This window comes from Mustela putorius, unplaced genomic scaffold, assembly GCF_011764305.1.
Source record: "Mustela putorius furo isolate JIRA1106 unplaced genomic scaffold, ASM1176430v1.1 tig00000224_pilon_pilon_pilon, whole genome shotgun sequence".
NCBI classification, from domain to species: domain Eukaryota; kingdom Metazoa; phylum Chordata; class Mammalia; order Carnivora; family Mustelidae; genus Mustela; species Mustela putorius.
Genome location: NW_025421321.1, coordinates 36,311,278 through 36,383,366, shown reverse-complemented (window position 1 = coordinate 36,383,366; position 72,089 = coordinate 36,311,278). Strand labels below are relative to the sequence as shown.

The following is a 72,089-nucleotide window of genomic DNA, read 5'->3' as shown; positions in this document are numbered from 1 at the left end:
CAGGAGTCCCTATAAGCCAGGAGGCACTGAGCCCGTGCTGTTCTCAGACCTGACGGAAGTCCTGTCCCTCATCCAGACAGCTGAGGACTCAGGACTGCTAGGACACTGCCCTATACCTCACTCCACCCACACCCCTGAATGCTGCCTGGACGGGTGAGAAGTAGTTTGGCTCCTGTAGGGCTAGGGCAGGCAAGTCGCTGCATGAAAACTGTTTTATCCAGATCCTGTGAATCTGTATCATTGTGTCAGGATCTAGAGGGAAACAGACATGCCTGTGCTCAACTTCGAACCACAGAAGTGGGTGCTTCTTAGTTAGAATGACACAGAGAGAGAGGATGCAAATCGGCCTCACAGTGCCATGACCATTAATGTCCACAGGTTTTGCATATTTTGCACCAAACATCAAGTTTGAATGCAGAAACAGATTCTCGCTGTGTTTAAGTCATAAGGGAGATTCGGGATAAACACAACCTCTGCTGCCAGGGAAAACACAGATGTCAGAAAAAGCTATGGCTGTGACCAAATACAGCTGCCTTTATTTATGTAGTAGCACTGAAGCAATTTCCATGAAGGACTTTTTAACAACTGAACTTTGTTTATGGTGGTCCTGATCTCTGTCCTTAAGCCAACTTAAAACCAGATCATCCAGCAGTGCCCTTCATATAATGTTCAATATATGTTGATTGGTGGTAAAAATTATGAAATCATGGCAAAACAAATAATTAGAAAAAAAAGTCCATCTTCTGACCTGTTTTCTCAACATATGTCTGTTGATGAGAAAAACCCAAAACATTTTTATTTCTCTCTCTTCCAAAAATCTAGATAGGCAGTCTAGGCTATTATGATGGCTTCATAAGAAGAAACCTGATTCTATCTTGTTTTTCTACCATCTTTATTATATATCTTTTACCTCATCATTATTGGGGCTGCTCCAGCTCCAACCATCACATCTACATTCCAGCCAGCAAGAAATAAAAGTAGGAAAGTAAGAGAAAGGATACCCTGCCATTTTAAGGAATACAACTTCTGCTTTCATTTCATTGGCCACGGTTTGGTCATGTGGTCACACCTACCATATAGTAAGCTGAGAAACAGATCTATTCCCTGCAGTGATATATTCAACTCACATCCAGAAGTTCTGAGGAAGGAAGGCTATTAGGAGAAATAATGGATTTAACCACAGTATCACAGAATAGTCCAGCATAAAATCTCCTTGGCTAAGGTTTCCCATGAGGTGAAAACCAGGGAGTGATCAATTCATATCTCCTCAGGCTGGAACTGGATCTTGGCAACCAAAATACACTTTTGGCAACTGAACCTTCTCCATCAGCTAGTATAGACAGGACATGGTGGAATCACTTGTTTTCCTGACCCATTGAATTTCTTTTACTATTCTTTACATACATGTAGTGGAAGCCTGGCCCTGTATAAAATTATGAAAGGGACGCTCTCCCTAAAACTCAAACTGATCTTCTATCCTAAATTTCTTTCCTTAAAAATTTGTGTTTACTTAATAACAAATTGTTTCAAATCCTAAGCCCTGCTTCTGTCTACTGGGCAGTGGAGTAGAACATGAATGCAACACTTGACCTCATGGATTTCCATAAACTCACCAAAGAAACTTGAAGGGAAACAATATATTTATGATTCAATGTATCTTTGCCCAAAATTACTTTTGTTGGTGACATAGGTGGATAAATTTTGTATTGATATAGAAAAAATAATTTCTGCTAATATCGAAGGATTATCCATCACCAAATGATTTCATCCTTTTTCTCCAAAAGAACAGCCAAAAAGTTTCTGGCACATATTTAGAGCTTTCAATTATGCCGAGACACTATCAGATCTGCCTTTTAACAGCTTTTAGTGAATTGTCTTCCACCTGGGAATGAGCTTCTCTCTCCTAGGGCAGGCCGTGCTTTCTGAATCCCAAGCCCGTATTGTACCAAAGGGCCCTGTGGTGTGCCGCCCCCTTGTGGGAAAGCGCGGGCATTGCAGATCATTTATCACCAAAGAAAAGGGATTTTGCCCTTCAGCTGCAATTGGAAAAATCTTCATTGTTTACAGTAAACGCATAAATCAAACTGGACCGCAAAAAAGGCATTATCTTTAGAAATGTTTTCCAAAGATGGGAGCGTATTTATGAAAAGAATGTGATAACGCTGTACAGGATGGCCAAGCTTGTACACAATGGGTTCATTTGCCAAAAGTTGTGTAATCAGCTTTATTATAGATTCAACCATATTTTTAGTGCACCGTGAGGGCTAATTTCCTAAAGGAAACATTTGGCTTCTTCTAAAGTGGGAAACTATCTTGTAAAGTAAATAATCTATGCCCCTACCTCCCACCACCCATTCATTCTGTAAGTTCTGATTGTAATATGAAATATTTCTCAAAGTAAGGACCTCCTTATACCATTGGTTATCTTCCAGCAAGGATTCTAGAATTCTCCCCCAACCTCTCTTGTTCATATTTGCATGGAGTATAGTCACTGTTTTTACAAGCTATTTCTGCACAAACAAGTCAATGAGCAGGAGCCCTCCTGCTCACTTTTGGTGCTGTGACCACACAGCTAAGTCAAGCAACACAAAATAATGTGGTCAAAAGAGACTCACAATTCTCCCTGACACAGAAGGCTGAAGACATGCTTCCTGCTCCTCATTTTAAGTCTTCAACTTTTCTTCTTTATCCCTAAGAACGCTCACGCTGGGATTTTCATAGCAAAACAGAATGTCAGCTCTGGAAGAGGGCTTCAAGTCTACTGAGCCCAATCCTTCCATTTGGAGATGGATTCAGGGGCTATGTCTCTTGACCCCCTAGTCCAATGCTCCCTGCCCTGTACCACCTACAAGCTGCTCCATGTTCTATTCCCTCGAGAAGCAGGATACCTTTCTGGGCATCCATGCCAGAACCTGAGATCAGGTATGCAAATAACACCAGGGTCAGAGGCAACAAGGGTAAGCAAATAAACACCAGCGAGGAACAGAAGCAGAGGTTTGGCTCTCAGCACTCTGAAGATAAACCAGTGTTTGATCTGGACTGAGCACATGCCTTATCTGGTGAGAAACAACATTCACACTCAGAGCTAGTCTGTGTTTGCAGCAAGCACACTGGGAACCCTATGAGTGCTGGCCTGGTCCTCACACTAGATGATCAACGGATTAGGGGAAACTGTTACCACCTACCGAGGGGTCCCTGAACTCCAGGGAAATCACAGGCTAAGATTCCAAAGAAGACAGAGCCAAAAGTCTCAGCAGGGGAGTCTTTGTGGTCTCAATCTCTATTCATCCATGAAGGGCCACTGGGGCATGCCATGGATTTTCCGAATCTGTCCAGTAAAGCTTCTTAGACAGGAGAAATGTCAGAAGCCTCATTCTCTCACTCACTGTTCAGGTTCCTAAAGCATAAGAAAGCAGTGAAGAATGAACCCAGAGAGAAAACCGTTAGTGTGTCTACAGAGAGTCTTGACTAAGATAATGTATATAAAGATAATGATAATGATAACAGTAACAGTTAATATTTACTGAGCACTTACTATATGTCTGGCAGTACTAAGTATTTCTCCTGCACCATATTATTCATTGCTCACCACAAAAACTTGGAGGTCAATACTGTTGTTGAAATTTGCAATTAAAAAATATACTTCAGGGATGCCTGGGTGGCTTAGTCGATTACATGTCTGACTCTTGATTTCAGCTCAGCTCTGTGGTCTCAGAGTCATGAGAGGGAGCTCCACATCTGGCTCTGCACTGGGTGTGGAGCCTGCTGAAGATCCTCTCTCTCTCTGTCCCTCCCTCTCCTTTAAGAAAAAGATCTCAGGAGATTAAGAGACTTGCTCAAAATTCGACAGCCAAGCAGCAGAAGATCCAATAGTAGAAATGTAGTTTATCTAACTCTAGAACCCAGACTTTTAACCTCTCCTTTTTCATATAATCGGCATAAGATATTTAATGCATTTTCCCCCATTTATTTCACACTTTAAGGATACAAGTCCTGCTAGAAAGTTTTATCATAGTGAATGGAGCCTATAGCAGGGATTCTCATCAGAGCAAGAGGCACTGAGGGCCCACTGATGGGCTTGGGGGCAGGGTAGGCGGGAAACAGGAGACGAGTAGGGGAGGAAAATGGACACTTGCTGGGTTCTGCCATGGATGGGCTCTGGCTTCCTTCCCACCCTGGGCACAGCCCTGTTGTCTCCCACTGTGCAGCAGCAGTTGCTTTCCCTGCCTGCTCTTTCCCCCTTCCTCCATGACAGGAACCTGTTTTTATTGCCCCACATAATAAAGATTGCATTTGCCAGCCTCCCTTTTAGCTAGGTGCGGCCACCACCGACCCTGAGCATGGGTTTGCCCTCCAGGGACAGCGGAACACAGGGTGTGAGGAGCCTGGGGGCCTGATGATGGAGAACCCAAGTCTGTTTACCTCTACTGCTTCCACATGACCGACAAATGCACGTATGTGTCAAAATGCGACAAATGTGTCGCATTTAAGTTCATAACTCTGGATTTTCTCTTTGTATGCATGGATATCTGGCGCTGACTACTAACACTGTTTTTTCTTCTTTTTACAAAGGGGGAATCAGGGTCAGAAAGAGTAAAGAGTAAATAACTCTATCCAAAGTCATACAAGTATTACTTGGCCAAATTCAGACTTAAATCTCTCTGACCCCAGAGTCTGCCTTTCCAGCACAGTCTAGACTAGGAAGAGTAGTAGGAATATGTGCGTATTAAGTGCTCTTTCATTTGAAAACTTTTTCTTAAGCATTATGCAATGTATATAGTTTGGGATTTGGGGCTGCAAGCAGCAGCAATAGATTCTGGATAACTTCCACTGAAGTGGACTCTACAAGGAGGATTTGGGGAGGTGTGTCAGTTAGCGTTCACTCAGAGAAGCACAACCACTAGAGAAGCAAAATTGCTAGGGATATATCTATCTCTATCTACCGATAGACAGAGATAGATATATGATATATATAGATATAGATATAGATCTATATGATCTATATGATATATATGACATATATATCTAGATATCTATATCGATATATATATCATATATATATATCGATATAGATCTATATCTATATCGATATCGATATCTATGATATCTATAAATATATGTATCATATATATAGATATCTATAGATCTATAGATATCATAGATATCTATCTCTATCTATATCGATATAGATATCATAGATATATATCGATATATATCTATAATAGATCTATAGATCTATATATCTATAAATATCATATATATCATATATATGATATATAGATATATATCATATATTTCATATATATCTAATATATAGATATATCATATATCTATCTCTATCTACCGATATCAGATATTTCTCTATCGGTAGATAGAGATAGATATATCTATATAGATAGATATAGATATTCTTTAACAGAGATTTGACTTCATACAGTTGTGAGGGCTGGGAAGCAGTAAGGCCACCGTGTTCAGGTCTGAAGCTGGGGCTCACGGTCCAGGGGGCAGACAGCTGGAAGGGCAGCTGGATGTAAAGTAGAGGAGAGTGAGAACAGCTGGAGCCCACACACGCCAACTGGGGACCACAAGGATGGACTGCAACCCGTGCCTCTGACCTTGGAGGCACAGATATCCTGCAGAGGTCGGGACCCTTCATGACGTTCTTGAAACACACACGCACACACACCTGGCCCAGAAGTTGGAAAAGCTGAAGGAAGGTCCTGGGAAAGGCCACTGCCTCTTGCTAATGAGCAGATGAATGACAACACTGTGGGTCCCAGGAGCGGATGCTTCTCTTCCACCTTCCAAGTCTCACCCCAGAATCTCTCTCCTGGCTCGTCCTACATGAAAACATATAGGTAAGGGATTTCTGGGAAGTAGTCCAGCTTAGCCAGGTTGGCAGATTATAAAGCCACCTCAGGTAGCTTATGGAACTGAAGGAAAAATTGCAGAGTCAGACCAAGGACAGGAAAGAAAGCAAGGCAGCTCCGGGGAACCTGAAAATGACACTCAGATTTTCTCCAAGCCCCAGAGTCCCCTCCAGCTGCATTCCCTCTTTGGACTGCTCAAATTCCCAGGACACAGTCTGGTCGGCTGCTGGGGTCCTGTACTCATAACTTGGCCAGAGGAGAGTAGACTCCTTGGTCGACTGTCCAAATAACAGAGCATGAAAAGGGAGTGGTGGCCTCCCAAAGGGAAATCAAAATGCTATTACAAGAAATAAGGGCATGCATGCTGGAAAGGCAGACACAGTGGCTGCCCCCTGCACCTGTTGAATGCCGGGGAACAGGAGGCAGGAGGCACCGAAAACCAATGGCTCTCCTGTCAGGTCAGCCTCTAGTTGTACTTATGCTTTGAATGAGTTTTTGGACAGCAGAGACACCTTCCTCTTCCTCTGTGGTGTCTCTTGCAAACACCCAGCCATAACAAAGGACTGAGGGATAGAATGAAGATGCCAAAATGACCCCAGAATCAGGACTCAGGGTTGCACCTTTTTTTCAGGTGTGGTGTGCATGTGTGTGTGTACATGCACATGTGTATGTGAGAGATGTGTATATTTTCTAGAAGGGTACAAAACTTTCAGATTATCAGAGAAGTAAGGTGACTCCGAAAAATATAATAACTACTACTTCATGCTTGGTAAAATTCCACAATTCCCTATGTTCCAGCAACTGATAATTTTCACAGTGGCAGAAACTGGTTCACAAAATGACATGTAGTGTAGTAATCAAACCAGGGGACCCTGGAGCCCAAAATGCTTTGGAGAAAATCCTAATTCTACCACTTCCTGGCCTTAACTTTTTGTGCCTTGCTTTCTTCCTCTGTAGAATAGGGACAGTAATGAGAGTTACAGGTTTGTCTCGAGGGTTTTAATGAGTTTGTACACGTAAAGGGCTTAGACTTATGTCTGGCACACAGCATGTGCTCACACAAATTTTTAGTCGTTATTTTTTCCCAACACTGATTCAATATTTGTGGAAGTGGAGGTGCATCATCTCTGAACTTGGACAACTTAAAATTGAAGAGATAAGGTCATCCTATGGAAAAAAGAGCCAATGACCTGGACATTGCTAAGTTGTGTGGTGCCCCCTTGGGCAGGAATTGAGAAGAAGGGCAGAGTGGTGAAGGGTGCTGAGGTTAAGAAGGGCTTGGCAGGAAAAAAAAAAAAAAAAAGGCTTGGCAGAAGAGATGGAAGTCTTGACCTGAACTTGATGGCTGGTGGCACAGGCCAGGCAAAGTGGTTTGGAGTGGAGATGCTGATGAAGGGCACATGTGTGGCACACTGGGGAGAAAGATGTGACACGGTAGAACAGAAAGAACACTGATCACAGAATCAGAAAGCTGCAGGGTAAGTCATGCCTTTTTGGGTTCAAGACACAGGAACTCAGGTCACACTGGGCTAATAAAAATGGGGAAGTGTGAAACTATGAAGTCCAGGGTAAATTACGTCTGGCATGGCTAAACCAAGATGCTAAGTTCATGCAGTGCTGCTAGGGCAGAGTCCTGGAGTCATGGGTTGACTGCATTCTCGGGCAGGCTCTCCCAACATGGTAGATGAAGAGACCGAGTCTATGTCTGCTCAGCTGGGCAGCCCTTGCCGGCAGAAGGCATGTTCCCACATCAGATCCAGTGGAGGTACTGGGCTCAAGGCTTACTGGCTGAGCTGGTCCCAGGCCCTCCCTGAGCTAACTTGTGTTAGTCAAGGAGAATGAGTGCTCTCATTATTCAGGCCCAGTCCTGTGCCCACAAAAGTCCACACGATGTGGAAAAGACTGGACGGTTTCCTCCAGCAGTATGAGGCTACCATCACTACAAGATGCAGAGGAACGGCAGTTGCACAAGCCAAAACAGCATGCTGTGGGGAGGCACAGCCATAGTCCTGCTCTTCAGGTGCTCCAGGTCTAGCTTGAGGTGGCCATCTGCAAAACCAGCAAGTGCGAGAAGGTATGCGCGAGCCCTCTGGAAACTGACACAACCTTCCACAGATCTAAAAGTTAAGAGGAGACCAACATGGTCAGACAAGAGGGAAGACATCTAGAGCACAAATAAGGGAAACAGAGTCACCAGGATGGGTGCGGGCAGAACCCTGAGGAGGGTATAGAAAGAAAGACGGTAAAGTCCCTGAGGAAGGGGAACAAGCATGGGTGCTGAGTAACTGTGTGATTTTTGATACGGAAGCATACATCCCTAAAGAGAAATAACTTGCAGAAGAGTCAACACAGTGCTAGCTGCAGGCCTCAGCCCACAGGCATTCTCATTACTAACCAGTGGGGAAGACCTGGCTACGGCTTTGCGCCCCCAGGGCTTCCTGCCCTCAGGACTCTCTCAGGAGCAGCCTGGGAAAAGGAGAAACATGGGATCTGCTAATTAGTGTAGCGCTCCTGTGCCTGCCTGCCATGGAGGAAAGGACACCCATGAGGGCCTGGTCCCTCAGGCCAGGCTGTTATTTGCCTGGCCCAGTGAGGCCCAAGGCAGGAGCAGCACTCTGGTGACCAGGTGCTTGTCCCCAAGGAGGAGCAGTCTCTGAAGCTCTGAAGCAAGATGCAAGGCAGTGAAAACCCAGTGAGTCAAGCACCCAGAGGTGGCCATGGGACCTGCTCTGCATTTAACAGGTGAAGGCCTCTAAGAGAAGCTATTCCAATCCACATGCTGGGGCTGTTCCCCTCTGAGGGTGACCACCAGTGCTGGGATATTGCTGGGCTTTCAGGGAAAAAAAACAGAAAAGTCCCACATAGACCAGGATGAGTTAGTCATCCTACCCCCCTTCAAGGACTGAATTGTGCTCTGACTTCTGAGGAGCTGACCAGGAGGGGCATGAACATTATGTGAGGTAATGTGAGAGCCAACAGGGTTAATTTGGACTTTGCTTGCCCATGCTTTAGGGGCATCAAAACAAGGATAGGAGCAAGATTATCTGCCTGGCTTGCCATTCCCTTCAAGGCAGGTGACACCATCTTTGCCATCAAATATGGAACAGTTGTAAGCCAAGAGTTTCCTACAGCAAATTCAGAGGGGAAGCAACAAATACTGCTCACAGATCATTAATGGGCCAAAAAGCATGTACTTCCAATCAGATAAAGAGGAAAAGCAATAATAAAACATTGTCATGGAAGGAAAAGTGGAAGTTCCTGACCCTTCGTTGAGGCATAGGGGCTGTCCTGTCAATAAACTGAACAGATTCAGAGTCAATCAGCCTTTTTTGAATATCTGCTCTGTGCTAGAGGAAGTAAACTCTTTTATTATGTAATTATTCCCACTCTAGAAAGTAGAGGTAATTATCCCCAATCTACCCGTGAGGAAGCCAAGGCTTAGAACAGTTGAGAGAATTGCTTAAGGTGACTGTTAGAGTATGGTAGAGCCAGCATTCCCCTGTTCTGCTCTGTATCTGGTGTCCCTTCTCCTGACAGCAGGCAAAATAACTCAGGCATTAATCATACATTACTCATAAAAGAGACTCTCTGGATTTGATTGCATTGACTGTGAACCTTTGCCACACTTGATTCTCATTTGACAAGTTCTTCTAGAGCTTTAATACACATGAAGATGTAAATTAAAAGGAATTTTATTTGCTGTCTTTACCAGGCAATGTAGGACTTGGTTTGGGACTCAGATACTTGTCAGCACTGTCTGTGACACCTGCCACTGGCAGGGTGTGTGTTCCTTTTGTGGGGAGGGAAGTGAGCCATTACAATGGTCAGGAAGGATCCTTTGGGGATACACGAGTAAATTCACTCCTGCCTGATCCTTACCAGGGACAGGAGCAGGCTCAGTTCCCAATAAGGGTCTGTTAATCTTTGAAAAGCTACAGCCATCACACTTACTCAGTAGCAAATATGGATTGCGAGGCTAACCCGGCCATAACTTAGAACAGGTCTCTCTAAATTGTGCCATTGGTATTCATCACTGTAATAAAATTGTCTAATTGAAAAAGTCCACATTGACAAACCAACATGAAGTACACTGATTTAATAGTAGCTTTGAATTATTAATTCTGCAATTCTTTAATCCATAGAACTATTACATTTTTCATCAGACAGGCCTTCTCTTAAAGAGGGCCAAAGGGTTATTGTAAAATTCCTGAGACTGAAGTAAGGAAGTTTTATGGGTGCTGTGAAAAGTTATTTGGCTTTTTTTATGCATGGTTGTGTGTGTGTGTGTGTGTGTGTGTGTGTGTGTGAGTGCGTGCGCGTGCGTGTTTCTGACTGATTTCCTTAGGTGATCTGAGCCAAAGACAAGAATTTAAAGTTTGCTCTATTCTGTGGACTGAGAATACCATTTGGGGAAGAAGAGATGGGCATCAATGTAAAATGTCACATACATGGTCACACCAACCCCTCCAAGGACAGCCCACTTTTGGGTACAGGTAAGTACACTGTGGTGGTAATCCATAGCACAGGACCGGGCTCATAGCAAAGACTAGCTTATTGGTTAAATGGTTGAAAGGAACACTGTGTCATTTAGGAATTCAGCTGCATGTTACAAAGACTCAGGATATAGGGGTTTATTCTCTCTTATAATGGGAGTCAAGATGTAGTGAGTCTAAGGTTGTATGGTAGCTCTCCAAGATTCAGCCCCCTTTCTTTCTTCTCTACAATCCCTAATGGCTAGTTTCTATCCTCAAAATCCACTTCTAATGATCTTGGATACTGGAATGTTAGCCATTAAACCCCTGCATATGTTGGAAGAAGGCATAAAGGCAGAAGGGCAGAAAGTGGCATAAGTTTCAGGGAGCAATACTGTACCATGTTCCAAACAAGATGGCCACTCAAGCTCAGGGGCCAGAGATAGTCATGCGGTCACACTTCACTGAAAGTGAGGCTGTGAAGTGTAGTCTCTAGGTAGGCATACCACTACTCTGAAATAAAACAGAGACTCCCCACTCAGGAATTAGGGAAAATGGACATTGATTTCACATTAGTAGTTTGTCACAAAACACCATTACATTAACATGAGGGAGACAAATTGGGAACATCTGTCAAAATGTTAAATATTCATAGTCTTTGAACTAAAACACTAATTTTTAGAAATCCTTTCTATGTATTTACTCTCACATATGTGATCACACAAATAGGTGTATAAGTGCTTACTATAGCATAGCATTGTTAATAATATCACAAAATTGGAAACGTACTAACTGTCCATCAACAATCAAATTGTCCAAGAAGCTATTACATTTACCTTGGGATACCATGCAGCTATGGAAGAAGAATGAGGTGACTAGAAGTACTGAGATGGATAGGAGGCATTACTAAATTAAAAAGCAAGCTTCAGAATATTACACATATTATAATAGCTCATTAGTAGAGTTTTATTATATGTTTTCCTGGAAGTGTATCAAAATCTCTGTGGACAGATGAAGGAGACTGTGTAATTTGAAAGAGCTGCCGGAAACTCTAAAAGAGAGAATCATAGTTACTAACTGCGATGAACCCCTGAGAACAAGTAAATGAATGGATTCCATGGTCAGAGAAAGTGCTACCAATCTGGTTTCCAGAAGAGTTCTGTTTGTACCAAATTTACACCAAAATATTGGGTGGGCCAATCAGATGTAAGGCCTTTGTGGCTCATCTTAATCATGAAACTGGGGTGGTTCCTGGCAGGAAGATGAACAAGAGACCCTGAGGTAATAGTCTACTACAATGGCATAGTATCCAGGCGATGACATGATTTTTAATACATTGAGCTCTCACGAGACGCAGAACTGTCCAATGATAATAAAACAAAAGAACAACATATAAACATGCAAAAATAAGCAAGACCAGGATTGATAGAGGAAAGAAAACTGCAAATTTGGAAGATAAAGAAATGACAATGCCAGCCAAAAATGCAGGGACTGGAAGCTAACCTCAGCCTGCTGCTGGAGACTATTCCCTCATTAAGAAGGTTAAAGCCATCTCCTGTTGGTGGAATATACGACTCCAGGAATAAGTCAATGCAAACCCATTTGGGGGGGAGGTGACATTAATTCAGGTTTTTAGGATTCCCACAGATTGTGTAAAACCAAATAAAGGATCAGAATAAAAGTACCAAACACACGAGGAAACATGACATAATGATTAAATCACTTAGGACTAAATCCAACCTCATGTGGCAAAAGAACAAAAATCAAAAACCAAACCAAACCAAACAAAAACCCCACACCAAAAAAGCCCCAAACAAACCCCAAAACCCCACCAAATAATGGTGGCTTAAGCACGCATTTATTTGTTTTTATGTAAAGCAAATGAAGAAGTAGATATCCAGGACAGGTTTATTACAAATACGTCAGGGACTTATTTTCTTATGGTTCGTGAATCCTCTGAGATCTTTCTTATGATCTTTGTTCTTGTGATCCCAGGTGGCTGCTGGAGCTCCAGATATCCACATTTCAGACCATTATGGAAGGAAGGACAAGAAGAGCATGACCATTCTCTTTAAAAACATATTTAGGATGTTGCACATAGCACCTCCACTTATAACTTACTGGCAAAATTTTAATTCTGGTGACCACATCTGTATGTCAAAACAAGGAAAAAAAACCCAAAAAACTAGGGAGTTTTAACTGGATGACAATAAGCCTGGCTAAAAATTAGTATTTTCATTCCTAGGAAGGGATGATAGAATGGATACGAATTGGTAACTAACAGTCTCTGACAACTGAGTGTGTGGTAGTCTTAGTAATGAACCTCCTAAATATCTTGGTCCCAATCCCTGGTCCTGTGAACATCAGCTTGCAAGAAGAAAGGGACTTTGCAGCTGTGATTAAGGATACCGAGATGGTAAAGTTATTCTGGATAACCCAAGTAGATCTTAGATACAATCAGAAGTATCCTTAAGAGAGGAAAGAAGACTTGACTACAGAAGTAGGGCACATCATGATGGAAGCAAGAGGCCAGAGTGATGCAAGGAAGGGGTCCCAAGCCAAGGAATGAGGGTGGCCTCGAGAAGCTGGAAAATGAAAGGAAATTGATTCTGCCCTACAACATCTGGAAAGAGCAACCCTTCCAACACCCCAGCTTTAACGAAGTGATTTTAGACTCCTGGCTTCCAAAACTGTCACAGAATGAACTTGTGTTGTTTTAAATCACCAGTTTCAATTTTGCAATAATTTGTTATAGCAGTTATAGGAAACTAATCAAGAGTTTGAAGAAACAAAAACAGATGCGGTGCTCCTCCAAGAATTCAGATATTGTAATGATCAGAAAATGAAAACTTTAAAGAAAGTTTAAAGATAATTTAAAGATAAAAAATTCACTTAAAAGTGTGCATATTAAAAATGTGCATACGAGAGGCTATCAACAATGACCTAGAAGTCAGAAATGGAATCCATTTCCGAAATGAAGGACTATAATCTTGATGTGAATAACAAACAGTTGGGTTAAACAGAAAATTAGAAATATTGAGAAAAGAACTGACAAACTATAGGAAAGAGCTGAGGAAATTAACTGTAATACTGCACGGAGACATGGGGAAATGAGAAGGATGACATAAAAGTTAAACCGTATGAAAAACAGAAGAAGCAAGAGAAGTGAGACAGTGTTTGAAGTGATGAAATACGATGAAAGCCATGAGTCCACAGCTACAGGAAGACCAGCACATATCAGACAGAATAAAAAACATTCTACACCTAGACATATTTTTTCTATGATTCCACAAAATACCAAAGATCTTAAAACTAGCCAGGAAAAAGGATCACCTACAAAGGAAAGGCAAATGGGGCGACAGTAGGCTTCTCAATAACAACAAGGGAAAGCAGACAGGAATATCTTCCAGCTCATTAACATGCTATCCAAATAAGACTGTGTTCCGGGAAAGGCATCTTTTTAAGAACAAGGGCTAAATAAAAATATCTTCAGAGTAGCAAAGAATGAGAGAATTTACAATCAATGGCTCTTCAACAATGAACTTCTAAAAGACATCATTCAGGAAGAAGAAAAATTATCCTAGTAGGAATGTCAGAAATATAAGAAGGAATGATGGGCAAACATACCTGGTAAACATGAAGGTTAAACTGAGATAAAGGTGAACAAACATTATCCAGATATGATTAAAATAATAATATAATACAAATATAATAAAATAACATTCAAATACAAGTTGACATGAAATGAGATACCATTTTACACACCCACTATCTTAGCAGACACTAAGAAGCCTGACAACACCTCATGTTGGTGAAAATGTGGAGTAAGGACTCCTACTCACAGTTGAAGAGTAGAAATTGGTGCAAACACTCTGGAAAATAATTTGATCCTGTAACACTCTAGAGATAATCTTGCACATGTGGACTTGAGGACGAGTTCAAAAATGTTCATTATAGCATTGTCTGCAACAGCAGAAACTGGGGACAACCCCAATGTCTCTCAACGGGAGAAAGTATAGATAAACTGTGGTCTATTTATACAAATGGAGCCGAGCAGTGAAAATGTGGACAGTACAGTCAACTGACTCAATAGGGAAGAATTTTAGAAACATAATGTTGAATTTTAAAGAAAGGTAAGTCCAGCTCTGATTTCTTCCCATTCCGTTTTCCCTCCCTTCCCCGATGAGCACTGAGTGTTAGATGCAACTGATGAATTACTGAACTCTACATCTGAAATTAATGATGTACTATATGTTGGCTAATTAGAATTTAAATAAAAAATAAAATAAAAAATGTAAGTCACAAGGTGTTGTGTATAATATGACCCTACTTTTTTGGTGAGTGCTGTGAAGTGTGTAAACCTGGCGATTCACAGACTGTACCCTGGGGCAAATAATACATTATATGTTAATAAAAAAATTCAAAAATTAAAAGAAAATATGAACTTACTTTTTAAAAGATCAAAAACCACGCTAAAACTATAGCTTTAAGGACATTTACCTATGTGAAAAGACTATTTTACACACTTAGGGGGTGATAAACACATAATGGTGGTGTCTCCAGGGGTTAGGCTGGAGATGGAATGAGTAGAAGTGAATAGGTCACTTAAAAGACATTGATAGTGATGGAGTTTTAACATTGCACAGTGATTAATGTTATTATTACACATTATAACATATATGCCTTATTTATGTTTTATGCATCAACTATTACATAATAAGATTAAAAAAAAATAGTAAGGGTCTGTCTCAAAGCCAGATTGTCTGGATCTCATCCTGGGTGCTGCTACTACACTGGCTGTATGACTTTATGTAAATCCCTAATCCCATAAATCGCAAGATTCTCATCCTTAAAATGAAGGCAATAATAGTTGCCATCCCAGAGAGTTGCCATGAAGCTTATATAAGATAATACTTTTAGAGCACTTATTAAATGCTCAGTAAAAGTAAGAAATGATCACTATGATTACTCTTATTTTCTAAATTTCAGGGTTTACCCTCCCTTTGGTCACTGTGCTATCAAGCTCTGCCCATGATAATCCGCTCATTTTTCCATCTTCTCTTTTATGCCCCAAGTCTTCCCCTCTCCCCTCTACTCCCACATACAAATATGACCATGAGCTGCATCCAGGGCTTGTCTGACAGAGCATTTAAAAGCACATATATGGATGTCAAGAAGAGGATCCTAAGTACAAAGGGACAGAATATTCTTTGTGTTAAAGCCCAGCAGATGTGGCTTTTGTTTTAGAATGTGTTTGGACAGTACTGTTTGGCCTTGTATACAACTCTAAATGACTCATGTCTAAGAGATGCATCCTTAGGGTTGCAATCAGGACATTCAACTCTGACTAAATAAAACAAAAAGACATCCCCTTAGGGAGATTTGGATACTGATGGTCTGAATGGGTTGGGGAAAATGCTTCTAGAACTGGGATTCCGGAGGAATAATGAATGCATGGTTGGTTAGCGCAGTCTGACAAACCATGCTAGAATCCTGGCAGCAAAAGTCTTGAGCTGAAAAGGTTTCATTATGCCCCAGGGACTGGAGAAAAAACAAGTACAAAGTCACCCCTTCCCTTGACTTTCTTCTTTTTTTAGCTCTAGTATAGAACAGGCTGCTTGCATCTGGCTCAGGAACTAGGCATTTTGCAACATGTTTTGGAGTGCTTCCCTCGTGTTCTCTGGAATTGCAGCTGGTTTCCTTGGCTGGAAACACAGATGGAAAGAGAAGCTCATATCTAGCTGCCTTCACTCTCCTCCAAACCCCTAACTCTCAGTAAATACAATCCATGGCGTGATGCCTAATGTGGTTCTCCTGTCCACGCCTGCCAGCTCCCAATTCTTTCTCATACTTTGGTCTTCCCTGGCTGCTGCCATTGTATCACGCAAAGGGTTGATCTGTGTTCCCCTAAAAGATATATTGAAGTCTGTATTAGGATTCTCTACAGAACAGAACCAATAGGAAATAATAGAGATATATAGAAAGATTTATTATGAGGGACTGGCTCACGTGGTTATGGAGAATGAGAAGTCCTGTGATCTGCAGTTGGCAAGCTAGAGGCCCATAAAGGCCCATGGTATAGTTCCAGTCCCAACAGGAAGGCCTGAGAACCAGGAGTGTCAGGGTCAGTGAACAAGAGAATGATGTATCAATTCCAGCAGAGAGAGTAAACCTGCCCAGCATAAAGCCCAACACAGGGCTTAAACTCTCACCTATGAGATCAACACCTGAGCTGAGATCAGACACTTAGCTGACTGAGACACCCAGGTGCCCCTATCATTCCCAATATTTGAACACATAGCCTTTCATGTGGTCTCAGACCATATCTTTTGGAAAAATGTATTTATTTCCATGCCCTTCTGGTCAGGTCTACAGGCAGAAAAAACCACACTCTACAGGAGTAAAGCTACTTACTCCACACTTGTGGCCATTGTAGCATGGATGAGGGAGGATCCCAGTGGGGATACTTTCAACAAGGTAAGTGTTTTTTTTACTGTGTTCCAGACAGAATTAAGGGCCTCTCAGTTACTATTTCTGTAGGAGGAGATTTCATTAATATCCTATCCAGATTTCATTTCTCCTTTCATTTCTTTGTCTAGATAATTGGTGGTTATACAGTGCTCCTCTTGCTTGTTTAACCCAACTTGCTTTACCTACCTTTTTCCTTCTTCCCACTGACAAACATATCTCTATCTTACAGATGTAACATACTGAAAAAGAATCCCCTGGCTGGATGCTGGATTAGTGACAAAAGAGTTCTAGCCCAGCCTTCTCTTCCCACAAGCTCCCTACTCCCCACCATCATGCTCCTTCAAAAAAAAAAAAAAAAAAAGCATTATTTGCAGCTGGAAATTATGGATTTTACACCAATTACCTATTAAAATTGTGTCTCTTAAACTTTAAGAGTAGCTTAAGGGTAGCTGTAATTTCAATTCAAGACTATCTATGATTTATTTCATACCTACTAAGTGTCAGACTATGCAGGGCATCAACATAAGTAATCTTATTTGATCCTTACAACTGACCTGCAAGGTGTCCAATTGTGTTCAGTTGTTTGGAAACTTTTGCTCTAAATTATTTTGTTCTTAATCTCACTTAAAAGGCAATAATGTAATTTTAATTTTGTATATATAACATACACACAAAATCTAAAGGCAATGGAAATATGGCCAGTCCGAAATGAGATGTAGTATATGTGTAAACTACACACTGGATCTTGAACGCTTAACATGAGAAAAAAGAATGGAACATGTCTCATTAACAAGTTTTTATACTGATTGTATGTTGAAATGATAATATTTTGGATATATTATGCTAAATAAAATAGATTATTAAAATTAAATTCGCCTGTTTCCTTTTGTTTTTTTTGACTACCAGAAAATTTAAATTACCTATGTGGCTTGCATTATACTTCTATACAGACCCAGTGCTAAAATATTCAGGAAGAGGAAACTACTCTTTTGAAGACTCAAAGAGAAGACCTAAAGAAAGAAAGTGGAGGCAAACGTACATGATATGATATAGAGCAAGCTCTCTGTAAATAACAGGGAGGGAATGAACTCATTTTCTCTATGTAACTTTTAGTTCTTGTTAAGGATGAGGAAGTTGACATTGAGACTACGGCTTGTCTTCTACCTTCAATCAGGTAGTCTGCTTTCACAGCCATGGAACATCTTCTGCTCTACCAAAAGTCTTCAGCTCCTGCTTTAGTCTTCAGCCCCGCCCCCAACCCTGGGCATTGCTTGCCTGCTGCAAAGACTCACACTTCTCAGTTAAATCTTGGGGGATTTAAGACTACTTCATTTTGTTCCCAGAGCCTTACTCCTTTTGTGAAAATCTGGTCCACTGACCCTATGAGCTTATGCTTCAGAATACAAGCATGCATGAGTATCTTTTAGGGTAAGGAAATCTAAGCCTTCCATATATAAATGTTTAGTTGATATACAATGAGCCTAAAGCTGAAATCAATATAGATGGAGGAGGGTCATGATGTTTTGCACAAGTATGCGGAAGGAATTTTTCTGTGGGCTTCTGATTATTAGCTTTTTCAGCCAAGGAGAGGAAATCTATTTGATTTTACAAAGCTACTAACCCAACAGCTCTAAAAAAAGAACAAAAACAATTTTACCTTTCTCCACACTGAAGTGTCATAGATCTGAAGTTACAAATGAGGAAACCTGAGTTCATGTTTTATTTATACCTATTACACTTGATTTATGGTGTTGGAAAACATATTCAGCTTAATTTATGCAGGAATTAACCGGTAGAGAGAGATTAATTTTGGATCTATGGCCCCTTCGTAAAATATATCATCTCTTTTCACAATCTTGGCTGGCAGACAGTGATGGTAGTGACTGTAAAAAAAAAAAAGAGAAAGAAACAGAAAACCAAAACCAAAACAAAAAACCCAAACCCAAAAATTTCCAAAGGAAATACTTTTGGTCTTTAAAATGAGAATAAAAGATGTTTTATAATTAGGATACCTTTAGAGTTCACTGACAGAGCCAGAATTTAGAACTTATATAATGGTTCTTTCCACTGAGTTCAGTCATTCAATAGAATGTTTTAGATGAAATACATCATAGAAGGGTTTAGAAGAAAATAAAAATAGGACCTTGGCACATATTAATACTTAATATTAAGAAGTTAAGAACTCTGAAATATTTAATCAGTATTACACTTATATTATCTATGTTATATCTTTATAGCACACCAGGCAAGTGTGCTGTGTGTATGTGTACTTATGTGTGTGTGTATCAGGAAAGGAAATGGATGGGAAGGAAAGGGAGATCACTGTGTCCAAAAAATCAAAGGGAGATGCCTGGCTGACTCAGTTGGTAGAGCATGTGATTCTTGATCTCAGGGTCATGAGTTCAAGCCCCAAGTTGGGTGTAGAGCTTATAACAAAACAACACAAACAAAAAAACAAACTTGGAAAAAAAAAATCAAAGGCAAGCACACCACATAGGTTTGAGCTTCTTGAAAGTCAAGAGGAAAAGGAAAAAACAGATGTCATGCCTAATTCAAGAAAGTGTGTTAGTTTGCCAAGAGGGATTAATTTTATTTTTGTTTCGGAATGTTGTCTATTAAAAAAAAAAAAAGAAAGCTGTCTTTGTTTTAAAAACAAACAAACAAACAACACACCAAAACCCCAAAAAACAAACAAATAATCAACGTAGTAGATTATGTCTTTTTTTCTTTACTGAGACCCCAAACATCTTTACTGCCTGTACCTGGCCCATTTCACTCACTGACACTACCTGCCTGGTCCTGGCTGATGCCTGTGATTATGACTCCTGGGCCTGAGGATGCCATTCAGAGCTGCTCAAACCTGTCTCTTCCTGTTTAAGCCTCAGGCCAGTCAGTGCAACCAGGTAGACAGAGGAGGAAACAGAGTGAGTTGTCCCCCACCCTTCCCAAGGCAGATGACACACATCCTCTCTCCACAGCTCTATGGCTTCCACAAATCTCTTTTCCTTACAGCAGAAGTCAGCTGGAACCCAGAGCTCCAGGCCACCTCTGGTGATGGAACAGGAGTGCCAAAGGAGGGGGTCTGTGGAGAGGGCACCAAAAAGCCCTCCCTCATAGATGGGGTCCTGTTCATTAATTTGCACTTGAAAAAAGGCAGGGGCATTCTACCTGGCTGTGTGTTTTACTGGACAAAAGTGGAGAATATATAATATTAAGTCATCGTTCTGTAGATTATCTGACCAAGTGAGTGATTCTGGTTTGCTTCTAGACTGTGTCGCTGGCAGTTGCATGCTTTAGATCTGAAAGGGAGAACAAATCTCTCTCCTTCACCAGCACTCCACAAAAAGCAATGCAGGAAGCTTAGTCAAGTGTGCAAATCTCTACTATGAACTTTTCTGCCACATATGAGGGAATTACTGGCCCTTGAAAGCTATCACAAACAGATAAGAAGCAGGGTTATAACATGATTTGACACGGAGTTTTGATGGGCCCCACTCAGAAATGTGGAAAGTGAGGCTTTAAAGGCACCATTTCAGGAGATTAAGATTTGAAATTGTGTTGCTTTATCTTGCCGTTTTCTTTCCACAGGTTTTTCCTTGGGCCTTGCTGTGGAGTTTTTTTTTTTCTTCCCTTCTTTTCCTAGTGTACACATGAGAGTTTGTAACACTTCATGCTTTAAGACTTGAAGAAAACTGAGTAAATTTAATATGACTGACTTCATAGTCACTGGCTCCATGTGCATTTGCTTGCTGTGAAGAGAAAACCATGTGAGGAAAATATATTGCCACTGAAGGAATGGATCTGCCTCAAGTATAATTGCTCATTTTTATCCATCCCTTGTGTCTTACCAGAGTAGATTACTAAAGAAACTAGCCCTGCAGCATGAAGCCCTCTCAGCCACAGCTCCTCAGGGCGGGCTGCATCTCTAAGCCTTCTCACTCTCCATCCCAGGCAATACACCAGCGATAGCTCAGTGAACACCAATTCCTTGGGTCCCAGTCAATTCCCTGACATTCCTTGAACATCTCATAAGGCTTGAGTCCCTGGGCTCTTAGCAGTTGAAACAAAAGCTAAAAGAAACCCACTAAGCTCTACAACCAGTATGCTAAACCTCTCCACAGCAAGAGGCCAAACCCTTCAGTTTCCAGTCTCATAAACACTGGAGCCACTGGGCTCAGATCCCTGGGTTAATGGTCTTGAAGAAGTTGAGACCAAACTCTATGTCCAGAAGAGAAGCCAGAGCCACTTCGATTTCCTGAGAAGAAATGAGGAAGCAATCACTCACATCAGACTTTCTAGAGCAATCCTGTTTTGAGCTTTCTTATCTTGTGGGCTATAAAAAAAGCTCTTCTGTCCTCATTAGAGCCCACGATCTACCTGTGGCTGGAGTTTGGGTGAAGAAATTGGGAAAATGTACGTCTAGGAGCCAACAAAATTGAGTTTGGAGATGCTCATATGGTTTCTGGGGATCCCACTGCAACTATTAGGGCAATGTGTTATGAGGAAGAGCTGTGGGCCGGGACTGCAGGTGAAACTGCGTTATCTGTCTAGCACACTCCTAGTCTTGTCAATTAAACAGAAAGTGGGGCTCTGACAGGCGTGGAGAAGGAAGAAGAATGGCAGGGCACGGAGCTGGGAGCACTATAAAGGCCTGAAACCTCTGGCAGCATCAGATAGGTTGTGCTATCCAGGCAGAGGCTTTCCACATGGCCATGGGGACCTGGGATAGTGGTTTAGAGGGAAAGGGAGACTCAACAAAAGGAAGGTGTGGGACAAACTCTGCCTATTCCATTGTTTTGCTTAAGCCAGCCTTAATCCCTGGGGTTGAACTTCTGCATAATGAACAAAAATCTTACCAGAAATAAATAATCATCTAAGATATTGATCCCAATGATGCGACACATTGCCAGGGCCTTTGGTCAGATCTGGTGTGGTTTTGATAATACGGCCCCAGTTGTCTTTCTCCGGTCATCTTTTTCCACCCTCCCACCCGTCTCTTGTTCTTGTCCTTCCCAGCTCTTCCCTATTCCCAGCAGACCTGCAGTTACACAGCTGTGCTGAGAGTATTCTCACTCCCTGGCAGAAGTCTTCTCTCTTCTCTCTAAAGAAGTTCATTATCTATTCTTCATGTTTCCAGTCAAGTTCCTTCTGGAATGAATCTTCTAGCTCCTTAGACAAAATTAATCCCGTCTTTTGAATTTCCATTTTTATGATACTCTAGCATATGTTGAATGATGATGATTTCTTTTTTGGTTTTGCTCTGCTATCATGTATGTTTTAAGTGGAGGGGTGGGGGACACCAAAGTTAAGTTTAGTTGCCTTGTTCTGCATTAAACTAAATGAAAAGGCTGAGATATACAAGTACTATCTCAGTATTTGGTAGGTATTTAAAAAGGAGGAAGAGAATAAGGGTAGAAAAGGTCTATCTCTGTTATCAATGTTGCATGCTCGCATACACACATTCATATATGTGTAACTATGTGTGTACAGACATATAAACATATATCTATAGAAGTACTTACTATGTGCCATATACTGTAGGCTAGGCAATTTTACATAAATGTTTTTATTTAATCCTCATAAAGGGTCTGTTGTAAAGGTGAGGAAATAGAAACGATTAAGAATTTAAGTAATTTGCTCAAGATCAAATAGCTACTAATAGGCATAAATTCAAATTCAGATAGTCTGACTCCAGAGCCCAAAATCTAATCTGTTTTTTTTTTAATTTTTAAAATTTTTAATTTATTTGACAGAGAGAGAAATCATAGGTAGGCAGAGAGGCAGGCAGAGAGAGAGAGAGAAGGAAGCAGGCTCCCCGCTGAGCAGAGAGCCCGATGTGGGGCTTGATCCCAGGACCCTGAGATCATGACCTGAGCTGAAGGCAGAGACTTAAACCACTGAGCCACCTAGGTGCCCCTCTAATCTGTTCTTATTTGTTACCTCTCTTCATCATACCTGTAAAGGACAGCTCTCATTTTTTTGGTTGCCTGCCTCTCACTTTAGAAGCTGAGAAATCCAGACATTATCCCAGCTTCCACTGCAGCTAGAATATAGGCACTTGACCCAGGCTTGACTAAAGAGAAGCCTCTACTAGTGACTGAACTGGGAGCTGGTAACATAAAGAGGCAGAGACAGTAGAGAATCCAGAGGCACTGAGGTGGTGGTAGCAGAAGGAGCACCATTCAAAGTTCACTGTCTGTGGCTGCCTGGTAACTTGCAGCATCCGTTCTTTAGTGGTAGTAGCAGTAGTGGTGGCTTCCTCCTTAGACAGGTAGGGTGTTCTTTTTGGGGGGGGGGTCCACTTGCTGCCTAACTCCCTTGTCTGGTCTCCTTTTCTAGCCTGGTTCCAATCATGTTGGAAACTCCTTGAACTATTTAATAACTCAGCCATATATATATATATATATATATATATATATATATATATATATCATATATATATATATAATTTTTTTTTCTTCTTCTTCTTCTTCTCCTTCTCCTTCCCCTTCCCCCTCTTCCTCCTCTTCCTCTTCCTCTTCCTCTTCTTCCTCTTCTTCCTCTTTCTTCTTCCTCTTCCTCTCCTTCTCCCTCTCCCTCTCCTCCTTCTTCTTCTTCTTCTTCTTCTTCTTCTTCTACTCCGAAAGAAGAAGTTGCTTATTTCAAACTGATTATCTTGAATATAGGTAGTCAACGCCATTCCTACCTGGAAAAAACCCCCACATATGGATCCAGAATTTTATGAAAGTTCATTTGAGTGGAGGATGAAGGTGGCAGACTGTGCATCATTGGGAAGAATTTCTAGGTCGTCTGTTTGACTATCTGTTTATGATTCATACTGCAGTTCGCATGGATGGACATGAGACTTTTCGGCATGTTGCTACTAAACTAGAATCCAGAAATGGATTTTTACCTTCCAAGTGTAATTTGATTTCTAGGTCTAACTGTGAGCTTTAAACATTTTGTAAAGAATTTCATTTTTGAATAATAATAAGAAAAAATACTAAATATCTTTCCTGCTCATTACAGGAAAAATGGCTTCCCAAAACTATAGTACTTAGAAAACCAAGATCACAGAGGAAGTTGAACTGCTGAATTACTTGATGTAATCTAACTCATTAGGGTCTTGGTTTCTGAGATGGAAGAGGATATGATAGCTTACATAAAGATTATTGATAAATTCCCAGATGAAATTCACTTTGAAGAAAATGAAATGTGGTTGGGTATAACTAATCTCTCTGGCCTAATTCAATGAGGGAGTTGAGTTTGCAGTTTGACAAAGGGGTTATGATTACAAGACATCTTGGAAATTCTGGAATAAGCTATTGCTTCAGATGGCCAAGTGGTCTATGAGATGTCAGATATTAGATAGGAATAAACCTTACAGAGGCCAGGGGTTTGACCTTGGTATGTCTAGACATACTAACATGATTATCATCACTCTAATCAGATTATAAAGTAAACACACACTCTACAAAGCAAAGAATCTCATGGGGTTATTTAGAAGATGATGAAAAGCTGCTTTCTATCTCTACTGAAGACACAACAGGAAGAAATGGGGTGGTTTGTAGCATAAGAGGCTGTGGGAAGAATAATGATTCTAAACCAGGATTAATTTGGAGACATTTTTGGTGGAAGGGTGAGGGAGGGTGTTACTGGCATCCAGTAGTTAGAAGCCAGGGATGCTGCTAAACATCCTATAATTTATAGGACAATACCCACAAAATAGAATTATCTGGTCCCAAAATGTCTAATAGTGCCAAGCTTGGGAAACCCTGAGTTAGATGTAAGGAAAAAATTTCTGATTCTGAAATTATATAAATAGTGGAATGGGGGTGCCTGGGTGGCTCAGTGGTTTAAGCCTCTGCCTTCAGCTCAGGTCATGATCTCAGGGTCCTGGGATTGAGCCCCACATCGGGCTGTCTGCTCAGCAGGGAGCCTGCTTTCCCCTCTCTCTCTGCCTGCCTCTCTGCCTACTTGTGATCTCTCTCTATCAAATAAATAAATAAATAAAAATCTTTAATAGTGGAATGGGTTTATGGGTCCAGGACTAGTGTGAAGTGAGTGAAGTATTTGTTTTAGGGTACAAAATTTTAGTGCCAAAAACCTTAGTTATCAAGATAAACAATATTTTAAAAACAACAAAATCAATGCAAAAAATTCATGATGAACAAAATAACAAAATTTTATTTAAAGATAAGATTCAACAGAGAAGGCATTTGGGTAGGCAAAGTTGAAATATTATTTATCTTGACTACTAAGGCAGTGGAACCCCCTCTTCTGGCCCCCTTTAAATTTGTGCCTGAAGACAAAGTGCCTCATTTCCTTCATACTAGTCCTAGCCTGTTGGATTATTAAAGATATGCAATTGTTTCAGCTAAAGGGTGATTTGATTATTACTAAATTAGAGTTAGTCAGGTCTGGTAAAAGTAAGTGAGAAGGTCTTTCCATCTCTAGAATTTCAGATCTTAGTGACTACATTAGGTAAGGAAGCGATCCCTTATTAAGTCCCATAGAGTTTCCCTAACATGGGTTTTAAATTTCTCTGTTTTATAGTCTGGCTTGATTAGCCAAGATCACCTTCATTATGAATGGTAATATATGAATCTAATCCCAAAGAAATATGTGGTATTAATTGTGGTCTTAAGCAATACTCTTCTGTTGTAACTCACTCTTCCTGGAAAATAACCCTTGTATGATTTTTTCATTTTACTTAGCAAGCAAACTATTCTTGCTTCTTATTCTCTCCTCTCCACAACACTACTTCACCTCAAAACCAGATAAGTATTCTTTTCTGGGCTCTACTGATATTGAAATTCTATATCATTTGCCCCCTTTGTGTCCCCAAATGCCTTCAGATGGATTTTTTTTTTTTGGGTGGGGGAGAAGATTTTAAATATTTCTCTTTCTAATTGGCTGGGAAACTTGTCTATATCTAATTACTAAGTTTATGTATGTGGGATATAGAATACTTACAACATAACACTGACCCCTCAGAAATGCCAGATGAAAGATTCAAAGATAATTTACTATCCTGGGCAGGGCAAGATAGACAGTTATAAAAAATTACAGTAATATTACTAATTAGGAGAAATGTGGTCTTGGATCCATATCAGAACAAACACTCTAGCCATTATAGATTGCTTTCCATTAATTTCCCTGGTTTCCGTCTATGCGTGGCTAGCCTGTTAGAGTACCTGCATTCAGCAAATGTACTCGTGCATAAAGTAACTGGATATGGGACCTACCACTTCCCCACATCCTGTCACTTAATCTAACTGACGTATGTACAATTCCTTTTGATCTATGCTAACCATCTTTATCTCAATGCCCATCTCAGCTTCCTATCTGTTATTTAAAAAAATGCTTTAATCAGAGGGTAGTGACAAGTTGGGTTGAATTATAGGGTTTGGGTTTAGGATTTTTTTTTCATTCTGTTAAAAACAAAACAATTTCAAACGTGGGCTCCTTCTTCCTAACCACTTAGTCATTTGCTATTTTGATGAGCTATTTCTTGAGAAAAGAACAAAAAGAAACAAGAGAAAAAGGAACTAAGGAACTAAGTGGTAGGTGTGTAGATGAAGAATGATTCTAATATTATTTGAATTGCCAAATCTAGACATATCCAAATGTATTATTATCTTTTTGTCCACTTTTTAATTCCTTTTCTTTTTCATTTTTGGTTCAGAGGTGAACAGATGTTCATGTGCGTCTGTTCACTGCTTTGTCTAGGATTTGGGACTTAGCTGCCTGAGATGTGAGCTTTCCAGAAAATCTACCAGGAGAGGACAGTATGAAGCACTAAGTGGAATGGGCATTGCACTGGGGAAGAAAGTCACTTTACTGTTACACATTTTGGCTAAGGGTGGGTCATAGGATCTAAATTGCATGTGGCTAGGTTTTCCAATTCACAAAATAGTGATAACAATGTTTAAAGCTTCCTTTAGTACAAAATTTATACATGAATATTAAGTTTGTAGGCTACCTATTATTCTATTGCAGAAAGAAAAACCCCCCAAAAAACAAACAAAAAAGCAATGTCCCCTAGAGAATTTTCATTAGACCTTTGGAAAAAAAAAATCAAATGAGACAAATGAGGTGTTTGTTCTCTTTTCTAAATATACAACACCTTTTCTCTAAACAAATGCTACTCCACCTATTTTATAACCCTGTCCTGGTTAACAGTCCAGTTAAGTTTCTTCTCAAAAAAAAAAAAAAAAAATATATATATATATATATATATATATATATGACTTCCAAGTCCAAATAAAAGAAAATAGCTCTTTTAAAAAAGCATATTGAAATGTAGCATGATATCAATAAAAGAAGTTATTTATTTTTTAAAAAGATTTTATTTATTCATTTGAGAGAGAGAGAGACTGGGAGCATGGGTAGGGGGGAAAGGCAGAGGGAGAGGTTATGGGAAGGCTTGATTTGAGCCAATATGTGAGATTCTGGTTTTTTGTTATAGCTCATAGGTTCTTTGTGTAGTTTATCAAGCTTTAAGGACTGGCAACTTTGAGACAGGGAACTAGAACTAGTGTGAGTAGTCATGGCTTCTAAATTATGCTTCTTAAACATTTGTTTACTCTTGTTTTAAATTAGTGCTTTCAGTACTGATACTTCCAACATGTCCCCCTTCTAGAAGGGTGGAGAATATAGGACAAAGTCAAGGAGTCTTTTCCACTGAGAATCTTCCCTCCTGCCTCTTGAAGAAGGATGAGGAAATGGAGTAGAGTGTGATGCCTATGTTAAGACAGAGCAACTACCATATATCACAGGTGAGGAAAAGTTTCAGATCCAAATACTTATTTTTATTTTATTTTATTTTTATTTATTTGACAGAGAGAGAGAGAGATCACAAGTAGGCAGAGAGGCAGGCAGAGAGAGGGGGAAGCAGGCTCCCTGCTGAGCAGAGAGCCCGATGCGGGACTCGATCCCAGGACCCTGAGATCATGACCTGAGCCGAAGGCAGAGGCTTAGCCCACTGAGCCACCCAGGCGCCCCCAAATACTTATTTTGAGTAGTGAACACAATTATTTAAGGTCACAAGAACTTTATACTATCCTTTTTTTCTCCTTAAAAATGTTATTTAAAAAAAGAATTTATTTATTTGACAGAGAGAGAGAGAGATGGGGGAAGGGCCGAGGTAATCTCAAGTGTAATCTCAAGCAGACTCCACACCAAGCATGGAGCCTGACACCGGACTCCATCCCATAACCCTAAGATCATGACCCCAGTTGAATCCTATGAGTTGGATGCTCAACCGATTGAATCATCCAGGCACCCCTTAAAAATAACATTTTGATTTGATTATGTAGCTATTTGATTTTAAAAAGTAGCTGATATTGGAAACATTAACTTGGAAGTAGATTTTCTGTTGCTTTATATATTAAAAAAAAAGAATAATACAGTGAATCTCCTGTGTGAACTTCAGCCATGAGATCTGAACCAATGATGCTCTAGAGAGCAAAGAAAAATGGAAAAATCTTCACATAAACGTTGGCTTAAAGAGTAGAGATGGGGTCCTTTGGGAAGAAATAAGACACTCTAGCATTTATTCACGTGTGTCTGTTCTGTCCAAATCAGTTATGAGGGTAATTATGGAGTTTCTTTAAAAATGGCCCTGCTTCTTGGTGGTCTTGAGAATCAAGGCCACAGATTGCAGTGAAAGCTCTTGCAGATACTCCTCCCTGTGAGGGAGGTGAGTGAGAGGGACCATGCAGTATGTTTGGAAACAGAGCTTTAGAATTCCTTCAGCCTCAGAGGACTTGCTCAGGGCAAAATCTCCTAACAAAACAAATTATTAAATACCCACTATGGAGCAAGATGAAACTCTCCTTTAAGGTATGTTTAATTGTGCCATTAACACATAGTGAGGAACAGCCCAAAGCACTTGAATTTCAACCTCCTGACTCACTCAATGGGCATACTAGGCATGTTGTAACAGCCTCATAAAACACAACCAATTGTCTCTTATTTCGTAATTAACATCTTGTAAAGTTGACAATATGATTATGATTGAATCAGGCCAGAAATGAACTGCCGCTTTTATCTGCACATAAGATAATTTCCTCACGGGAACTAAAGGAATAGTGTAGATAAGAAAGGAGCTCCCCACTACGTGAAGACAAAGCAAAAATAGTGTTATCAAGAGCTCCTTAAAGACATTTAAAGAAGAAAATAACAAAGGAAGGGGGATCTTAGTTCTATGTTTCCTTCATCAGCTTCATCTGCTTCCTCCTCCTTAGCTTAAGACGGCTGTGTATATAGCACCAAAGGAAGAGTAAAATGCCAGGTGTAATTTTATCTTCTTTTCATAGATTTTTTTCATTTAATCCTGCCAACCAACCATCAGGAAGATATAACTACCATCTCCTTTTACAGGTGAGGGAAATGAAGCCCTGAGAGGGAAAGTGACTTATAGAAGTTCACAAAGTCATTAATTTCTGTGCTGTGGTTACAACCTGGAATTTGGACTTTGTAGTTGTGCTTTGTACCACTATTACCCCTATTACCACACTGCCTTTTTCCTGCTAAACTATTTTTTTTTAAGTAAGCTTTATGCCCAATGTGGGGCTTGAACTTGTGACCCCCAAGATCAAGAATTGCATGCCCTATGGATTGAGACAGCCAGGTGCCCCTCTGCTAAACTCTTGAAGCAAGTTTTCTCAAGTTGGGGTCCAAAAACAAATTTTCAGGGACTCTGGAATTCTGTGAGAATTAGCATTTTTTATGATCTTGCCTTTTGTGAGAATCTGAAAAAAGTTAACATAAGCATGTTTGGGGAATCACATCATAGCTGGATATGGGCCTGTGTTGTAACTTCTTTTTGCCCATGTAAATTCCTGCTTCCTGTGAAGTCAAAGACTTGGGGGAAAGAAGAATTTAGTCATTAAGGTCACATGCTTCAGACAGTCTTATGACATCATGCTTCATGGCAGAAAGAAAATCTCTGAATATTGTTTGTATCAGTTGTTTACATCTCTGTTGGGACCTTTTCCTTTTTTCATTGGTTGCCAATTCTCATTGGTTCTTTTGTTTCCTTAATTTTTTGTGTATTTATAGTGTAGGAAAAGTAGACACAGAGAGTTGCCTGCCTTCCCAATATTATCTGTATTCCTACAGTTATGAGGTTGAATAGATTACAGGGATTACTACAGGATAGATGCTTTAAAAGAGAAAAATTTGTCTCAAGGGGGGATGTCTGGGTGGCTCAGTGGGTTAAAGCCTCTGCCTTTGGCTCAGATCATGATCCCGGTGTCCTGGGATCGAGCCCCACAATGGGCTCTCTGCTTAGCAGGGAGCCTGCTTCCTCCTCCTCTTTCTCTCTCTCTCTGCCTGCCTCTTTGCCTACTTGTGATCTCTGCCTGTCAAATAAATAAATAAAATCTTTTAAAAAAAAGGATTTGTCTCAAGGGACTAAGTGAGGTCCTTGGGAAAATTGGTACAGCCTTCACATACTTCTGCACAAATGAACCTCTTTGTGGTTAAGTTGTTATTAGAGAAGAATGTCATGTCATGCCACCTAATAATTGTGAAATAAACTTTTCATTTTGTAATATGTTAGATTTATAGAATAGTTGCAACTATAATAGAGTTCTTGTCCACTTCTTACCAGTTTTCCCTAATGTCAATTCCTTTTTTTTTTTTAACATTGTATTTACGTATTTGAGAGAGAGAGAGAGAGAGATTGAGAGAGAGATCACATAGGCACAGGGAGAGGGAGAAGCAGACTCGCCACTGAGCAGAGTCCGATGCGGGGCTCAATCTCAGGACCCTGAGATCATGACCTGAGGTGAAAGCAGACACTTAACCGACTAAGCCACCCAGGTGCCCTTCCCCAAATGTCAATTTTTAACTTACATTTGTACAGTTATCAAAACTAAGAAATTGACACATATCACTTTTAACTAAACTCTAGATCTTATTCAGATTTCACCAATTTTTCTCATTTTGTTTTGTTCCAGGATCCATGTCATGATACCACACTGCATTTAGCACCCAATAATTTTGTCAGAAATAATAAATAAATTAGTTAATTTAATATTTATTTATTTGAGAAAGAGAGAGCGCCCCAGCAGTGGGGAGGGGCAGAGGGAGAAGAGAAGCAGACTTCCCACTGAGTGTGGAGCCTGACACAGGGCTTGATCTCACAACTCTGAGTTCATGACTTGAGCTGAAACCTAGAGTCAGATGCTTAGCTGAATGAGCCACCCAGGCTCAGTATTTTAGTCAGAAGTATTTTAAACAAAAATCTCAACCAATACTTGATTCTGTCTTTCTTCATTCTAACAGTTATTGTGTTGCAGTTATAACCAGAATTTTGTTAATACATAATTAAATAAATTTTAAATAATATTTTTTCTTCCAATTTTCAAATTGGAGTATAAATCAAAATGTTTCTTACACAATTTACTATCAAATTTTTACTATAGCGATGGAAATTTAACTTTAACTGAACTTTTCATCTTACTAACCATGTTTAGATAACTAGTTGACTAGAGGGGCTTCCTTAAAATACATAAAACAGGTTATTAGGATCTGTGGATAAAAAGAATAAGTTTGATGTCTGTATAATCAGAACGATGTACAATGTGCATATTCATTCTTTGAGTTAAAAATTAATAAACTGATAAAACAAAAATAGTTCTGATGCATCACAGAACCTTCACATGAATACCTGGATAGTAATAATTGTCAGATGGTAATTACTGTCTGCCTCTTGATACACAAATGTATACCTTCCAATAGATATGCAGCATTATGTAAAAAAATAAGGCTTTCATTTATTTCAGCAGTATTATATTTCACCACTATCACCTTTATAATGTGAAATAAACCCCACTGAATATGTAGCTTACATATTAGGGGTAAGGCACCTTTACAGTTTTTGTTGTTGTTGTTTACTTTTACATTTTTTGGTTCAATAAATAACTCATAATATCTAGGAGAATGAACACTTTCCAAGAAGCCAAGCTTACTCCTTCTCCCATTTATATATTTTTACTGAACGGTGGCAGTTAGCTAGTGCCACAAAACTGTGTGCTATGTGGCATATAATTCTATCATTTATTTCTTTGGTGTCTGAAGAATTCAGCTAAGTTGGCCTACCTCTGATCTTGACCTGGGCTTACTTATGGGTCTGGGCATGGGCTATGAGGCAGCTGGTTTGGTTGTGCTTAGTGGGATGACTGGGTTCTGCTCCACGTGACCCTCACCTTCCTCCTGGGATAATGAGCTAGCTCTATCCTTCTCATTGTGATGGCAAAAGCACAACAAGCAAGCCCAGGTTTTCATGCTTCCTCTTGCATCACATCCACTATTATTCCATGGACCAAAACAAAGCAAATAGCCAAACTCATCATCAAGGGGTGGGAAAATAATATTCTACATCCTGATGGGAAAAATAACAAAGTCACCTGGAAAAAGGCACAGACATAGAAAGGGCTGAAAAATGCATTGATCAACTATCCATTTCCTTCAGTGATTTAGCCTTCTTGTAACAGGTGCCCATGTTACGATGTTGAAAACAGTGCAGCCTGGATTTGTAAGGAATATATATATAGAAACATTTTCAAAGCTTTAAATTGCAAAATATAGTGCCTAACTTCTGTCACAAAGTTTAGGAAGACCAATAGTGGTTGGAAATCATGATTTTACAGGTTTTATAGACTAGATTCAGAGCACTTAACTGAATCACACATGCCCATACCATTGATGAGGACTGATTTCTGAGTCTTGGACCATCTAAGAATACCCTTTCCCTTACATTCTTGATCATCATTCCAGAAAACTTAGGTTATTCTTCATGTGGGAATGGCAGGAGGCACAGAGCTACATGCAATTCATAGGATGGATTCACTCTGAGTAATAAATATATTTACTTTCACTATACCTATAAACATTGATTTTTTTGAAGGATGTTATTATGTGGCAAGGTTTCAGGGTATTTTTAAGGAGTACAACAGGAATCAATTTCTTAAGTAAGCACTGAATTATTACAGTTATTTTTTGAAATGGCTAATTCTAGGGAGGTTTTAAAATCCTGTCTTTATACCATTTTTTGATGTAAATAATTTACAATAATAAAGCACAGTGAGTTGAAGATGAGTGTTATGGTCTGAATATTTGCATCTCCCTCAAATTCATATGCTGAAATCCTAATGCCCAATGTGATGGTACTAGAAGCTGGGGCCCTTGGGAGGTGATTAGGTCATGAGGGAGGAGTCCTTATGATGGGATTAGTGCCCTTTTAAACAAGGTCTGAGAGAACTCCCTTCTGCCTTCCCCAAGAGAGAGTACAAGAGGTTGATAGTCCACAGCTGGAAGAGAGCCTTCACCTAACCTTATTGGCACCCTAATCTCAGAACTTTCAGATTCTACAATTGTGGGAAGTAGCTGTCTATTGCTTATAAGGTACCCAGTCTGTGGCATTTTGTTATTGCAATGGGAAAGGACAAGGACAATAAGGGAAAAATAGACCTCTTTTTGGATTTAGAATGACTTCTAGGCTGACAACCTAGCTTAAATTTTCTCTCATCCAACCAGATGGTTCAAGTGAATCAAGTACTCAACACTCAGAAAACAAAACAACAGCAACACAACCAAAAAAAAAAAAAAAAAAAAAAACAGAAAAAGGATGGAAGGAAGAAAAAAGCACAAAGAAATAAAAGATAAAAGAAATAGAGGAGGAAGAGGCATATTTATTTAGGTTAATTAAACAAACAGTACAGATAGTGATGGGATTAAATGTTCATCACCTAGAATCTCCTACTTGGTTTCAAGATAGAATATTCTTACCATCTGGGCATTCTTCCTCAGGGTGCCATGAAACACTAATGACTTCCCCTGAACTAAGCCTAACATGCTCCTAAATTCTCATTATCTGTAATTTTTCTGTTTCTTACAGCAGAAGTGAAATCGGTTGGAGTTAGACTGCAGATTGTCTTCTGAGCTAGCAAGTCAGGGCCCCACAAGGAGCTGGGCATACATGCAGAGATTTCCGTCCCTCTGTACCTATCTGTCTGAACAAAGCTTACTCTCCATCAGTCCCTCTCCTGAAAGACTGGAAGAGGGAGTGGAGTGCAGGGAATCTGAGTGGTAAAGAAGACTCACTTGCTTATTTATTCTCAATATCCAGCCTGAGAAGTAGGGAGAGTGATTTAACCACTTTTGGCTCAATGATTAAACAATGAGGTCAATGAATGAGAACAAACTTCCAAATGCTGATGTGAACCAGCACACAGTTGTTTTTTAATCCATGATATATGAAACAAACAAAGAAAGATAGAAACAAAGCTTGCTATTGGAATTGTTAATATTAGTATGATCTGCACTTGACTTTTCAAAATTGAGGGAGGGGGATGGGGGTAGCGATGGGCAATATTCTGCACAGTAATATTTCATACACATAGACCATTATCTGTGGTGATTATTTCATCCCAGGTCTTTAAAGGTCACAAACAAGAAAGGAGTCTTGTAAACAAACCCACCCATAAAGCTAGAGGACTGAATTTCTCCCATCCACCATGCTTTTTTCCCCCTCTGTCTTGTCTTGTCTTTCTCGCCCCATCTCCTTCCTTCTTTCTTTTGTATTTTAAATTTATAGACAGGTTACAAGAATAATACAATGATCTCTCTCATATCATTCACCTAGATTGACCAATTATAAACAAAACAGTTGGGGTACCTGAGTGGCTCAGTCAGTTAAGCGCTTGACTTTTGGTTTGGGCTCAGGTCACCACCTCATGTATCTTGAGATCAAGCCCCACGTTGGGCTCTATGCTCAGTGGGGAGTCTACTTGAAGATTCTCTCCCTCTAACCCCTCCCCCACTCTCTCTTTCAAGCAAATGGATAAATCTTTCTTTTTTTTTTTTAAAGATTTTATTTATTTATCAGAGAGAGAGAGGGCGAGAGAGCAAGCACAGGCAGACAGAATGGCAGGCAGAGGCAGAGGGAGAAGCAGGATCTCTGCCGAGCAAGGAGCCTGATGCAGGACTCGATCCCAGGATGCTGGGATCATGACCTGAGCCGAAGGCAGCTGCTTAACCAACTGAGCCACCCAGGCGTCCCCAAATGGATACATCTTAAAAAAAAAAAACAACAAAAACCAAACACTTTGCCACATCTGATATCTCTCTTTACATATAATTACTATTATTAGTAGTATTAGTATTTTTTCAGAACTATTTGAGAGTAAATTGTGACAACATGGCCCTTTATCCTTAATCTAAATATTTTAGCATGCATCTCCTGGGAGCAAGAACATTTTCTAACATAATCACAGTACAATTATCAAATACAAAAAACTTAACATAGATTTAAACTATTAATCTATATAATCTATATTCAATTTTACCAACTGCCCCGATAATATTCTTTGCAGAGTTTTTTTTCTTCTTCATTGATTCAGGATCTAATCCAGGATCACGCATTGCCTTTTGCTGTTGTCCCTCTAGTCTCTCAATCTAGGACAGTTCTTTTCTTCTTCTTTTTTTAATCTTTAATGACATGAACATTTTTAAAGTAGAGCTTTTTTTTTTTTTTTAAAGAATGTCCTGGGCACCTGGGTGGCTCAGTGGGTTAAGCCACTGCCTTCGGCTCAGGTCATGATCCCAGGGTCCTGGGATCGAGCCCCGAGTTGGGCTCTATGCTCAGCGGGGAGCCTGCTTCCTCCTCTCTCTCTGCCTGCCTCTCTTGCCTACTTGTGATCTCTCTCTGTCAAATAAATAAATAAATAAATTAAAAAAAAAAAAGGAATGTCCCTCGCTTTGGCTGTGTTTGATATTTCCTGGGGATCAGACTCAGATAATATCCTTATGGCAGGAATAAATGAATGGAATGATTGTTTTTATAGCAGAAAAACATTAAATGATGATTTGGTCTTAATGCATCACAAAAGGAAGCATATGATGTTAGTTTGTCCCATTAGTGATACTGAAATAGAACACTTGGTTTTATATCTATCAGATTTAGCTATTGTAAAATTACTGCTTTTACTTTCATAATTCAAAAATAACCTATGATGAAGTGTTTTAAGGTGGTGTAAATGTCCTGCTCTCCATCAAACTTTCACCTAACAGTTCCAGCACCTACTGATGACTCTCACCTGAGTTTATTATTATGCGGGCTGTAAAATAGTGATTTTCTTTTGTTATCCAGAAGATAGAAAAAAAATTCTGTTATTTTACTCTGATATTAATTGGGAGCCTAATTTTATTATACACAATTTGAATACTAATATCTAAGAAACTTCCCAAATTTAACATCAGGATTTTCTTTTTCTATCAATATTAGAGTTTTCTAATTTCCTTTATTTTAGTGATAATATTGTATAGTGATAATTCCTGTTACTAATAAATAATATTTATTAAATGCTTACTCTGTGCTGGGCACTAGGGAAAGCATTTGGGGTGCCTCATTTGTCTCATGTTATTATCAGCTCTATTTTTCCCAATGAGAATAGTAAGGATCAGAGAGATTAAATGATTTGCCTAGGGTCACATAGCTAGCTTGTCCTGAACAGCTACTTTTGCATTGTCCATCATCATTTGTACTGTGAAGTAATTGAATGGAACTGGTTGATGTACTCTGGGAATGCGGTCAGTTCCTTTATCTTCCAGTGCCAAGGCCACCTAATTTTGTTAAATCTTGAGTCTCTTATTGTAGCTAAGAGCTGGGGTATTCACTAGCACTAAGGTGAATTCAGCCTCCTGATGTGAAATAGAGTAACAGAAACTGTGATGCAGCATAAGGCAGTGGTTTTCAAATGCTATCAGGAGGTATTTTTCCCACCCTGTGGCCAGAGTTTTAGATAACTTCTTTTTTTTCCTTCTCCTCTCTATTCCCCAATCCCTGCCAGTTTTAATGAGGTATAACTGACTTACAACACTGTATTAGTTTTAAGGGATACAATATAACATATTAGTTAAGGCATACAATATAGTGATTTGATTATATTGTATTAGTTTAAGGCATACAATATACTGATTATAGATTATATATGCATATATATATATATCACATGTAAAAAGTTACAAATGTAAAAATGATGCTCTTAATCGCTTACAGTAGTCCCCACCTTGTCATTAGAGACTATAGTCCAAGACCCAACACCTGCCCCTATGCCTGAAACTGCAGGCAGTATTGAACCCTGTATATACGGTCTTTTTCCTATATCTACATTCTTATGACAAAGTTTAATTTGTCAATTAGGCACACTGAGAAATGAGCAACATTAATTAATAAAAGAGCACAATTATAACACTATATTGTAATAAAAGCTATGTGAATATGGTCTCTCAAAAGACCTTATTGTACTGTACTTACCATTCTTTTTGTGATGACATGAGATGGCAAAATGCCTACGTGATGAGATAAACTGACCTAAAAGGTGCAGGCATCCTGACATGGTGTTAGGCGACTCTTGACCTAATACTTCATCCGAGGAAGGCTCAAGCACTTCTGGATTGCGGTTGACCTCAGATAACTAAAACCAAAGAAAGTGAAACCACGGTTAGCGGGGACTACTATACTACATTTCCAATTAGCAGTTTTTCCTCTATATTCTGACTGTATTTATTAATATAATTTTATGCTTACTAAAACTAATAGTGAAAAATCCGTACTTGTCTTTTGCCTATTTTTCCCATTTTTCAATAAATTCATTTTTGCTGTACTTTACAAAGGTAACTTTTTTTTTTAAGCTTTTATTTATTTATTTCACAGAAGGAGACAACGAGAGAAGGAATACAAGCAGTGGGAGTGGGAGAGGGAGAAGCAGGTTTCCCGCTGATCAGCGAGCCTGATGAGGGGCTCCACTCCATCCTGGAGCTACCCAGGCGACCCCAAAGGAATCTTTCAGTGATGAATTAAAGAACTTGTTGTTTCACCACAGCTAATTTGGGAGTCCGCCCTAGACCGTCAATTTTGAGGCAGATATTTGGGGGTGTAGGTCAGAACCAAGGTCCTGGAATGAGTTTAGGCAAAAATAAAAACCTGAACAAAGCTTTAATAACTCACTTTTTTTCTTTTTTCTGATTAGTATGCTCAACTTGTATTATAATGGGTGTCCCAAGAATACAAATCTAGCAAAAGGTACCCCCTTCTTGGCCCAAATATTTCCACAGATTGGACGGAAGGCCTCGGCAAGTGGGGGGCCAGGGAAAAGGAGACGGGGGCTGGACGAGCGGCGTGAGGTAATCAGAGAGCGACGCCGGCGCTGCGGCCAGAGCCGGCGCCTCTTTGACGTCACCACAGCCCGACTGCTTTTCCGGGAGACAGGAGTAGAAGGCCAGTGAGGTATTATTCAAAGCTGGGGTTTGAGTTTTTCTCGTGTTTCTGCAAAAGTTCGCTTCTTCTGGGAGTGCCCTTTTTCATCCCCGGGCTGACTGACATAAGCGGGTCGGGCTGCGTAGCCCTCGCGAATGAGTTCCCTCCCACCCTAACGTTGGGGGCTGCGTTGTGGCAGGACCCCCACTTCGGCTTGTTCTGCGGCTGCTTGCCGCCTTTGGCTAACCTTGGCCTCTCACCAGTCTCTCTCGGTCTGGCCTTTAGATTTTCCTCCTCAGCTCCTCCTTTTAAATATTGGGAGGTGAAGGAGAAATAAAATGACTTCACAATTTTCAGCTGCCGTCAAATCTTGTTTAGGGACGGAGGCCAAAGTGTCCGGTGTAGGGAAGTAACTTTACTATATTATCAAGGTTTATCATTTACAGACGGCCTACCATCAGCCCACCTGAGATGGTAGGCTAATTTCGATTTAAAGTCGAAATCTGTGGTCGATAATCTCTACAAAGTCTTTCTTTATGCCTCAGGAAAGCTGGGTGCGATTCAAATTTCTGTTTAAATTATCTTTAATATCCTTCTGTGTGTTGACTGCAATTCAGTTTTGGCTTGATATAAAGATGTATATGCCCTGCTTATTAATCTCTTTGGACTGTATGATAATATACTAAATGGAGAATTAACTGTATTTTGACGTTGGATCTGAAAATGATGGATCCGAAAATAAAGACAATTCCTATTGAAATTCAGAGAACCGTTTGTGATTTGTGGACATGCTAGAACTCTTTGTTTTATTGAAAGATAAAATAATGACCCCGTGAGCAGTGGTTTTCCAAAATGTTACAGGGTGTTCTAGCTGCCTTCAAATAGTTAATGTTGTTTGTATCACAGGTCAGAGGTGATACAGTTTTTCATAAAACTGATTTTAATTTTCAAATGGTTCTTTATATGTGTTATCTCAGCTACTGATTCCAGTTGACCTTTCAAGTATGGTTTTGGATTAGGGTATTTGGTCATTTTCACTTTAGTAAATTAATAACTATTACTGTAAGCTAATGTATTGAGCAGTAACTGAGCCAAGCATTGTTCTAATAGCTTTACCAATGTTACTCAGTTAACTTTCACAATAGTCCTATATATGCTTGTTATTTTAGGGATAAGAATATTGTAATAAGCAAATTCCGTGGTTTCGAAGATAATTTTCTGCTTCATATCTAATTTGAAAATACTTTGAGTTATACATTAGCATTAAATAATAGAAGTAAATTCATTATAATCTGATGTAATTATTCATCTCAAATCTGAGTAATCTTTTGTAATTTGTATCTTTATTCAGACTTTGGGATAAATTTGTTTTTTAGAGGTTAAGACCTTTAAAAGGAAAAAAATATCTTTTCTCAGGGATTTTACTGTAAGTTTGAAGGACAATTAAAGGTGGCATCAATGTGGACTGTCTGCCAAAGGAACAATATAATTGATAGATTGTTGATGTGTGTTTCAGCATTATTTTCTAAGATAAATGCAGGGCAAAAAAAGGTTGTTAGGTAATAGAATTCTGGTGCGACATACAAAAAATTTATAAAATTGGATTTTTTTCTGGCTTAGTTCATAATTGTATGTAACTCTACTTAGCATAGGAATGGAAATAGCGCTAGTATGTACCTTATGGTATAGTTTTCTTTTAGATCCATGTATGACTTCCCAATATCTTTAAGTACAAACTCTAATCTGATATTAAGAATCTCAAAATGTGTCCGGAGTTTACTTCCACTGGTTTTGAAGGGGTAACAGTTACTTAGTACCTAATATGTGGCAAGACATTGTGTTAGTCATGTGCAGATGCAAATGTCATGCAACATAAATCCCACTTTGAAGGAATAGCATAAAGGATAAACAACCAGTGGGATGTTCTGGGCAGAGGAGTGTCATGATCTGATTGAGTTTTTTTAACAGGATTACTCTGGCAGATATGTTAAGAACAGATTATTGTAGAGTATGGTAGGCAAAAGCCTGACTAATTAGGAAGGTGTTGTAATAATTCACATGAGATGTAGTGGCTTCATAGAGTGAAAAGAAGTGAGTATGGTGAGAGTTCAATTTTGGATTTATTTTGTAGGTAAAGCTAACAGATTTGTTTATGGATTGACTGTGGATTTTAAGAGTGAACTAAAGCTTGAGCAAGTTGAAGCGTGGAATTGCCATTAACTAAGAAGTGAAAAACTTAAGGAGAAGCAGGTGTGTGGGGGAAGATTAGGAGTTCAGTTATGACATGTTAGGTTTGGGATGTCTGTTAGTCATCCAAGTGGAGATGTTGAGTCTACCAAGTTTGGAGTTCAGTGGGGTAGAGTTCATTGCTGGAAAAGAACATTTGGGAGTTGTCAGTGAACAGATGGTACTTAAAATTGTGAGACTGGAGATAATCACCAAAGGAGTGAATGTAAACAGAATAGTGGTATAAGATCTGAGTCCTTAGGCATTTTAACCTTCATAGGTTTGGGGAAATGAAAAATCAGCAGAGGAGACAGAATAAATAGCTAGTGAGGGACAGGGACTAGTGTGGAATTCAGGGCTGAGTAGTGTGTTCATTTTTGTCAAATATAATGAATGAATGGATCAAGTAAAACAAGATTTGACACCTTTGGGTTTATCAAGATACATGAGAAGTAGTATGATTGATGGTTATATAATAACTGAGTCTATGGAGAACCTTGGGAACAAAGAGGAAGAGATAGTTTTGTTTGGATGCTATGGGAGCCTTTATAGAGGAGGGACATTTGGTGCTGGTTTAAAGAATTAATGTTTCACTAGACCCAGAATATAGGGGATGGGGTGTGAAGATGGGGTATTCCAAGCAGAGGGAAAGGCCTTTCTTCTTTCCTTTCAAGGCCATACCTCCCAGTCAGTTGTTTTAAGGCTGCTTTTGCAAGTCCTCTCCTAGCCATTTCCTCATTCTGGATAATTATTCTTGCTCTAAGTCTGAAGAAATTCACAAAGGACACAAATTAATGCTAGTTATCCTCAACCAGGTACTTGCTCAGTTCCCCGACAATTCTTAGCGAAATAAGTCAAGCAGAGAAAGACAACTATCATATGATCTCCCTGATATGAGGAAGTGGTGATGCAACATGGGGGCTTAAGTGGGTAGAAGAAGAATCAATGAAACAAGATGGAATTGGGAGGGAGACAAACCATAAGTGACACTTAATCTCATAAAACAAACTGAGGGTTGCTGGAGGGAGGGGGGTTGGGAGAAGGGGGGTGGGGTTATGGACATTGGGGAGGGTATGTGCTTTGGTGAGTGCTGTGAAGTGTGTAAACCTGGTGATTCACAGACCTGCACCCCTGGGGATAAAAATATATGTTTATAAAAAATTAAAAATTAAAAAAAATAGATATACCCAGCTAGATTGCATGAATATTTCCATGTTTCCAGAGAGAGATTATCAGATTTTATTTATTTATTTGTTTGGTTTTTTTTGATTATTAGATTTTATTTTCAGATTCTGCCACTAAAAAAAAAAAAAAAAAAATGGTGGTGACTGGAGTCCTCACAATTCTAGGAGTTCTAAGGAGAGAATAAGGCCTGAGAGGCTTTTGTACGTGAGAATAGGGAGAAAAATGGCCTCATGGTGGCTAGAAAATTTATGTGTAGAGAAGGGAATTTATTCATATAGTTCTTTAAAAGAGCTAAGGAATACAGGTTTACTTTTAGCTGCTAAGTTGGGGGAAATGACATTAGGCATATTTGGGAATACATTTCAAAATTTCAGATAATTGAAAAATTTACATATGATGTATAAAATATATATATTATAATATGTTATATTTATTATTGTTTTAAAGTCTTCCTTCTGAGAGTATAATGTAAAATGTGCTCCCTTACCTCCCTGTTTATTGGTTTTCTGGAAGTAGCCATAGTTAGCAGCTTCTTTTGTATCCTTTAAGAAATTTACATGCAGGGGTGCCTGGGTGGCTCAGTCCTTAAGCATCTGCTTTTGGCTCAGGTCATGATCCCAGGGTTCTGGGATCAAGCCCTGAGTCAGTTGCCCTACTCAGTGGGAAGCCTGCTTCTCTCCCACTCCCCCTGCTTGTGTTCCCTCTCTCGCTGTTTCTCTTTCTGTCAAATAAATAAATAAAATATTTTTTTTAAAAGAAGTTTACACGCATATACAAGTATGCCTCCACATTCATATATCTTTTTGCTTAAAGACAAATGGGTTGTATTATATATCTTGTTCAGTTTTTGTTCTACATAACACTTTTTCACTGCCTCAAAGTATTTTATTGAATGACTATGTCATAATTTATTTAACCAGTTCTTGTTAATGGGCATGTAGATAGATGGTTCTCTGCTTTAAAGTTTCACTATTTTGGGGCACCTGGGTGCCTGGGTGGCTCAGTGGGTTAAAGCCTCTGTCTTCGGCTCAGGTCATGATCCCAGGGTTCTGGGATCAAGCCCCGCTTTGGGCTTTCTGCTCATCAGGGAGCCTGCTTCCTTCTCTCTCTCTGCCTGCCTCTCTGCCTACTTGTGATCTCTCTCTCTGTGTCAATAGATAAATAAAAATCTTTGAATAAAAAAAATAAAGTTTCACTGTTTTAAAGAGGGTTATAGTAGATGTCCTTGAACATTATCTTGTATGGAAATATACTCTTTGGGAAGTAAAATTGCTCAAAGAACTTCAACATACATAATTTTGAAGCACAGTGCCAAATTCCCATCAACCCCCCCCATACTCAGTTTACACTCTGTTTCATAGTGCATGAGAGACTGTTTCTGCTCACCTTTGCCCATATTATGTACTATACCTCTTTTTAATTTTTGTTGTTTGGCAGATGAAAAGTGGCATCTTGTTTTAGTGACTTATGTTTCTTTGATTATAAGATTGAGTAGCTTTATGTTTATTGGTCATCTGGATTACTTTTGTATGAGAGCTTCTGATTTTGTTTGTTCATTTTTCTTTTGAATTGTAGATTTTTGTTAAGTTGATTAGTAGAGGTTCCTTTTTATTTGTCTTTGTGTTGCAAACATTTTCTCTAGTTTTACATATGACTTTGACTTGTATTGATATGTTTATTCATTTTTGCATGCACACATTTTTAGGAGGGCCAGATAAAGTGTAGGACATCAGGATTTTTATAGAAGGAAATTTATGACATTATTGAAATAATTAGATATTCTGGAATGTCAGCTTTTGTTGGAAATGTTAGTAATATAAACCTCATTTGAGGCCACAGGGTCTGGGTTTTTTTTTTGTTGTTGTTTAAGATTTTATTTATTTATTTGACAGACAGAGATCACAAGCAGGCAGAGAGGCAGGCAGAGAGAGTGGGGGAAACAGGCTCCCTGCTGAGCACAGAGGCGGATGTAGGGCTCAGTCCTAGGACCCTGAGATCATGACCTGAGCCAAAGGCAGAGGCTTAACCCACTGAGCCACCCAGGCGCCCCTCTGTTTTATTTTTATAAGCTTTGTTCAACAACTATCACACATCTGGTGAGCACACCCAGTAACTTAGCTTCCCTTTCCTCCCAATTATATTTGGAATCAAAATGGCAGATAATGGAGCTGCTTAAGTATTCTAGACTATTTAGGTGTTCCTCAATTTATGAACTGAGTTATATTCTAAATGCTAGGTTTGTGAGTTAGGTATCACAAACCTAAATGTTAGATTTCTGAGTTAGGTATCTAATTTCAATATGGAAATAATGTACGTAGGTTCTTTTTTTTTTTTGAAAGATTCATTTATTTTGAGAGAGAGAGAGAGCATATGAGTGCACAAGTGGGGGAAGGGCAGAGGGAGAGAATCTTTCAAGCAGACTTCCTGCTGAGTGAGGAGCCTGAGTAGGGGCTCTATCCCACAACCCATGACATCATGATCTAAGCTGAAACCAAGAGTTAGACACTCAACAGACTGAGCCAACCAGGTGCCCCTATACATACATACATACATACATACATACATATATATATATATATTTTTTAAAAGATTTTATTTACTTGAGAGAGAGAGTGAGAGAGCGCACAAGCAGGGTGGGGGTGCAGAGGGAGAAACAGACTCCCTGCTGAGTAGGGAGCACAATGTGGGGCTTGATCCCAGGATCATGGGATCTTAACCTGAGCTGAAGGCAGACACTTAACTGACTGAGTCACCCAGGTGCCACCCCCCGCCATAGGTTCTTACCTCTCTTCTCAAGTATAAGTAACTCATGTAGGCTAGCTTTTTTTAAATTGTAAAGTCAAGATTTCCTGTAATTTTGCCCCTATGTACTGCAGTATGCATCCTAAAATGATAACATTATATATAACTATGGTGCCATTTTCATAGCTGAATTCTAATTTCATAGCAAAATTATCAGTAATCTCTTAGTGTCATATAACATCTGATCCATATGCAGATTTTTTTGTCTCAAAATATTTTTTTAACACTTGATTTGAATCAAGATCCAAACAGTCTACATATTCCATTTGGCTGTTAGCTCTCCCAGATCTCCTTGATCTCATCTTCCTCTACTTTTTCCTTTTCTTAGTTTTTCTTCATTACACTTTATTACAGAAACCAGGTCAATTGTCCTAGAGTATTTCTCATTTTAGATTCGTCTGTTTGCTTTCTTGTGGTAACTTGTTTCTCTATCCTTTGTATTTCCTGTAAAATGGAAGTTAGCTTTAAAGGCTCAATTAGATTCAGATTCAACTTTTTGGGGGAAGTTGGAAATGTTACAGAGATGGTGCTGTGTATATCATGTTGCTTCACATCGGGAGATTCATAATGTTTGTGTTCTACTTTCAGTGATGTGGAGATTGATCCCTGGGCCTAAGTAGTAACTGTCTCACTCTTGTGTTGTCAACTTCCCAATCAAACCTTTATCTGTCAGTGATTGTTGTGTGAATCTGTAAATTCATTAGGGGTTGCAAAATGGTGATTTTTTTTTTCAATTTTTCATTCCTTCGTATTCGTTAGGTGGAATTTGAAGTCTAGTTTTATTACTTGGGAACCTGACAGTTAGGAATACCAAGGTTATTGCAGGGGAAATTCTGTCAGAACAGCAACTTGTAATGCCAGTAATATACTTTTTTTGCTGTAGTTCCAGAGGCTTAATGGAGTGTGATGGTTTTTTTGATGTGACAGCTTGCTTAGGCTGCAGCCCCAGATACTCAGTCCAAAACCAATCTAGGTGTTGCTGTAAAAGTATTTGTAGATGTCATTAAAATCTACATATTATCTGACTGTAAGTTCCGGAGAATATTCTAGATAATCTGATGGGTTTTATTCAATCAGTTGAAAGCCTTTAGAAGCAGAGCTGAAGCTTCTGTGACAAAAAAGAAATTCCACCTGTGGACAGCAATTTCAGCTTGTAGCCAAGACTGCTAGTATGCTCTTCCTTGATGGCCTGCCCTGTAGATTTTGGAATTACTTAGTCAGCCCCCACAGTTGCTTAAACCAGATTCTTGGAATAAATCTCTTCATATATCTCCTGTTGGTTTCTTGCAGTAAATGTCTTCAAATCTCCTATTGGTTCAGCTGCTCTGGGTGAGCCCTGTCTGGTACCAGGAGCAGCTCGCCTGATGCCATTTTGTCAGTTAAGCCTTTCACTCTTGATTTTGGCTGAGGTCATGATCTCAGGGTGTGAGATCAAAGAGTCCCTTCTGCTCGAGCCACCTTGGCTTGAAGCTGGGCATGGAGCCTGCTTAAGATTCTCTCATTCTCTCATTCCGCCACAACTCCCCCCAGTGTTCTATGAATTTTTCATCACTTCTCATTGTGTGTTACTATATAAAGATTTACTTATTTGTTTTTAATACTCTTTTGGATGGATGTGCTGTAATTCATTTAACTATTTCCCTATTGATGAATATTTAGCTTAGTCTTTCCAATATTTTGTTAGAGGTTTTTCATTAAACAAATGTTTATTGATTGTCAGGTAGTGCTAGTGAACAAAACACAAAGATTTCTGCTCTCATGTGGTTATGAGGTAGCTATACAGTATATGAGTAAAATAAATATGTCATGCTACTGAGCACTGTGAGGTAGAGAAGGAGATAAGAGTATGGGAAGTCAGAGGGGTGTTGCATTTTAACAAAGGATGGTCAGGAAAGGATTACCTATAGGTGACATTTGAGTAGAGATCTGGTGAAGGTGAAGTAATGAGCTCTGAAGCTCTTGGTGCAGGAGAAGCATTCTAGGAAGGGAAGAAGTACAAAGGTCCTGAGGTAGGGGCATGCCCCATGTGAAGGGGAAGAGCAATGAGGTCTTTTCGGCTAGAGTGGAATGAGCAAGAAGAGGTGGAGTGGGAGGAGATGAGGTCACAGAGGAGTCAGCAGAGGGAAGGCTTTTTGCAGGGAGTCCGATGCTGGGCTCCATCCCAGGACCCTAGGATTAGGACCTGAGCCAAAGGCAAATACTTAACTGACTGAGCCACCAAGGTGTCTGACCATTGTAAGAGTTTTGTCTTATATTGAACAAAGTGTGGTAAGCCTTTGGAAATTTCCAAGCAGGGTCATGATACAATCTGACTTAGATTTGGAGTGATCAATCTGCTTTCTTGATAGTAAACTGTCAGAATGGAAACAAGGAGGTCATTCAGGAGGTCTGTATAACAATCTGGGCAACAACAGCGATGGCTTGGACTGACTTGGACCAGGATGGTGGCAATAGAGGTGGTCTGGGACATGGTTGGATTCAAAATATGTCTTAAATATGGGGTGAGAGGGAAGAGTCAAAGACCATTCTGTAATTTTATGTCTGAACAGATGGAAAGGTGGAGTTGGAAAGACTCTAGCAGGCAAGATTTTGGTTTAGGCACATTATATTTGAAAATCTATTAACACTCAACCAGAGTTATTGAGTAAGCAGTTGGAAATGTGATTTGGAGTTCAGTGAGGAGGTCAGAGTTGGAGGTAAAGACATGGGAGTCATCAGTATATTAATGCAATTTAAAGTCCTGCCTGGGGAGTAAATTAGAGAGAAAAAAAGAATCAAGGACAGCCTGTGGGCATATCAAGGATACGAGGCTGAGGATATGTATGGGATGCAGCAAAGGAGACCAAGAAAGGAGCCATGAGGTAGGAAGGAAACCAAGAAAATGCGATGCCCTGGAAACTAAAGGAAGTGAGTGAACAATGTCAAGTCATGAGACATGACTTGCCTATGTGGGTGACCCTGACAAGAGCAATTTTGAGTGAGAAGGAGGGGACCTGACTGTAGCCGATTCAATAAAGAATAGAAGGAGAGGAATTGGGACTTAGAATAAGCACTCCTTTCCAAGGTTGAAAAATGTTTTTTTTGCTGGAGGGGATGTGAAGTCAAGATGTTTCTTTTGTTGTCAAAAATAGAGAAATAAAATGTGGGAATCTTATGTTTAATGATAGAGCAGAGGGAAATACTGATACAAGAGAAAGTGGGAGAGACTGAGTTAAAGGTGTCCATTTTAATAAATCTGTATGTATGTATACAAGGATTTCTGTAAGCTACATTCTTAAGACTTCATGAGCCAAAGGGTATGTACATATAAAAAATTTATGCCAATTTATATTCGTTCGTTGTATACCCTTGCCAACATTAAACTTTGCTAATCTTTAAAATTATTGCCATTCTGATGGGAGATATCTGTATTATTTTAATTTGTAGGAGTTCTCTTTATAATCTAACTAATTCTTGATTATATTTTGGCAAATATTTTCTCCCAGGCTGTTTCTTGTCTTTTAACTTTGCATATGGTATACTTTTACTGTATTGTAGTTTTTTTTTTTCCCCAGTTTTTATGTAGTTAAGTCTGTCACTCATTTCCTTTTATAGCATTTAGGTTTCATTTGGATCATATAAATATTTTAATAATCTTTTAATATATTTATACATTTACCATTTTAATTCATCTGGAGTTTATTTTTCTGCATGTATCTCAGTTTTTCATCTTTTTTTTTGTGTTCTTAAACAGTTAAGTACCATAAGAATTAACTGTTTCTTAAAGGTTTGAAAGAAATTACCTATATCTTCCAGACTTGGAGCCTTTTTGGAGGGTAGCTCTTTGACCTTAAAAGTTTTATTTCTGTGGTTAATCTATTTGGTTTACATACTTCTTTTTAGGTTAATTTTGATAATTGATTATCCGTCCCCCAGCACCTTATTCTTTTCATCCAGATTTTCAAATTTATTGGCTTAAAATTCTTCATAAGGAGAATAAACTCTTAAGTCTTCTCTACATTTGCAGTATATCCCTTGTACTTATACCTTTATCTGGGCAGCAGCTGCTGGAGCCTTCCAAGATCTAGAGATTTTGGTTTGGCTGTTTTCAGCCCTCATGGCCCAGTTCTTAGTGCCCTTGACTTGGAGTTATTCATACATTCACCTTCTCTTTTGCTTGTGGGGGATTGGAGTCCTTGACTCTCTTTCCTATCACCCTGATCACATTCGCTCTTTAGCTTGCAAAAATTTATGCTGTTGAGGTCTACTGATGTTTCCAGCATTACTATGGACTTAGTTTTGGATTCTTCTGTCATTGGAGAGATTTGGGGAGGGATGAGAGGCAAATACATATTTTTTGTTAGACTTTTGAAATAGGAATTCCTATTTCAAAATATGAATATATATATATACACACACAATTCCTTCCTGTGTGGTTTTCTTTTATCATGTCCTTTGTTTAATTGCTGGTTGCACAGTAGTTCAGATAGTAACTTTACAGCCCAAGTAGTGATAGTCAGATGGACTTCACTTTTTTTTTTTTTTAAATGAAACCAGATGTCTCAGCAGAATGTACTTGTTGAATAGAAATGTTGATACATTGTCACTGAATATTCCAACAGTACTTTTTAAAGTTAAGTGACATAGTCATAACATTTAGAATTATAAGGGACTTTACATATTATTAAGCCAACTGCCTTATTTTATGGATGAAATATTTGAGGCCAGAGACTTTTAGTGATTTATCTAAGGTGACAAATTCAGTGATCAAGCAGGACAGAAAGCTCAAGTCTCTTTACTTCAATTCTACTATGCTTTGCTATTTTACACATTGTTTGTTCTACTTAGCTTTGTAATGAAAGAGGTATTTTCAGCTAATAATGTATTTTTTAAACCTACAGATGGTATGTGTGGCTTGGAATTGCTTCTGAAAATTTAGTGTTAGATATCATATTAAATATGTTGGTGTGGATTTTGGTTTTTCTCACATAGATATTATGTATTATGATATAAATGAATTTTAAAAGAATGGGCTCTAGATATACTCTAGCCTAAATGAAAATCATATCGTTTATTTCTCCCAGGTTTCCTCTTTTCTGCTGGTAAATTTTATGTGATATGAACTCTCTGAATTTTTTATTAATATTTTAAAGAGGCTTAAAGAACATATATAAATGTAAATACAGGCTTAAAAATGATTTTAGTGATAAATAGTCATAAGCTATTTCAGACCTAGGTTTTCTAATTTTTTAGTTTAATATACCATGCTACTAGATCAACACCTAAATTTAGAAGGGCTAAAATTTTTCAAAGTTTTTCAAAGAAAGAGCTTATTATTTTTTCAGCAAGCATAAGGGATAGGATATACTCATCATACTTTCATAGCTTTGCTTAATCTTTAATTTCAACAGGTTTTTTTTTTGAAATTTTTTAAAAAGTGTGGGATTTTGATTATTGATAATCTTTTGTTCTTGAAAGGTATTGAGGCTCTGATATATGTAGCATTAGTGGACTTGGATGGGTTCTCTTCTCTTCCTGCCACTCAAACAATTTGAGGAGGGAAAGTTTGAATGTAGTTACTCTAAAATTATAATTTAAGAAGATTTGTTTAATTATCTTCAGGTTTTAGCTCTTTTAGTACTTTTTAAATACATGATATAACCTATTGATTTTGTTTTTGTAAACTAAAGAGCAGTCTCTGTCTCCCACGAACTCTAAGAATTTAATTTTTTTCCAGTTGGTCATAATGGCAGGTGAAGAAATTAATGAAGACTATCCAGTAGAAATTCATGAGTATTTATCAACATTTGAGAATTCCATTGGTGCTGTGGATGAGATGCTGAAGACCATGATGTCTGTTTCTAGAAATGAGTTGTTACAGAAGGTATTTTAAAAATGTAATTTCTAAAAACATAATTCTTGAAACAGAGTGCTATGTTATGAAAATATATAGAGGACATAGATGACTGACATATGCTCCTTTCTCCCTTAATTTCAATTTTATAAGTATTTGGATATTTTTAGGGGGGAAAAAACAAAACAGAACTCCTACCTTAGGAAATACTAACTATATTTTTATTTTGACTTGGTTTTGAGAAAAAGGAGCACTCACAACATTCTTTTTGACAGGCTCTGTCTTTGACCTTTTAAATATTACAATGATGTTATCAGGGTTTCTGGAAACCCTATAGGACAAAAAGAGTAAATTGACTCTGACAGTCTAAAACAAATCTCATTATGTTTCTTCTGTCTTTGGTATTGCCTAAGCATTTTAGCCTGCCTCTTATACATAAATGCATCATGTACAGTGTTTATATTGATAAATTACTTTTGACATACAAAACCCAGATCATAACTCCTGAAATTAAAATAATTGAAAAGAATTTTTCTTGGATTATACACATTCCTTGTCTAAAGTAAAGATGATACACTGAAGTGAAAATTTGTGGGCAAAAATCACCAGTTAACAAAACTTTTTTTTTTGTAAACTCTTTTCAAGATCATTTGGTTATTGGATTATAGTAAGTAAAGGGAATATCTCTTTGATATATTGTATTTGGTGAAAGTTTAAAATAATGTGATGGTGCTCAAAATTTGTATGTATTTCTTTTTTCTTTCTCTCTCTCTTTTTTTTAATAGTTGGACCCCCTTGAACAAGCCAAAGTGGATTTAGTTTCTGCTTACACATTAAATTCAATGTTTTGGGGTATGTATATTAATTTGGAGTTAATTAGCAAATTATTTATTATTTGAAAGGTGATTTATTTTTAAATGCTAGCACTTTATATACAGTTACACTTTATGGCAATTTTAATAGTCAAATATTTATTTCCTTCAAGTCAGAATACCAGATATCCATGAGGCACATAAAATTTAGTATTAAATAGAGGTTGAATAATTTAAGATTTAATTAATAATTTTTTGTGACATTTCTTATTTGTGAGTAACTAGAGTTTAATTAATGCTCTTAACTAATATGCCATTTTATTCCATGAAATCTTTGTCTTACAGTTTATTTGGCGACTCAGGGAGTTAATCCTAAGGAACATCCAGTAAAGCAAGAATTGGTAAGATTGCAGTGGATTTCTTTTTATTTGGCTATTTGTTGTGGTATTCCTAAAGTCAAACTCACAGTACCTTTATCATGCTAGTGATGGAGAACAAAATTATTTAAAGTCCAAATTACGAAAGTAAGCCAGATTTCCTCCTGTCTTTTCCTTACCTTTGTTAGAGAAATAGTGTTCCATATATTTTATAAATCTCTGGATGGGAAAATGTTAAAATTCAAGTAATTATTTATAACTTCCATATTATTTTTTCTATAAATTCTCGAAATCCTGTTCATCTCTACAACTGCCTTTTTAAAAAAAAAACTCTTACACAATTCTTAAAAGTATATTCTAGTTGATTTACTAGCAAAGACGGGAAAGTTTCTCCCCCACCTTTTCAATTCTTCCATTAATTCATTTTCTCAGCAGTAAAGAATCCAGTTCAGCAACAAAGCTAAAAGCTTTTTTGGCACCAGTTGTATGTGTACTGTCCAGTAATTCTGCATTAGTGACATATTTACAACCTGTAATAAATCTTCTAGGTTTGTCTTTGTATTCCATTTAGATGTATAAGTACAGTATATAAGGTCTAGTATCATGGAGTTTTTGCTGACTTCAAAAATTAAATCATTCAATATGAAAGAAAAAATTAGAAATCTAACTTAAGGTTACCTTCTTGACTTGGCTTTATGAATAAGAATATTAATAAATTTATTCTTTGTTTATAAGATATGAAGTAAATATGTGAAATACATTTGACACTATATTATTATTCTCAAGTCTTATGGTGGTTGATATGTATGTTATTTACAACTTAGAATACTTGATCATTTATTTATAAAAAAATGAATAAACCAGATATCTTGTCTTCATTCTATAAATATATGGACTAAGGCATTGTCTTCTTTTAAAGTTCTTGGGGAAAAAACAAATTTATTTTTAAATACAGAAATTTTGAAAAATACTGAGAGCAAAAATGTGAAACGCTATGAGGCACAGATCTTTATTTGACCAGTGATACTGATTTTAAAATCTTAAGAAGTATGCTCTGTATCATATGTTTTCAACTTTCTAGTACAGACTTTACATTTATAAGGTTTCTCATTTTTCCTTTAATACAGTTATTTGTAGTGTCTTAATACTTGATTCTGTCATTGGAAATGGATAAAATCATCATCTGTCTTTTTTCTCTGTCATAGCCCACTTTATGGAGAGTACATTCATATTCTGAATGATGCTTGGGACATAAAAAGCATACATAAACTCATTCCCCTTTTCTGACCTTGTGACAGACATCACTAATTGATCACAGAGTTAGTGTATGAGAGAAAATCTGTTTGTCATGTATATCATGAGTGGGGAAAGGCACTGAAAATAGACATTTTTTTTGTTCAACAAATGATTGAGTGCCTACTGGAAGCCAGGCATTATATTCAAGTGAGAAGATTCCTCTGTGAATAAAGCTGTAGAATACCATTGCCCTTGTCGCTAATGCCAGACTATCTAGTGGAGGGAGACAAGCAATTAATGTAAACAAATAATATATATACATATACAGTATGTTGGAAAGTTATATGTAAAATATATAGATATATAATATGTTAAAAAGTTATATGTTATGGGAAAAGAAATAGTATAAGACAAGGGGGATTGGAGTGCTTGAGTAGGATTGCCATTTTAAATGGCAGGGCCTATTAACAAGGTTAACATTTGAGCCAATTGGAAGGGAGAGAGGGGGTGGATGTGTGGATATTTGAGGAAGATCATTCCAGGCAAGCCTGGGGTGGGTGTATGTTGGGAGGACTTGGGCTTTTACTCTAAGGGAAGTAGAGAGCTGTGAGAGGATTTTGAGCAGAGTTAAAAAAAATTCACAGTTAAAAAAATTCTAGGGGTTTTGAATTTTTCTGATTATATTTCTGTAACTATTTTTATTACTTTAATGAAACTTGCTTTTTGTCAGTGATTAATCATTTACTATGCTGTTTTCGGCTGTCACCCCTTTATTTCTCCAGTGAAAGTAGAGAATAGCCCTTTATTCTGATTAATGGTCTCAGAAGATTCGAAGTGGTATGGCAACCTATTGTGTTTCTCACCTTGTAAAGTCTGATTAGAACTGTGTATTTGATTAAAAGTATTGTGTGCTTATTGATCAAAGCTATAAAATTGAACAAAAAAACCTTGTATTTTTAATTTTTTAAAAATTTCTTTTAAAAAAGTTTATTTATTTGACAGAGAGAGATCACAAGTAGGCAGAGAGGCAGGCAGAGAGAGAGGAGGAAGCAGGCTCCCTGCCGAGCAGAGAGCCCGATGCGATGCGGGGCTCAATCCCAGGACCCTGAGATCATGACCTGAGCTGAAGGCAGAGGCTTTAACCCACTGAGCCACCCGGGCGCCCCCAAAACCTTGTATTTTAATTTTGCTTATTTTAATTGTGATACTAGAAGGTAAAATAAAAAAATAGTTAAATAGTATTTCTTCTATTTTCGGTTTAAAAAAGTTTCAAGAAAGTTTAATTTGTGTGTTTTGTACAAGTATATGAGAACTCTATTTTAGATTATAGACTTCGGATACATAAGAGTTATGTGGATTTAGGTTAATGTTAAATTAAAACATGTATAACCACATGTAAACAATTCAAGGATGTCTTAGTCTAGTTCTTCCTCTTTTGAAACACTCCAAATACTTCTGAAATGACTTCTTAATGTCCATTCCCTGCAGACTGTGAACTCCAGGAGAGCATGGAGCATGTTTATCCTATTCACTTGCACTTACTAGCACCACTCAATAGGCAATAAATACATATATGTTGAATTTAACTGAGGGATAGTATAATAAAGCTTAGCAGTGGTGAACAGCTTAGTAAATTTATTGCCTTTTTTTTTTTTATCTTTAAGGAAAGAATCAGAGTATACATGAACAGAGTCAAGGAAATAACAGACAAGAAAAAGGCTGCCAAGCTGGACAGAGGTGCAGCTTCAAGATTTGTGAAAAATGCCCTTTGGGAACCAAAACCTAAAAATGCATCCAAAGTTGCCAATAAAGGAAAAAGTAAAAATTAACCCTTTGGTTTTGATGTACATATATTGAAAAAGTACATCATTTTTTATTGTTTTCCACAAAATAGATGATTATGTGGCAATTCAAGGTTTAAATGTATTTGTTATTGAATTCATATATAAAATTTACATTTTAAATTTATAATGCTAAATATTCTTTTCCCTAGAAAGATTAAGTTAATCTTTATTGATTTTCCTATAGAACACAATGAGGTTTTTAACACTGTGATATATTTTATATTTATAGTTTATCATCTCTCTTGAAAAGACTCTTATTTCCTTATATAGGTCAATCTTTCAAGTACCGTTTTATAAGTAACTTTGAAATTTAAGTTAAATGTTCTTTGTAAACATTTGTCTATTTTAAATGAATAATGACTTTATGAAGTATGCAATCTGAAGGCTGAATATTAATATTAAGAAAGAATGAAATGATTTAATGTCCTTTTTTTTTTTTCTATGTAGCTACTTCATCGTGTTTTCATGATTCTGAGAATTATTGGTTTTTTTGATATTTGAAGTGTGAAATTAAGACTTTGAGGTTATATTTTAATTCTTGGCAATTTGCCCCTTTGTTCCATTTAAGGTAAATATATATTCTCATTAGCTTTAGATGGGAAATGAGGCTGTCTATTGATGGCTCAATTTTGGCATAATGGGTATACCTTACCAATAAAAGCTGTAAAGGTTTTATAGCTGACTGTTTATTTTTCTCTTTTGTATAATTTTGCCCCTGAATTTAGGGAGATAGGTTTTAGAAATAATTAAGAATAGAGAAACTCATGAGTTTTTGTTGCCTATGCATTGTACCCGTAGATCTCTTGGTCTCACTTTTTCAAATTTTTTGATTACATGTTTTCGAGGTGATACTGAGTACATACAAGTATTTTGGAACAACTTTCTATGTTTATATAATACCACAGTTAAGGAGAGGACAAGTCCAAAGAAGATTATATTGTGTTTATATTCTGATTTATTTTTCCAGAATATTTGTTACAGAGAATTCTACATGCTAAAAAAATTTTTTAATCTCTCAGTCCTTGAATTTTAATTATATGCTTTTAATGCTTTCAGTCTGTGAATTCACATCATTATGTAAAGGAATGCCAAGTACAGTAAAGTACTTTAATTTTTGAAAAAGAAGTTGTTAAAATTTTCTGCGTGATTAATTCTCCATAAGTAACCTTGAATAAATGGATTTCTTGATTTATGGTAGAAGATATTGGAAATGGTCTTAAAATGTAATGGGTTTTGTAAAGCATGTTGAACTCTTTCTGTGGCACATGAAGAGGAAGTCACTGATAGATGCAGAGAGTCTTTTGGCTCAGATGTCAGACAGTTTTTGAAGTGGAAGTACATGTATAGTTGCTTCATTCCTTTTTCATCCTCATCCTCTCAAATTTCTAGCTTTTTGAAAAAGTAACTTCTTCACAAGAGAAATAAATGTTATTACGAGCAAGTGTAGTGTGCATGCGTTATTTATTACAAGGAAACTTACAACTTGCATTTTCTGTATATTTCTAATTTCATAAAGAAAAAAATGAAAAATGTCATTCAGTTGCAGAAAATCATTAGACAAGTTATTGGTTTGTGAAAATCCAACTCTAAATTCTGTTAAATTGGAGTTTCTTAGTAAATAATTTGTTCAGTGCTTTATTAGGAAAAGTTGTACAACTAAAATGTTAGTTGAGTGTATTGTCTTTTATAATGTAGAATTTGAAATACTCATTACCCGGCCATAATAAGGAACTAAATGGTAGTAGTGCAATGAGTGCTCATTTGTTGTTGTTGTTGTTGTTTATTCATTTCACAAATATTTAATGACATACACATTGCCGAATATTGTGCGGGTTCCAAGGAAGACAGCTCCAGCCTTTATTCTATTTTTATTAAGCATTATGAAAAAAGTAATCTTTTTGTTCAATTCAGTTTTTCAGAGTTACTAGGAAATTTATGACAAATTGTGCTCATTAACCTTAGTCAGAACCATAAAGGGTGATGGGTTGATCTATTTGACTATGGTGTAGTTATTGTTAACATAGTTTTTTCCAAATGACAGTCTGCTCTAAGTTTAGATGTTAATCACATCTTTTATTAATCTCCTTGGGAATTAACAAGTTGGAGAGGTTATAGCTATAGATATTTTTAAGATTAGAATTATAGACTATTAATCTAATACTAAATAATGAGGTTTTGTCTTTTAATATTATTTTAAGTACAATTTTCTTGTTCATAGTTGCAGGATGGGAATTCATTTTAGTAAAGTAGAATATGTTAAGAGGAAAATTGAAGGTTGAATTATGGTTTACATTCCTGGAATTAGGAGGTTATGTCAAGTTGATTGGTTTTTAAAATACCCTGCAGATTAAAAAATTATTCTACTTAGCTATTAGAAATGGATTGATATTATTTCTAAATAAGATTTTTAAAATTGACTAGGAAAGGCTTCAAAAGTGGACAATGTATTGAATATAGATACTTATTTCTTAAGTATGTCATTGGAGAAAAAGATGCTCTAGGAATCATTCAGTTTATGATATAGTTAAACTATAATTTAATGCAGTAAGTTATCAGAAATTCTGGCTTTACAAAGTGACATAAACAGAAATATTCAAACAGTGATTCTGACTGTCTTGTAGTAGCTAAGTTTGGTATATAAAGGGAAGAAAAAGAAGCACTGGCTTCTCATTTTTTTCTTCTATTTTTGGCCCTTGCCCAAATATATGCAATGGTTCCCTTACCAAATGACCTTGGTAGAAACCTATTTTATATAAAGGTGATCTGAATGTACTTTACTAATAAAATAATTTCCTTTTCCCTGTATCCTGGTCTAAAACTCCAGCTTTGGAAATACAAACTACATTTTGTTTATTTTGTCTATTAGCATTTTATAGTTGTCATTAACAATTATGTTAGGAGGAAAAGTATACAGGACTTCATAGTAGAATTCTGTAGATTTGTTCTACTTTGTTAATTTGCTATTATATTGCTTTTGAGCAGGGTTTCAAGAAAATGCTTTGAATGTTTTTGGTTAGCAGGTACGTTTTCCTGTCAGAGTGATCTGTCATAGAGTACTCTTTGGAGTAGCTACCCTCTGACTTGATGTGCCTTTTAAAAGTGTTTATTTTTATGGCATAATTTTTTAATATAGCCAGGAAGGATTAGTAAAGTTATCTAGAAAAGGGATAGCTATAGTGATCCCTATTGGCAATTGAGGTTTAATTTTAATTCTGCCCCCTCCCCACTCCCAAAAGACCAAAACCCAAAACCAGTCTAGCTCTGTGTAATTCTTCTGTTCATAAAGGGTTGAGAAAGGATGCTAGCTCCCCACTCTCCCCTGGCCCCCATAAACTTTGAAGTTAAGCAAATGTATTGTGGCAGAATAACTGCATGCAAGATGTCAGTTTTGTAAAGCAATTTATTTCAGACCGTGTACAAAATTTGATGGTGGGGAAAAATAAGCTTTTATAAATGAAGCATTTAAGAGACTTTTTTTTATTATTTGCTTTCAGTTTAGTGTTGCCTTTTAGGTGCACCATTTCAGTTTGGCAGCTACAATAAATGACTGAAGGAAATTGAAGATGATAATTCAGCATTTCAAGATGCTTCTGCTGAAATGAATGTAGACCTATCCAGGGCTTGAATTTAAAGTTTATAGTAATAGAGTTTTTTAAAGCCAAGTACCCAGGAAATGATATGATTTGAATGAGATGATTAGGAGAAATAGAAAAGAATACTTTCAATCCCTTGTTATGTGAGCATTATCTATTGAGAGTCTACATTGAAAATGTTAGTGTAAAAAGAATAGAGGCTTGTTATGTACAATTTATTGTAGTATGTACAATTCATCTTGGATCTTGTCCAAAGAGGTTTAGTCATTAAAATAGCAGAAGAATTATTGTAACAAGGAATCACCTGATTTAGTGCTACAGAAGTGGATTACCTATAAACAGTGCTGTAATGTATCTGGCTGATACTGTTTCATTTAGTGACCTTTGCTCTCTAATAATGTATTCCATGACTTAATTTAAATCAAAATCATTTACTACTCTATTTCTGATACTTTCTTTTCTACTGTCATTCCTTTAAGAAAGGAAATCATTAAAAATATGTATAATAATTGCTGAGTTTTATGAGTTTTGACATTTTTTATTTTTAACATTTGTGATTTTGACTATTTACACGTGACCTTAGAGTCCATGCGGTATACGATATTTTGCAATTTTGTAAAGGCATAATCCTAATTCCTGCTAAATGCCATGCAGAATGGCATTACTCAGCTAATGATGTGGCACTAGCAAACCTCTCAGCAGCCACACTTTCTTCCCTTGCAGTCTCATGCATTTATTCACTCATTCATTCCACAAATGTTTACTGAGCCTCTTCTGTGTGCCAGTTCCTATGACCAGCATGGGAAATTCAGCAGTTACCCAGACAATATGTAGTGATTGAAAGATGTCAAACTTTATCATGTGAAAATGGCTGCTGTGGGTTGAATTGTGCTCCCCTAAAATGCAGATGCTGAAGTCCTGACTCTCAATACCTTGTAACTTAACTCAGAAATAGGGTGATTGTGGGTGAAGTAGTAAAGATGAAGCCATTAGGATGGGCCCTAATCCAGTGTGATGGATGGTCTTATTAAAAGGGGGAATTTGAACATAGACCTGCATAGGGAGAACATCAGATGAAGATGAAGATCAGGGTGATGATTGTATAAGCCGAGGAATGCCAAAGATTGCCTGCAACCCACCAGAAGCTGCGTGAGAGGCACGGAGCAGATTTTCACAGCCCTTGGAAGGAACAAACCTTGCCAATACCGTGATGTTGGATTTGTAGCCTCCAGAGCTGAGAGAGCATACATTTCTGTTGTATTAGCTACCCTAATGTTGTGGTACTTTGTTATGGCAGCCCAGCAAATGATTACAATGGCTATTCTATGAGAGGAATTAAAAAGATTATTTTGCATGTGAAAGTACATCCCCTTTTAATAATGGGAAATTTTAATTAAGTATAAGAAACTTTATGACATAAGGTGAAAGTGTAATTCTGAGGAAAACCCGGAACCTGTATATATTTACTCGAATATTTTTTAATTTGAGCAGAGATGTCAGGACTTTGAAATGTCAAGGGTCTGTTATACTCATTCTGAAGCCAAAACGTTCAGACTTTTCTAGCTGAGATTGTCAGTTATGATTGAGTGTGCCATCTTTTAAACTTGGTTTGAAGAAACTCATTTCCCTGAAAGAAAGAAAACCATGTCAGGTTTCCATGGAGAGAATATTTTCACCAAGCCTATTATTAGGTGCTGTGTGGTCTTTTCCTAGTATAATGCAGCAGTTAGGTTCAAATAATGAAAATAAATACTTAACACATCTTACCCAAGTTGTGCTTATCCAAGAGCACAAACCACTTAAGAAATCTCCTATTGAATTCAGCTTGATAGATTTTTTAAAAAGTCATTTCCCCCCACAAATTCTAAACTGTATAATGTCTTTAGTTGTCTTTCTTTAAAATTAGGTGTTAGAGAACTCAGAAGTGGGTTTTACTAGTTTGGGCCCAGGTTAATATTTTTTAGCATTTTCATTGCTGTGTATTGATGTTCAGCTTTTAGAATCAATCAGTAGATTAAACATGGAAGACAAGAATATAAACAAAATCCACCTTAACAATGTAAAAGTAAAAGCGTATAGAAGTGAGTTTGGAATGGGGGCGGGGGATGAGGACATCCTAATATGTGGAGAAGTCCAGATGCTGCGTAACACTGATAGATGAATATGGTTTTACATTTATTTCATTAGTAAATGTAATAGCTCTATTGTTCTTTAATTCTTACATGAAAAACTGGAAGGAATAAGGGAGACTAGTATAAATTAAATCCTAGGGTGGGGAGTCAGATGAGGTCCAATGAAAATTAGCAGTGTAGATATACATTACGAAGGTAATCACCAGAATTAAAGACAGAAATGATTTCAAGGTGGTAATTCCTCACTTGGAATGGAGATGAAGTGGGAGCATAGCTTTTTTTTTTTTTTTTTTAAACATGGTTTGGTGAAAAGATGTGAGAAAGTTGTACTAATGAGCAAAATATTTGTTCAAAGAAGCAGTATGACAGCTGGATAATCCAGTGAATGCTAGTTGTTTAGTTTTTGAAATGTTAGGCAATAAGTAAATACCTCAGTGGAATAATGCAAGAATGCTTTAATGTGCATGCATTTATTTCATTGTCTTAAAAAGCCCCTCAAACACCTATGTATAAAAATGTCAGTAGGTAGTTAATAATTTTCCTACATTTGAACCCAGTTTATTTTTTTATTTTTTTAAAATTATTTTTCTTAACATACAATGTATTGTTTGCCCCAGGGGTACACGTCTGTGAATCATCATGCTTACACATTTCACAGCATTCACTATAGCACATACCCTCCCCAATGTCCATAATCCAACCACCCCATCCATACCCCCTCCACCTCTCAGCAACCCTCAGTTTGTTTCATGAGATTAGGAGTCTTATGGTTTGTCTCCCTCCTGATCGCATCTTGTTTCATATTTTCCTTCCCTACCCCCCACAATCCCCTGCCTCTCAAATTCCTCATATCAGGGAGATCATATGATAATTGTCTTTCTCTGACTGAGTTATTTCAGTCAGCATAATACCCTCTAGTTTCGTCCATGTCATTGAAAATGGGAAGATTTCATTTCTTTTGATGGCTGCATAGTAGTCCATCATAGAATCTTCCACATCTTCTTTATCCATCTGTTGATGGACATCTAGGTTCTTTCCATAATTTGGCTATTGTGGACATTGCTGCTATAAACATTCGGGTACCCGTGTCCCTTCGGATCACTACATTTATATCTTTAGGGTAAATACCCAGTAGTACGATTGCTGGGTCGTGGGGTAGCTCTATTTTCAACTTTTTGAGGAAACACCATGCTATTATCCAGAGTGACTACAGAACCCAGTTTATTTTTAATTTTCATTTTAGACAAGTTACATTCCAGCTATAGATAGAAAATAAGAATTTTGAAGCGGCTCCCTTTTCTAGTGTGCCTTCATGTTCTTTCAAAACTTCTAAATGTTATTCAAGATAAAGTTAGATACCACAACAGTAGGGTTATATGTAAGTGATAGTATGATCTTTGCTTGAATGTTTTAGTAATGCTGAATTGGAAGAGGGGTTTTCTTGTCCCTAATTTTCATGGAAAAATGAAAGTTGAGGAGAAATGCTCTTATAATTTTTTTCCAAGACCTTTTCCCACACTGTAGTTTAACTAGATACATGGAAATTTATTGTTCAGTAACCGAAGTGATACATGTCAGAAGTGTAGCAAAATGTAAAATCCTTAGGATTTATCCTAACAACAATTAAAATTAGGGTTTAAGGAATTGGAGTTGCTAGATTTTATCTACCACTTTTAAAATTTGTAGAAAACAAAAAGACTAACCTATTAGTGGTTTTCTTGATTATTGATGCTACTTAAAACCTTAGCACAAGTTGATATTCCAAGTTACCTAGCTACATTATATTGTTAAAATACATAACATTGGAAATAACCTATAATTAAATTTCATTCACTTATCTAGGCATTTAAGGTAACTTAATGTAAATATATAGCATTGAAAAGAAATGTTAAAAACAGCTTTTGGAAATGGGGTTAATGCATATTTTAATCCTCTTAAGGGAAGTACTATGTACAGCTTAATACATGTCTTAGACTATGACTTGTTAAGCTTAATTCTTATGTACTGCCTTGAAATTTATAGAGACATTGAAATAATGTCTTTAGCTATGATTGTATATGACCCATTCATTGCTGGTACTCCTCTTCTGCCTTTTATATGATCTTAAATTAATTAAAATTAATACACTTTATTTTCTACAGCAGTTTTAGGTTCACAGTGGAAAGTACAGAGAGTTCCTACTTACATACCCCCTGCCTCCCAACATGTATAACACTAATGACATCCCCCGCAAGAATGGTACATTTGTTAAAACTGATGAACTTAAATAGACACATCAGTATCACCCAGAATCCATAGTTTACATTAGGGTTTGTGCTGGATGTTGTACATTCTGTGGGTTTGGACAAATGTGTAATGGCACATATCTATCATTATAGCATCGTACAAAATAGTTCTACTGCCCTAAAAATTCTCTGTGCGGCACCTATTCATCCCTCCCTCCCCTGGTGATCACTGATCTTTTTGCTGCCTCCATAGTTTTGTCTTTCCAGAATGCCATATAGTTGGAATCATGTAGTATGGAGCCTTTTCAGATTGGCTTCCTTCACTTAGTAATATGCATTGTTTCCTCCATGTCTTCATGGCTTGATAGCTCATCTGTTTTTAGTGCCAATAATATTCCATTGTCTGGATGTACTACAGGTTATTTTTCCATTCACCTGCTGAATGATATCATGGATGCTTGTAAGTTAGCAATAATGAGTAAAGCTGTTATAAGCATCCATGTGCGGATTTTCATGTGGATATAAGTTTTCAACTCCTTTGGTTTAGTAAAGACCAACATGAGTGATTGCTGGGTCATATGGTAAGAGTATGGTTAGTTTTGTGAGAAACTACCAACTTTTTTCCAAAGTAGCTGTACCATTTTGCATTACCACCAGCAATGAGTAAGAATTTCTGTTGTTGCACATCCTTGCCAACAATTGGGGGTGTTGTAACTTATTTTTAAAGCTTTTATTTGCAGATTCTGTCATACATTTTTGTAGCAGTTCAAAGAAAAAAAATTAAGTGCTCAAAGGAGGTTTAGAAAATCTTAAATTTCTTAATGATAAAAATGGAATGGAACTAGGATCTGTTTCCTGAAAAGCTAGCAACTAAACTATATCATTCAGGATGAAACCTGAGCTTTAATTTAAAATGCTTCCTGACTCATTGGAGAACATTTTCAATATATTCAAATTTTTGCAAGACAAAGTATTAGAATCCTCTTCCATAAATACATATTTTTATCAGAGTAAATAACAAATGCTTGCTACTCTAAGTTGGGAAGCACAATTTATTAGGTCTTTGTTTTTAATGCTATCTTTACCAATTGTTTTAAGTCTTACTGCTTTCATGAGGCTAAACTGAATATGGGATTGTCACTGTCACCAGGGAACTCGGGCTCCGTGTTTACTATTTTTTTGTACCAAGATCTGTAATTAAAGCATAGGTTATTCAATTTAAAAGAAGACTACAGATGAAAAAAAAAAAAAAGGATTCTCTAATTATTCCTTTCTGAGGAGTAATTGTTCTCTGTGTGCGTGTGTACTGTCGCGCACTGTCCACGTGTGAGTGTGTGCATTTACAGCAGTTAACACTCAAGTCCTCGCCACGGATCATCCAGGCCTCGTGTTACTGCACTTGGGATCCATACAAGCCCACTGGGGTGGGTCATTATTATTTTTTTGTTCCCAAGGTTACTGAGGCTCGGAGAGGTTAGGCCTTGTCCAAGATGACACAGATAGAGTAGTCCTCACTCATCTGCAGTTTGGGTTCCGCACTTTCAGTTCCCGGGGTCAGGCTGGCGGGGAAGCCGACGAGGCTCCGTCTGACCAATGGACAGCAGGTCGGTAGCAGCCGCGGGTGCGCGCTGCGTGGGAACGCCGCGCCCCTACATCCCTTCATCTGACGCGCGCATTTGACTCTCTCCGGCGGGGGGAGGAGCAAGTACAGTCTGTTGTGTAAGAGAGGACCACGTTCCTCTCGTTCATGCAACTTTTATGACACTAAATTGTTACAATTGTTGTTTTGTTATCAGTGTTGTTGATCTCGTCCCCTCCTTTGTACACAGAACTTTATCAGAGTTTCTGTGCAGCCGGCCTCACTCTGGGAGGGCTGGGCGTCCGCTGGTGGCCTGACAGGTATCCCCCTACGGTTGAGGGGCCCGTCTCGTAGCGAGGCTGGGATGTGAGTCGGTTGGGAGACTGCACCTTCACGGCTGTGTTGGCCCTCAGCTTTATTACCCGCTGAAAACCTCATGACCTCATGGCTTTTTGGGGAGAGGATCTGGCTCAGTCATGGGTGCTGTTTTTGGAGTGGCCAGATTTGCTCTGAATTTTCAAATATTGTGTAGCTGGTGTCAGTTTTGGTGTATGTGGTACCTGTTAAATTTGGAAACCTACTTTTAAGCAGGATTTGGAGCTATAACAAATTTCTGACCCGTGCTGAGTGGCCAGTTGCATGAATTAAATATAAGCTCTATGCTTGAGATCTGGAGATCAAGAGTTGCGTGTCCTTCTGACTGAGCCAGACAGGTGCCCCCATCACCCTGAATTTCTGACCAGGTCTGACCGTTTGTCCTATAGTTCAGACCTTTGTAAAACTATTCAAGCCCACTACTGATAGACTAGCATATTCCTCAAAAAGAATTCTTTCCTTAAGATAATTGATTTAATTTATTGATTCCTCCTCCCGACCATGTAAAACATGCTCTTTATAGAAATTAAAGAGAAATTTACCCCTTCTCTGACCAAGAAATAATTTACTAACATTTAAAGTATTTTTTCCAGCCTGTTATCCATTTACATTCAGCTGCAAATAGTTTATGCATCATGTTTTTATTTTATCACTTGGTTAATAAGAATTTTAGTGAAACAATTAAAAAATATAATTGGTTTAAAAAAAATAAAGAGATACTTGGTTGAGATATATAGGTGTTAACTGAGTGCGTACTATAGGCTGATGCTGGACCACCCTGACACTAAGTACCCCCACTTTTCCTTGAATTTACGAACTAGGTGAGGTTTGCCCTCCATATTTATGCAACATAATTGAATGCTTTATTATGTAGCTACCGTCTTCAAAATTTATCTCTTTTAATAATTTGAGTTTTCGTGCTTTGGGTTTTCTTAAAGGCGTGCTTTATGTCTCCGCGCTAGTTGTCATCATTGCCTTTACTGCTCAGAGCCACTGGGTGGCAGCAAAAGAACACAGAAGATTTTCTATTTTGCTTTTTGTGTACGCAAAAAGGAAGTAAAAGCTATTTTTTGAATTTAATGGGTGATGGGGAGAAAAATATAGTGATTAAAGCTTGACATGTAACTAAAGCAGACTAGACACCAAAACATCTCATCATTGAATGTATGTTACTATAGGTAAAAAATTAAATGTGTGCTTTATTGTTACCAAAGCCATATTGTAAAATTCTCCTTTCAGTGTTGTTTAGTCATGAACATATCTTTCAAGATTCCTATGCAATTACTTTTCTATTTATAAAGGTGAAGAGACAATCCATGCCAGATACTAAATAAAGCTTGTTTAGTAAGAAACTTGTGAACAGAGATTTCGAATGTCAAACAACAATGGAAGGGAGTCGTTTTCTTGACAGTCTGTTTTAAAGAATTCTTGGAAAAAAAACTAACTGAATTTGGAGTTTTTGTCCATAGGCAAGAATTTGTTTTACCTTTTCTTTTTAAAAATCGCTTAGCAAGCAGATTTTAAGTAATGTGAGTCTCTTTGAAGATTTTGTCCATTCCTATAAAGTTACAAATGGCTAAGTTCCAAACTGAGTATAACTTACATATGATAGACAGCTCCAACTAAAAATGTGAAATGGTCATGAGGCAGTGACAAGGTAACAAACACTTGTCTTGTTTTTATTTTTTATGCAATATTTGAAATCTTTTTAGGTAAAAATATAGCTTCTGTTTTCTCCCAAAAGTTTTAAGACATAATACTTTAAAAGAATCTTGTCTTTTAAATTTTAGACAAAAATATATTTAGCTTGTCTGGAAACTTCTAAATGAGTTATACAAAACATTAAGTGCAGAATGAAAAGTTTGCTTTTGTCTAGAGAGTTACGTGTTGAGCAAGACAGGGTATCATTCTGGGGCTTATTCCCAGAGAGTTATGGAAGAACAGTGTTTATGTTTCTTCCCGTTGAACAGTGTTTATGTTTCTTCCCATTGAGCTTCGGACCTTCCAATTGTGCTTGGAGCCTGAACCCTTCTTGATTTTATTTCTTGTTGGCAACATTACCATTGCCTTTTGATGTATTTATGATATAGATCAGTGAACCTTATGTTATTTGACCCTTAGTGGAAATGAAGTTTAGGAAAAATAGGAAAGTTTTTCCCCTGTAATAAGTATATCGCCACCAGAGTCTCAATGTTCACTTTTCTTTAACACTCCTCAAATGAGATGTTCCAGCAGCATTTATAGGTGCTGAAACCCCAATCTGAGACTATAGGTGATAACTCTCCTGGGCTTGGACTCTGGCCATCAGTGTCTGCTGTGAACCCAGAACAAGGGCAGAGAAATAATTCTTTTCACTACTTCCTCCTCTTGGAGCAGGTTTTTTGGGGGTAGGGGGTTGGGGAGTGGGGGTGAGGAAGGGAAAGCATTTGCATTGTTCCAATGCAAGATAGATTTGTGTGAGATGTATTTTGTTTCTTCTTTGGAAACTATGCAGAGTCACTATGATGAGAGAGTTATTTGCTATTTCTAGTAGTCCACAGTACTGGGGGGCCAGAGGGTTGTAAATCCTCTTGGGAAATTTCTGGGAAAGAAAGTTCTATACACTTCTTTAGTAATAATCACCCGTAAGTTTCTTCATATGGCTATCATTTGGTCATATGATTTTCATTTATTTGTATTGGCTGTCCGTATATTAAGGATAATTGTGAATATAATGAAACCAAGTTTGTTTTGAAAGTAAGATGATAAAAGTAAAGGCTAGGGTGCCTGGGTGGCTCAGTCGGTTAAGTATCTGCCTTCTGCTCAGGTTATGATCTCAGGGTCCTGGGATTAAGCCCCATATCATGTCCCTGCTCAGTGGGGAGCCTGCTTCGCCCTGCTTGTGTTCTCTGTCTGTCAAATAAATAAAATCTTAAAAAAAAAAAAGTAAAGGCTAAAGCTAAATGTAATTTGTAGTTGTGTTTGCAGACTATAGAGATCTATCTTTCAGGTTTCAGGATTTGTTTTGTTTCAGACATATTTTTCTATGCTAGTTTACATTTTGTGGAATTTGGTAATCCAGTGTTAAATCAGTGGCTCTTAAAATATATCTTGAGGTAAATATCTGAATAGAATATTTTTAGTATGAATTATAGAACATCAAAAAGAAAAACACAGCTTCAGTTTCTTGATTCTGTCAGTGACAATTGACTTTGAATAAATCACTAAAATTATGCATATAAGTCTCCATATATAAAGTGGGCACAACCATGCCCATTTTTTCTCATCAGCTATACAAATTTAAATGAAAAGGATTCAGGCTTTTGGAAGAAAATGCTATTTAAAATGTTACATGGTTAGTACTAAAATTATATTTTACAACAAAACTGGATAGATTTAATAAAAAGTTTCTCTTCTAGTCTGTTCTCTATTTTCTTTGTACCAAATAAGGTTGGTAAATTAATAGTTAAAGAGGTCATTTAGGGAAGTTAGGGCTCTCATACTTTGTGCTTCAAGGTTCTTTGCTTGAAATCTGACCCTGGAGTCTTATGTACTCTAGAGATCTAAGGTTTTGCTAGGTTGTTTGAGAATATGGGCCAGTCCTTAGAGTCAGGCAGTGAAAAATCTAACAAAGGAAAGGACATTATATTATATGAGAAAGTATCGGTCCTTCTCTGATTCATTTGGAGAAAGAAGGCCACACCACAAGGAATAGATTCTCTCTGTATTTGTTAAAAATGAAAATTGTTGCTCTTGACCTCAGAGCAATGTCTGGAGCAGTACCCTGAGCTCTGGCTCCTCAGGGGCATCATTCTCACAGCTAAAAAAAAAAAAAAAAAAAAAAAAAAAAAAAAAAAAAAAAAAAATTCCCACCCTAGACTCAGGCCCACAATAGACTAACAAATCAGGTTTTCTGGGCATGGGGCCCAGGCATTAGTATTGTTTGAAGCTCCTCAGGATGTATCATGACCATGCAAGCTTGAGAAGCACTGATCTAGAGACTGTAGTGAAAAGTAGCAATTTTGCAAGAGTCTTAAACAAGAGGACAGTCTTCAACATCTATTACTTTGTTCTTAGTTTTATTCTCACTTTTTCATAGCAAACCTATAATTTGAAGACAAACAAAAATATATAACAAAAATGTGCTCAAAGACGACACATCTTTTCAATTAACTGTGGTCCTTCCTGGGACAATTCTAATTTGGCTGTGCCACTGAGAGGGATGGGGTGATTCCTTCCAACCTGTCTGTTCACTGTGCCATTAAAAAGAGCTTAGGGGCGCCTGGGTGGCTCGGTGGATTAAAGCCTTTGCCTTCGGCTCAGGTCATGATCCCAAGGTCCTGGGATCAAACCCTGCATCGGGCTCTCTGCTCAGCGGGGAGCCTGCTTCCTCCTCTCTCTCTCTACCTGCCTCTCTGCCTACTTGTGATCTCTGTCTGTCAAATAAATACAGTCTTTAAAAAAAAAAGAGCTTAAAAATGAACATAAGATTCATCTGAATCTGGGAAATAATCTGAGGGTTTCGGGGTAGGGGTGTGGGGATGAGGTAACCAAGTGATAGGTATTAAGGAGGGCATGTGTTACAATGAACAGTGGGTGTTATATGCAACAGTGGGTGTTATAATGAATCACTGAACACTGTGTCAAAAATTAATGATGTAGTATGCAGTGGCTAACTGAACATAATTAATAAAATAAATAAAAGTTCCCTTCAAAAATAAAATTCATCTGAGCCATCTCAGATACTGTTAAATTTCTTAGCTATTGACACAAAATGAAATAAATATTTTATCCAACTTGAACCAGAACCCACTTAATAATTGCCACAGGTTTTAACAAATTGGTGGTTTTTCTATCCTGAATAAATAAAAAAAAAAAGAGGAAAATAAACATTACTCAAAAATTCAAGTAATGATATTAAATCATTTGTATATGCACACAAACAAAAACACATTCTCAAGGCAACTGTTGTAGAATCTAGTCTCTCTATTTCATTATGTGGACTTGGGAGATAGAAATTCTGAACTTGAGTTGTCCCTGGCTAGCTGGGACCTTAAACATTTCTTTTGTTCTCCCTTAACTTCAGTTTCTTTGTTTATAAAATGGAGTTGTATCTATGATTCTGGCAAGCCAGAGATCTTATTTGCTACTTCTACAATCCTTATCTACTTCTGAAATCAACCATGTTGTAGAGATTTGAAGTTCCAATTAACTATAGACTTGCTTTAGAAAAATTCCAACCACAGGTAATAATTTTTGCTTGGTGAGTAGAAAAGAATGTTGATGTCATTTACTACCAATTGTATTTGTCCCTTTTTATGAGGAAGATAATGCAGACATTGGATTAAATTTCAAGGCTGTCTTAGACACATTACACAGAGAACTGGGAAATATCCTTTTCATTGATTATATTATAGACAGTAATGTTTAATATGACACATAAATCATTAAGTACATGAACAAGAGTCTGACATACTTTAAAAAAGAATGTACCAATAAACATATATTTAATATATAGTTGATACTCAAAAAATATTTGTTAAATGTGGGTGAATTTGAAAGGTTGAAGAGCAGTCTCAAATGCTAATTTGAAGAGGTTCTAAAAAATTGGTGTTTTTTTGGTTATAAAATATGTTTCTGATTTGGATTTTCCTAAATTGTTAAAATTTGCATTCAGCGAAATGGACAAACATCATGGGGAAGAAATGGCAATTTTTAATTAGTGCTTGGGCTAATAACTTACATAATCATTTTGAAAAGTTTACAAAACTTACAACAAGCTTTGGAATATCTTTAATCCATTTTATTAAAACTGTAATCTCAATGAACAACTCCAAGTCTGTTTTTCCTGTGGGATATATATCTAGTTACTCCTATGGTTATATCAAGTATGATAAACTTTGTAGCTATGAAGTACAGTTTTATTAAGATTTTGAAGAAAGTGGAAGCCTTTTTATTCTGATTAATTATTTAAATTATTATTTTAATAATAAATAAATTTATTAATTTAAATTTATTAAATTTATTAATTAAATTTATTAATTTTAAATATTTTAAATATAATAATTTAAATATTTAAAATATAAATAATTTTAAAATTATTTAATTATTAATTATTCTGATTAATTCTAATTATTCTGAATAATATTCTGATATGACTATTTGTTTAAAATAATACTTTTATTTTTTTAAAGATTTTATTTATTTGACAGAGAGAGAGGGAGACAGTGAGAGGGTACACAAGCAGGGGAAGAGGAGAGAGAGACAAACAGGCTCCCTGCTCTTCAGAGAGCCTGATGTGGGGCAGGATCCCAGCACCTGGGTTCATGACCTGAGCTGAAGGCAGACACTAAATGACTGAGCCACCCAGGCGCCCCTTGTTTAAATTAATACTTTTAAAAAGACATTATTTTGGTCAAGTGAGTATGTTGTTTTAGGTTAAATAATTATAAATTAAGGAACCACTTGGGAACAGGATGAATTAAAAAGCTTTTTGTTTTCCTAGCTCCTCTTATTTAAGATTAAAAAGAGGGGAAATTATGTTTAAGTGTCTTCTGTTTTAGTAATGGTGGACACAGTCATTTGGACTGACCCTCCTGCTGAGTGCAACTTGAACAGCTGGACCCAAACCAGCAAACAAATAGACAAAAACTGAGTTAATATCCCAGAAAGTGAACAAAATAGAAAAGAATTCCAGTGTCAGAATCTAGAGATAGGGCAAGACGCAGAGGGTGGTCTTGGAGCCAACTCTGCTTTTCTCCTATTTCCTGGAGATGCGAGGCTCAGAAGTCATGTGGTCAGACAGTAGTTTTGATGCTCTGTGAAGCTAATGCATCAGTGAGTGTTTGGTGTCCAAGGCCCATCAGGGTTGAGAAAGAGTTATAGTGCCTCATTGTCCTATACTGATTTGGGACTACAAAGTGTTACACTCTAGAAGCAGAAAAAGGTGAATGGGAAGTTGGTCCAGGGTGCTAGTATTCCTAGGCACCCAGTGAAGAAAATATAAATCCTTCCTGGAGAATCAATATCATTATCTAATGCCTCAACTTACTTCTAAAAGGAATTTTGCAAAAACAATATTTAGGGCATAATAAAAAATATACAGACAGGAGACATGAAGGGAAGCCAACAGAAACAACACTATGGAAATAGACTCACAAGGGTGCCAGAGAATTTTCAAATATAGAATTCAAAATAAACATACCTACTTTGGTGAAAGTGGTAAAGGACAAGATGGAGAAATTTGGCAGATGTGGAAACTATAAGAAAAAAGACCAAATAGAAAATATGGAACAGAAAATTAATGATGAATTTGTAAGATCTCAGTAGTTGTGTGTGACAGCAGATTGATACCGCTGATGAGGGAATTAGTGAGCTGCCTGATGGGCTAAAGACAATCTCTAGAGTGAAATTTATGGAAACAAAAAGAACGGAAAATCAGAATAGAGGATAGAAGACATGGAAGATGAAGTGAAAAGCTCTAACTTATGAGTAATTGTAGTTCCATAAGGAGAGAAGAAAGGGAATGAAGTAGAAGCCAATCTGAATAAACTAAATGTAAGAATTTTCCATAGATGATGAAATTCTTCAGCCCACAAAGATCGCCTACAAATCTGAAAAAGATAATATAAAGAAAGGCACGTTATGGTAATATTACTGAAACCCAATGTTAAAAAAAAGAAAGCCAGATTTAAAAAATCTAGATCACCTTCAAAGAAGCAACAATTAAACTGAAAGCTGGCAGAAATAACGGAAACTAGAGGACAATAGAATCATATTTTAAAGTGCTGGAAAAAAGACCATTACTGACCTAGAATCCTAAGCC

At 37.6% G+C, this 72,089-nt stretch overlaps 1 protein-coding gene across 1 annotated transcript; it reads left to right on the top strand.

Annotated features, from left to right (window-relative positions):
* The first annotated feature begins 38,009 nt into the window (after positions 1 to 38,009).
* C1D (C1D nuclear receptor corepressor) lies at positions 38,010 to 55,822 on the top strand. Its single transcript, XM_004742087.3, has 5 exons — positions 38,010 to 38,096; positions 49,996 to 50,142; positions 50,898 to 50,964; positions 51,270 to 51,325; positions 54,202 to 55,822. The coding sequence occupies exons 2-5, from the start codon at positions 50,005 to 50,007 to the stop codon at positions 54,364 to 54,366; spliced, it is 426 nt and encodes a 141-aa protein (XP_004742144.1). The 5' UTR covers positions 38,010 to 38,096; positions 49,996 to 50,004; the 3' UTR covers positions 54,367 to 55,822.
* The last annotated feature ends 16,267 nt before the right edge of the window (positions 55,823 to 72,089 follow it).

What these genes read in the sequence shown, in the direction of transcription:
- C1D (XM_004742087.3), top strand. Translation starts at nt 50,005, where the DNA reads ATGGCAGGTGAAGAAATTAATGAAGACTATCCAGTAGAAATTCATGAG. An exon ending in ATTAAATTCAATGTTTTGGG is followed by an intron (nt 50,965 to 51,269) that starts GTATGTATATTA and finishes TTTGTCTTACAG; the next exon opens with TTTATTTGGCGACTCAGGGA. An exon ending in ATCCAGTAAAGCAAGAATTG is followed by an intron (nt 51,326 to 54,201) that starts GTAAGATTGCAG and finishes TTTATCTTTAAG; the next exon opens with GAAAGAATCAGAGTATACAT.